The 72,089-nt window shown below is 41.6% G+C and overlaps 1 protein-coding gene across 1 annotated transcript; it reads left to right on the forward strand.

The window, feature by feature from the left end:
* Positions 1–1,559: 1,559 nt before the first annotated feature.
* Positions 1,560–54,715, forward strand: SLC1A1 (solute carrier family 1 member 1). The gene is made up of 12 exons (XM_075727235.1): positions 1,560–1,650; positions 15,002–15,142; positions 34,597–34,689; positions 36,535–36,649; positions 38,956–38,998; positions 40,922–41,029; positions 42,424–42,608; positions 44,674–44,781; positions 49,562–49,684; positions 50,230–50,424; positions 50,945–51,079; positions 54,397–54,715. The coding sequence occupies exons 1-12, from the start codon at positions 1,560–1,562 to the stop codon at positions 54,641–54,643; spliced, it is 1,584 nt and encodes a 527-aa protein (XP_075583350.1). The 3' UTR covers positions 54,644–54,715.
* The last annotated feature ends 17,374 nt before the right edge of the window (positions 54,716–72,089 follow it).

Genomic DNA, 72,089 nt, shown 5'->3' on the forward strand with positions numbered 1-72,089 from the left:
TACTGCAGTTGCTCAACACATTTGAAAAATAAGTCCACTTTTTTGGGAGTCTCTATATAAATGTATGCCGCTGGCTTCAGGTTTTAACACTTGGGATAGATGATGGCTCTTGCTTCTCACCCAGGTGGATTTCAGTGCTCTTCCCTGTCTCAGCAAGGCATGTATTTGTCTCTTTCCCCAAGCTGTCACCCAGAACAGCCAGATCCACGTGAAAAGGAAATGTGACAAAGTTTCAATTGCAGTTTTTAGTGATCTACTCCAAGCATTAGTTACCCAGTGATCACAGACAGAAATCATGCAAACTTCACTAGCGTATGTTTTGGAATGGGTGACGTCAAGTGTAATTAAATAAGGTAAATTAAACTTTCATTCTGCACTCTCCATGTCATTCAGCAAGACAACAGCAGTCTTTTTTTTTTTTTTTCCTTACATTTACTAATTGGTCTCCAACTTTGAAAGTCATAATCAACAAGTTTATAAACGGATATTGAAAACCCTACCATAATCCCACAGGGAATTGGGTCCAAATATTGTAGACACCTTAATCACGTGTATGGGTGGGGAGGGGGAAGGAGACCACCGTCAGGGAGTTGCATGGAGAAGTAAATGCTTCTTCATAATTTGGGTATTTAAACTTACCAAGATAAAACCCCAGCAGGAAATCCTGCAAGCCGTTTCTGTACTCTCTAGCCCCGATTTTCCCACCAGGAGCACAGGGCAGAACATTTCCCCTTAGTATTTAACCAGAGATTATCCCCAGCACAACCACTGGTGGCTTTCCAGCAGCCACCAGCACCCAGGACCAACTCTTCCGCCGGGAGGTGCGGGCCTCCTACACCACCTTGCCGAGCACGGAGGTTGCCTGGCAGGCGGGGTGGCCACACAGGCCCTGCTGTGGGGCAACCTCCCTCCGCGGCTGGCTCGCCTGCCTCTGCCACAAAACGCAGCGGCCCAGCCCAGCCCCGGGCATGAAGTGCACACAGGAGCAGGGAAGCAAGCTGGGGCAGCAGGGCTTGGGCATGGCACGCCGCCAGCCACGGCCGCAGGCTGTCAGCCTGTGGCAAGGCCCCCCAGCCACCTTTGCTTCTTCCTGCCCTCGCCCTGCCCTGCGGCCCGGGGCTGGCGGGGTCAGGGAGGGGAAGCACTCCGGGCAGCGGCCCCGCGGGGAAGGCGGGGGGGGCCCTGCCCTCTCCCCTCCCTGGCCCGCGCCCCAGGAGGACGCTGTGCCCCACGCAGGGCCCCGGCGGGCGCGTGGGACGGGTCAGCAGGGAGAGGTGACCGGCAGCCGGACCTGACCCCGCGGGCCGGCTGGGCGGGCAGGGAGGCAGCGGGGTTGGGGGGACAGGCGGGCGGAGGGCGGGCGCGCCGCGGGGGGGGCGGTGCGCCGGGCTCTCCCGTTGCCAGGTGAGGTGCAACGTCTCCGCCTCCCCTCTGCAAGCGCGCAGCGGCGCGGAGCGCAGGCGGGCAGGCCGTAGGGCTCGGCTCGGCGCCGCTCGGCTCGGCTCCGCACGGCGCGGAGCGCCCCAGGCCCGTCGCCCCCCCTGCCGCCAACCCCCGCTATGGCGAAGGCGGGCAGGAAGGGATGCAGCTGCCCGGGCTTCCTGAGGAAGAACTGGCTCCTGCTGAGCACGGTGGCCGCCGTGCTGATGGGTGAGTGAGGGAGGGAAGGCGGGCGGCAGGGAGGGCGTACGGCGCCGCCGCCCCCCGCCCGCGTTGCCCGTCGCGTTCCGGCCCTGCCCGTCGCAAGGCCGGCTGCCGCTGGTGCCGTGGAGGGCTAGCGGGTCTAACGGCGGGCGAGCGGGGCCGGCTGCCCTCCCCCGGCGGCGCGCAGGCCGGCGCAGGTGCTCCGGGGCCGGGGCGTCGCGTAGCCGTGGCCGCGGGGAACAGGTCCGCAGTGGCACGGTGCCGTGGCGGCCGGTCTGACCCGGGGTTTCCGTGGGCAAACGCAGCGCCCGCCGCCTCCGAGCGATCAGGTCGGCAGTGGGGTGCTGAGAGGCGGGGTGCCCGGGGCCCTCTGGGCCGGGCCTCCCCCTGCCTGCGTCCCTCCAGCCTGTGTGACAAAGGTCTGGTAGGGTAAAACGGCGCTAGGGAAGACCTGCGGGTGCGGTGGATGGCGGCGAGCCCTTCGTGCATGGGTGCCTCAGGTCCCCCCAGCTGACCCACGGCAGGTTTTGCCCCGGGCCGTGTCTGCACCCCTTGGGGAGACCGCAGCCCGCTCTGTCGGGACTGACCACGGGGGAACGAGCCGGACCTAGTCTGCAGGTTGGAGCCCCGCTGAGATGGAGGCAGCTGGGCAGGAGAGCGTTGGTAGTGGCTTTGGGGTGCTTCTGATGGCCTAAGCAAGCAATGCAACTGGAAAAGTTTGGCTATACCACCCAGCTTTAAGTGGGCTTTTCAGGGATGTCATTGCAAAGATAGGAGGATTCCTCCTCTGCTTGCCGACAAGTTTCTGAAGGAGAAATGAGTTGAACGCCATCTTATTAAGACTAGGTGGGCAAAAGGGCCAAGAGAAGCTGTCAAATAACTTGGCCAAAGAGACTTTTCTGTAGGATGTAATTTTAGTCTTAGGCACACACCCTTTTCATTTTCTCCTGGTGATTATTTTGATGCTAAGCAAGCAGAGCTTTCTTTGCATTACTGCTCCTGTAGAGAAGTGCTGTTCTAAGTACTTCTTTAACAACACTTGCTGTTTGATGGGTCTCTTTCAGATGACTTTTCCGCTGATTTGAATTTTGGCTGGAACATACCTCTTTCTGTGCGTGTTTGTTCAGGAGAGAATTTTTCTCTTGGAATTCCACCCAGCTATTTGTAAGCCATGATCAGAGGTGTACTTATGTATACTTGTGTGTTTTCTTCCACGCATTCGGTATTTGAAAGACCTCAGTTCTTTTTCACCTCTTCAGTAAAGTGGAAAGATTTTTGTGAGTCCTGTGAAGTGAGTGCTAAGGGCTTGCTTTGCAAATCTGGCTGTAACAACTGGAGGAGCGTGTGTATGTGTCTGTGTGTGTGTGTGTGTGTGTGTACAATTGCTTTTTCATGTACTCCTGTCAGGTACACTTCTACGAGTTGATGTGCTTAGTTCCCAGTTACAGAAGTGGTTAAGAAATACTCCCCTCTCGTTATGTTCAATGAATGTACGTAGAACTGAAGTATGTGATGTGATCCTACAAGCTGATCATTCTGAAATGAGATTTCCCTGAGAGCCACAGAGCCTGGCAATGTGGGAACTGTAGGGACAATTTGACCCCAATCCCCCTAATATCAGATGGGAATTCAGTGAGAGAGTGACAGGCACACAAATACCTCCTGTGTCTTTGGACTTCTCTACCTGCTACACTGTAGTTAACAGTCCAGAACTCAGGGGACCTCTATATTATCGCAAAGAGTCTTCATAAAAATTCCTTGAGCTTTGGACCAAATCACATTTTGTAAGTAGCTGTGTATCTGCTGCATTTTCAGTATTTCTTGGAGGTGAAATAAGTTACACAAGAACGGTGAAACTCTTGTAAGGGTGGCTCAGTTGAATTCTATGTTATCTTTTTATTACAGCTTGAGGAGTGTTTGTAATATACCTGGAGTCCACAAACCCTTCATAATTAAATTTACATATTTATTCTTTTCTAATATACACTGTGAAATTACTCTCAGGTTTATTAATCTACTTAGTTTGGAGGAACAATTTAGCATTCATGAACAGAAGAGTATCACTTATCATTTTGAAAGCAGAAAATATGTTTAGACTTTTCAGAAAAGTATGCATGAGTGAGGAGTGGAAATACCAAATGCAGCAAGCTGTGGAAATGCACTGTGAAAGCTGTCCAGCTGTGCTGCAAAGTGTCTGGTATTCCAGCACTGTCATATGGTATCATGATTTTTCCTCACCATTATCAGAGTTGTGTTCAGCATCCTAGTGACATGTGCTTATCTTTGCTGGTGCACTGACTAAGCTGAAAAGTTTTCCTGAGTAATTTTTTGTGCCCATCTGACAAGAGGATACAGAAACACACAGAAAACCCTCAGAATTCCAAACACTTCTTCCTTCAAGAAGTGTGTTATATTTGAAGCATTCAATCATTTGCCTGTCATTTACATTTTCAAAAACATTGGAATTTCTTTTATAGCAGTTGAGGGGGGCGGGTTATTTAAAATCTGTGCACAAAATGTATTAAGAATGTCACATCTTTTTGGTGAAAACACCTGTGTGTATTATTCAAATAAAACAAAACTCGAGACTCAAGAGGTTATTTTTCTTACCTCAGAGATTCTTTTTCAGATCACCAGACTGATGTGGGGAGACCAATGAACTCAGATTTGGAGTCTGAGATTGACTGAATTTCAGATTCAGGGCTAATTCTGAGGCTTGTGTTTTGTATAATTTGTGATAGATTTGCCCGAATAGCAGCCCTGAGAAGCGAGTTCATTCTTCATTAGTTCTTAGTGCATACTTAGGGCATGCAGTGGGTCATCCGTGCTGATCAGTGACCCAGGGGTGAGGTTTGGGCCCGTCTGCACCTCCCCTGTCTCACTGTCCTTCTCTAGGGGGCAGGGGGGCAGGAGAGTAGCAGCCTCACATAGGTAACTGCAAAAGGAAGGGTATCTTGCATCTTTTTGCTCCGCTGGCCTTACTGAGCCCAAAGCAGCTGAGCTAACAAAAGCAGTTTAAAAGTCAACTTGCTTCAAGTGCTTCTTCAGTCTTTAATAAAGAAAGTTATATTGCTTCCAGTTCGTACAATCAAGTCAAAATAAACCAGAAATATCCCTGAAATTTACATACCCTGAAACAGGTTTCCAAAGGACAATTGCAAAGGGAGAGTTTAAGTCACACCTCATAGGATTCTCATAAAGCATCTATTTTTTATCATTACTTTGCCGCCAAGAGGTCACTGCTGCAGCGCAACCAAACCAGTCATGAAGGTAAAAGGCTGATGATGTGTAAATACTTATTCATTAGTCTGCGGGTCATAACCTAATAGCTTGTAGTCCTGGGCAATTCTTAAGCAGAACAGCTTTTTTCTTACAGTGGAAATAAAAGCATAGGTGATTTGAGTACATATGGCCTCAGGTATTGAGTTGCAGTAGCATACTATGCTAAGGCAGAGATCTTTTCACATGCTCAGAGCGTATATGCAAATAGGTTGCCATTTTTTTGAATGCTTATATTTTTCAAATCTATTAGACCAATATCTTTTTGTAATCGTTCTGCGGTTGGGGAACACAATTCTGAGGGATTCAGTTTGCATAAACTTGCAGGTTACAAGTGCTTTTATTTGTCGCTTAATGGGATGTCTGTCTGTCACTTCCGAAACAAATTGGGAACTTCAGATACCTGTGAGCCCGCCTGTGACTCTGAAGTGTTTTTTTTTTTTTCAACAACACGTGTGTGGGACACTGAAATTGTTCAAATATTCGTGAGGAAGATGTCAGAAGTGCAATATTTACATTAACGTCGCCACCAGTCGCAGGAGGCTCTGAATGGCGGGTACCCTTTCGTCGGCTAGAAGGCGTGTAAACGCTGTTCCTGCGTGAGGCGGTGATGAACGTTTTTGCACTCTGCCATCACAAAGTGATTTTGCTTCCGCCTCCGTCCTCCCCGTCACGTCGGTGGCGGCCGCTCGTGGCGGGCGCTGCGCCCCTCAGGCCGGCCGGCAAATGGCGCTTCCGCCTCGCGGCCCGGCGGCGGGCGGCCGGCGGGAGCTGTCCGAGGTGGTGCGGGGGGGCCGGGGCCGGGGACCGGGGACCGGGACCGGGGACCGGGGATCGGGGATCGGGGCGGGGGCCGGGGGCCGGGCGGGCGCAGCGCCGAGCTGCGGGGGTCGGAGCCGGGGAGCGGCGGTGGGAGGCAGCCGCGAGGTGACGGGGGGGGGCGGGACACGACGACATCTCCAGCATGCCCGGGTACCTGGGTTTTGCACCTCTGAAGCAGAGAGAAGTTCCTTCAGTCTCTGCAGGACCAGACACCTTGCTTGTGCAGTTCGCTTGTTGAGAGAGTGAGGCTGGCATGGGACCGCCTTTTCTCCCTGCGTTTGAGAGCGAGATTAAAATGTACAGAGTTGCTATCTGTAACACCAGCATTACAGAAACTTTGAGTGGTGCAGCTATAGCTATTTGTCAGGATTTGGTGAGTGCAGCAGCCACTGGAGCTTCTGGTTTGTGCTTTATGATACCACCCCAGCAGTCCATATGCCAAAAATGATTATTTTTATATTATAGTATTAAGTAGTAATATCTCCCTGTAGGAATACTTCTTGTTCACAGGTCTATCTTAAAAAAAAAAAAAAAATTGTCAGGTGCATTCACATCTGCTAACTGTAGCTAGAAAGGCTAGGCTCCCTCTGTAATCAGATACAAGGAGATTTAACAGCTGCTTTTAAAAACACTAGTTCCTTTAAAATTCACCCATGTCAGGGCAGTGTCAGTACATGCTAGCATTACTGGATGTCCACCAGTGCATTCTTACAAGAATGAATGTCTCACAAGGTGAAGACAACAGCAGGAAAATTAGTAACCTATCACTCTGTTGATGGCCTCTCACCCTGCGGAAGGCCACCCTGAATCTGGGGAGCTCACCATACTCTTGAGGGTGGGACATTTCTTTTGCAAATGTAACCTGCAGCCTCTAAACCCCATAAACCTGTAAAGTCTTTCAGTTTCTCCCTGTAAGTTGTTTCTGTCTCTGACAAGTGTAATTTAAGAATAAAAAGCCCATTCTGGATGTGGAGTAGGGCTTCACCGTTTCCCATTTCCACCTCCTTGTACCTTTACCAAAAAGTGGCCTATTAGCCTAGTTTAGGCTGTCTTCTGTACCATTTGCCTTTGCTTGCACAATATAGTGTGAAGGTTACAAACAATGAAGCAGACTAATTACCTCTTGAAATACACTAGCAAAAACAGAGCTTTTTTCTTCACAGCAGGAAAAAAATTAAAGCGAATATACTAAAGCAAAGGAGTTATTACCCTGTCAGTTTCTGACAAGTATAGTTGTGAAGCAAACTTCTGATTCCTCTCTTGAATTCTGAAGCATAATATTATATTAGTTTGGAATTTGTAACAAGTGAAGACCAGGCATCCTGAATCAACTGTGGTAGCATGAAAATTTTACAGAAGACTCTGGTTTCTTCCTGGTGTGAATTAGAGCAGCATAGATGATACTTGTGACTTTTTGTGCCTCTTTAGACAGTTGTGATGCTTATCTGTCTGTTCTTCTCTGTCACACTGCATACAACTCGATACAGGATGGGATCTATTCAGCAATCTGTGAAACCCAGCAATTCTGAAAGAATGTCTGAATTTAATTTTAAAGACAGAAAGTAAAATGCAGAATGGCCAACAATTTAATCTGAGAGTTTCACATGCCGCTGAAGATCAAGAATGCTCTGAGCCAGAAGCTCAAGCCAGCAAAAGAAACCAGAGATAACTGTAGTTAAACACAGTGCCTGTTTTGCTCTTGAGATGTTTTGAAGCAAAGAAAACCTAACTTTTGTTTGTTCTTCTGGCATGCAAAGTGTTTTCCTATTGTCCATGTATCTTGTGTCTTGTTTTAACATAAAGCCTGGGTTTCACTTTATGTGAATGAAATGAAACTATCACCAGAGCTGAACTTTTAAATAAAGGGAGCTTTGGAAGGAGTGAGCCCAAGGTCAATTTACACTCTACAAAGCTCTAAAGCTGCCAATATCAATGAAATATTTCTTTCCATTTGAAACAATAACACCAATACTGATACCAGCAAAATATTCACCATTTCCAATTTTCCAATATTATCTAAGGGAAAATACTATAACATAATCCCAAAGGTGTTTTTTCTTTTCTGTTTACATCTTAACAAAGCATAAAGACACTTTCTTCTTTTATACTCCAGCAAACAGATAATGTTCACGTTGAGACTACTCACAAATAACACTTGCACTGTTTGCAAATGTACTTTTTTTTTTTTTTTTTTTTTTCCCCAAAAGTCTCATAGGATTTGTGGAAGCCAGTCTTATGGCCCCACAACAGTGTCTCATGGTGTGAGACCATGTCTGTATCATATATTATGCTGAGGATCAGGACTATATTTGACTTAGTGTTCCAGATTTATTTTTCTACATATTGCACATTCCGTGAGAACCCGATAGCATGCCAGAAGATTAAATGTGACATGTGACAAAAATTTCTCTTTGCTTCTTGGTCCTTTCATGCTTTTGGAACCACAAACAACCTGGCCTTGCTTAATCTGAACTAATTTTCTAGGTCATATCTCTGATTTCTCAATGCTTTGATGTATTCATTAGTTTCAGAATAATGATGTTTCTGCATGTCACTATCTGTCTCTCTTTAGTTTCCACTAAATTGCCTTTCCAGCTGCTTATCTCAATTTATTACAGTCAGAATCATTCCACTGTCCTTCCAGCAAGGGGATAGCTGGAACAGTATGTCCTGTTTACTGTCCTTTCTTCTCATCACAGTTTAAAACAGAAGCTGTAACAAGGGTCAGAATCTGGCAGACTCCCAGTTAATAGCCTTGCGCCTTTCTTACACCATTGCTAACCATTTAGTTTCTTGTGTGTTTCAGGGGTCTTAAATGAAGATATATTTTTCCTGATGTGCTCTATTGAGCTGATATCTCTTGGGGTATACAGGATGTACAAAGGTGTTCATACAGCTTTGGGATAGCAAACAAATGTTGTGGAAAGAGAACAGAAGATCAGTGGGCTTTTACAAGAAAGGGTGAGAAGCTCTAATTTTTTGGGTGGCATTGGAATGGTGCCATTGGTGTTGTAATGTGTTAGGCCATTTAAGCAGAATGTTAGACACTAGGTACACCAGAACTGGGGACATGAGAGTATCTGAAATGAGTGACAAAAGGGGTCCAAATGAAAGCACTGTTTTATAAAATTGAGTGGATTTGGAGACGTGGAGGAAGCAACAAGAACTGTACATGTCTGGATGACTGCAGAAGAGAGAGGTCATAGTTAAAGAAGGCACCTAAGTTACAGATAGGTGGGGTGAAGGAGAATGGTAGTGGTTTTTAGAAGTGGCAGCTGAAAGGGGTTGTGGGGAAGGTCTGCAAAAGAAGAAGGGCAAGTTACCGTTGTCATATTACATTTCAATTTTACTGTAAAACACAGGAATATGAGATAGAAATGAGGTACCCCCTGGGTTATCACATCTAGTCTACTGCTGCTTCAGGTTACACCATTTTATATAAACTTCTGTAACATATCATGCTCCACCTGAAAGCTAGAGAGGCTTCTTGGTGCTGCACATCCTCCTAGGAAGCTGTATTGATCAGTCTGACTGTTGAAAGCCTTACAATTTCCAGTCTGAATGTGTTCAGGTTCAATAGGCATCCATTTGTTAAAACATTGCTGTTTCTCTGCTATTCAACCATTTTCTGTATTTCAAGCTCACTCTTCCCTGTTGGACAAACTAAGCTCTTTAATCTCCTTTCAGAAGGTAGGCTCCTCATTCTTTTCATCGATCTACCGTCCTTCTTTGCATGTGTTCTGGTTTGAGTTCACTTTTCCTGAAGCCTTGATGAGTTTCACTCAGAATTCCCCAACAGAAAGGTGCTTTCACCAGGACACAGCCACATTAATGAAGAAATGTAGGTTGTATAGCTGCTGGGAAAAAACTGTTGTTTTCCCCAGATTACTTAATTTATGACATAATCTTTATAGCATGGTGTTTATTACGTTAAGGTTGTAAGTACTGTACTTAACCTCACATATCTAATGAGTCACCGAGTTTGTTGCAAAGGTGTGGAAGAGGCAAATTGTATCTGTGATACGCCTAATTTGTCTTAACAGAGTTAAGGACTAGCCAAGGAATGAATTCTTTATAACAGCTCTCTGTACTTTTTCTGTATGTTAATGGACTGTTCCTATAGGTTGGTTCTGTACAGCAGTTCTTGCTAGTGTACTGAGATACATATACAGATGACGCACAATTGTGAAGTTTTTTTCTTTCCTTCAACTGTATTCTTTTATCTGGGCTTTCTCAGATAGAAGTTAGATCTGCATACTGAAAGTGATTGGAAGATACGTACGCGTGAAATTCATCTACGGCATATTTAGATAAATGAGAGGAAACTAACAGTCCAACAGCAGAGACTGTTAAATTATCAAACTGCTTAGCCATCTGCACATTGCTGTTCTGGGGTGACACTGGTTCAGCGTTCAGCAGAACTGTGGTCACCCGTAGTCATAGTCACAGGAGAATGGCCATTATTTCCCTTTTACTGGCTGAATGAAATAACCGCCCTTGGTTTGACAAAGGGTGGGGTGGGTTCTGTGCAAGGCTGCATTGCCAACAACTCTGTGTTATCAGTGACTGCTGCAGGGTGCTCTGTATTATCAGTCCTGCTGCGGGCTCCCGCAGCACAGAAAGTAGCAGGAGTTATGTGGCTTTGCCAGTTGCAGCGGCCTTCACACCTGTTGTGAGCAAGGGGAGTACCCCACACTGGAGAAGCTGGTTTTTACCCCTCTGGCCAGTGCTCCACCTTGCCTTCATTCCTGAAGGTCCATCACAGGGAGTCACTATCCACCTGAACTTTCCTCACACTGCAGTCAGATGACAGGGTGTCATTTGTGTGAAGGAATTTACAACCATTGCACCATCAGCAGATTAATCAGCGGGACGGCACAGCGGGTCTTACCATGGTGGAGGAATGAGCACACCTTCCTCCAATACATTCCTACTAAGTATTTTTCAGTAGACCAAGATCTGACTTGGGAACTTTATTCTGCTGGAAGATTTCTGAGAGGACTCTTCTTCACATACCTTTGTAAGCAAGCTGGTAGTCTGGGCAACACCAGCATACAGAGAGTTAAGATCAGTTGCCATGCAGTTATACCCCAGAGACTCTAAATCCTACCTCAGTAGTTGCCTGCAGTTTTCTAAGAATGTTTTTTTCAGCATGTTTATTAGAAGAAATATTAATTGTCAAGTAGAATGTAAAACAGTAAAATGCATAACATTAGAAAATATTAAAAGTAATCCAAAGAGAGCTGAATTAATAAGCTGAAATAATAAGTTTATAAGTATCATTATAAGTAAGAATTTCTTCTACACACTGTATTTTAGTGTTCTGTACTTGGCACTGTGTATTTGTAGTTAAGAGTCACCCACTAATACTACAGAAACTCAAGAGAGAAGAGAAAAATATGGATTTTGTAAAATATTACAAAAGGACTCAGACTGTGTCACAGGCTACAGAAATCTTGCTGGCCTGTGCTGCAATTTGACATGTTTATATTGAATGTTTTGTATTATCAGTAAACTTTGTTTGCCAGTCTTTTAAGTCTCAAGCATCAGCTGCTGTAAAGATAATCCAATTACGATGCACCAGTATGATAGAAGTAATTATATTTTAGTCTGCCACATAAACAGCATATCATATGAAATTATGAAGAGCTTAATCACTTTGTTAATAGCACAGTCCATGTTGCTGCAGTACAAGTTTTAATATCAGGTTTGAACCATGAGCGTGCCCACATTTGCTCTTCTTTCAATGCCATATCAAAGCAAAATTCCTATCATTGCCCCAGTGTCTATCAGTATCAGCCAGAATCACTACTCTGCTCCAGTGAAAGGGAGTTTCTGCATGCTGGAATTCTATGAAAACAGGAAAAATAAATACCACAACTTTTTTCAGAGAGGGACATGGTGTAATACAGAACAGATCATTTAACAAAACATATGATTTTTTCTCCAGAAAATATATGCTGGATTTCTTTTCTCATTGCCTTCATCGTTCATTCCTAAGGTTCATTCACATAATAAAGTCAGTGGGAGTTGAAGGCGATGTGCTGGTTTTGCGGTGTCATGAACACTGGTGGAGTGAGAACTCTGGGCCAATTAACACCGTGCATCCCAGATCACTATGTCATCCATGAATACAAATAACATGTTAGGGAGTCCTACCTGTTAGATACCAATTTTATCTTGTTTATATTCTCCCTCAGTGAGAAATAGAACCAGGCATGTCTATGTGCAGACTTCAGTTATTTGTTTCTAAATCATGAGTTGTTTTACCAGTGAGTGAAGGTAAAGAAGGTAAAGGTGCATAGTATCATGCTATCTTGTTATCAAAGATATAGTCAGGTTCTGAAGAGCATCTAACCCACAATGGTAATGATGTAAAGCAAGTAACTACAGTCACTTCATACTCCATGTCCTGAGCAGATTCAGCTACTCAGGAGTTCTGAGTTTTCAAATTCAAGATCTGAATTGTGTTGACCCCACATAATTATACAAAAAAGGCTTCAGGATTTAACCATCACTCCCTGAAAAATTGTCAGTAGTCTCCACATTTGGTTTCTCAGGTGGCTGCTGGGAGGACAGCACATATTTACAAGTTTACAATAGCTGTAGGACAATCTGTGACACTCCCCATGTATGCTAGTATAGATGACCCCACAGATTACAGAATTTGTTTTTACAGCATGTGTGTTTCTTTTTCCTTACTCATTTCCAAATCTGTGTCATGAACTGCAGCACAGTACTTGAAGAAAAATGTAGTAGTCCTATAGTTGGTCCCATGCAAATTATTTGCATTTTTCCTTAGACAACATTTCAGAAACTACAGCAATATGCAAAAAGACATACTCCAGATGTAGGGCAGATTGTGATAAATGAGTGTTCACCAGGGACCCAAATGTCACAGAGTTAGCTTTGCAGATATGCAGAACCTGCAACATAATGGTCTCCCAAGACACATTTTACCTAATTTCTGTGGTTCACTCACTGCACACACGTACACAGGCCAGGCTGGTTCTGCCACCCACACAGCCATCATCTCCTAGGCCCTGGGAATCCTCCAGCTTGAGAGATGTGATGGATCAAGTGCTACGTGCAGTGCAGCCAGTTGTAGGTGCTATCCCCTTGCAGTACTTCCTGCTCCCCTTTCCCAGGGTAACACAACAAAAAAAAGGGTCATCCCATACAGAGGAAGCATATATTCCCTCTAGCTTTTTATGCTAGGACTCCTGGGACTACCTGAAAGAAGGGTGCCAACAGATTTCTCTTGGTATGCTCATTTTCAGCGATTTTCTTCTGCTCTGTTTTTCTTCTCTTGTTCTTCCCACTCTCACCCCTCACTTCTCTTAGTCTGCATTTATGGTCTTTCTTTGAAGGATTTTCTGTCTTTTAATAAGCTTGTAAAAAGAGTATGTATTACCTAGGAGAGCAGTGCCAAGGAGTCAAGGCATGTGTTATTTCATACGGGTTCAGACAAGAAAAGTGTCCTGTGGCCTCTTCATGTGTTGTGTTGCAATCCCAGGGACCCAGACTGCACCTTTCGCTTTCTGTGTCAGTGGCTGCTGGGAGACAAAATGCAGACACCGTGCTATACAGCATGTACCATACTATACACAATTGCGAGGAGATATTTGCCTTAGCAAATTAAACTAAAGACATGAGATTGTATTGGTTTTTCCACCTTCATTCTTCCCTTCTGCCCAGTATTGCAGAAATCTGGACTTTAAGCGGTACATACCATTGAGCTGTAAGTAGAGCGTTGCTCTTGTGGTAAAAATCATAACCTAACAGCCATGTGGGCAAGAAGGAGAAGCAAGGAGACGGGGTGGAAAAGAAGGAAAACCAATTTGGTATGGACAGGAAAAAAGATGGAGTAGTTGAAACTGAGGAAAGAGGAGGAGGGCAAGCAGGAAAAGTGATGTTTTGCTCTTTAAAAAAAACATTACTCCATAAATGAAAAAGACATAAATTAAAAGAAAGGAAAAATCCTAATACATAGTAGAGGCTTTGCTTACGACAGGGTGTTTTGTGGATTTTAGAAGTAATTGCACATGTAAGAATTAGTTTCAGAAATGGTAGAATATCAGTAGCATTCATGTAGAGAAATTAACATTTTATAAGACTTTCATGTATACTTGCTTAGGGCTGCTGTAATCAATGTGACGTTAAAAGCACTGGTGGCCATGTGAAATATGTTTATGCTCGGCCACACTTCTTTCTGTGCAGTATAATGCCCAGGAAGAAAATTCCAGTTGAACTTGAGTATTGAGACAAGGATCAAAAAGTTCTATATACATCAATTTCCAGTACATAAACAAATTTATTCTGCTAACTTTCTAACCTTCTCTACTGTTACGAAATTGTATGTGAAACAAGTCATAATGCTTTCTAGACACTGATGAACACATTTCCTATACCAGTGATTTTCATTTGAAGATCATGTTGAAATGGAAAATAAAGGTATTGCCTGTCAAACTGAAGAAATTTATCTTTTGGCCTCTTTATTTTCTTCTGCTAGAAGCCTTATCTGTGATTTGTGTCAGAAACTAGAACTATCTGGTAATTCATTTAATCCAAAGATAAGAGGAAGTACAAAGGTGCCTTGTGCCGTGGCTCAATCACTGTTTATATTTATCGTCTGGCAATCACTGTTTATATTTATCGTCTGGTATTTTGTAGGTCAGTCATGTAGTGTGAAGTATGCTGAGTGTATTTTTGTTGATCAATTTCCTGGAAATTATTAGATTAATTTAGTGATTGTAGTCACACCCTTTTCTAATTATGTAGAGCAGCAATTACTGAAAGTATTGCCGCTGGGTAGACATATTTTCACCAATACAAATTATCTAAAATATTTATGTCATATCACTTTCTTGCTTTAATGTTTGGTAGTGTTTATATATTATATTGATTTTTTTTTTTTTTAATGCCAGTTATGGGTCTTCTAGAGCTAGTGAAAGCAGGTAAAAAGTCACTGGTGGACTGGACTGATAATCGGCAGACATAATCAAGATTTGCTGAAGACATACCTAAGGGCATTCTCCAAGTTCAGAATTATATGTGTTATTACTGTGCCTATCATCAATATATAGAAAGGAAATGAAGCATCTCTTCTCTAACTTGCTTTAGAAGTTCCACCATGGTTGTAAAAATGCTCGCTTTTTTTGTTTTACTGATCTTCTCCCTATTTTTCCTGCTTTTCCCCCATGTCTCTACTATAAATTACTGCTAATTTGTGTCACATTTTTTATGTGCCTTTTAGGTATTGGAGTTGGCATGCTGGTACGGGAATATGGCAAACTGTCTAACTTGGATAAATTCTACTTTTCCTTTCCTGGGGAAGTGCTGATGAGAATGCTCAAACTCATCATTCTGCCGTTAATCATATCAAGTATGATCACAGGTATGACTGGAAATGTACTGTTAGCTGATGAGATTATCATTATTGTTTAGCTTTGTTTGTAAAAGAAGTAACCTTTAAAAACAATTTGGTGGAACTCTGTAATGAAAAGTATAGATTGCATACATTTAGATTAAGCTTCACTATATGTAATGGGAATGGATTTGGAAGGATTAGCACCATTATCTGGTAATTAAGTTATAAAGAGCTGTGGGATAATAACTTATGTGTTTATAGATTCTTGTATGTCTTTCTCCCTGTTTTCAGGAGTGGGTTAAACAGTTGCAAATTGCAAGCCCAAAGCTGCAACTGCATATTCTCAGGTACCAAGTTAACTATTGCAAGTAGTGTAATGCTGCCATTTCACAGAAAGGGAGAGCTGATCGCATAGCTTACTGTCATAAAGAGAGGCGATTCCTCACCTACACTTCCCTGGTCTCAGCAAACTCCCATGAGGTACCTTGCATGAGCCCTGGCATCTGCTGAATCCTTCTGTGAGTCCATTCAATTCACTGACCTGACAGAAAACTATAAATCAGTAAAAAAAATCTGTTTGGTATGCTTGGTTCAAATGAGCTTTGAGAGAGTGGGGAGAGAGACGGTATGACCAGGAAGGGGTTATGGAAAGAAAAGCAAAGCTTCCCTCTTTTGGAGAAGCCAGCAAGCCACAGCATGCTCGAATTTGCTAACAGCTCATCCAGCAGGAAAGATTTAGGAAGATTTGTCAGAGTGAGCCGAAAGCAAAGAGACAGAACTGGATGTCACATAGCCTTTCTAGGGGAAAAAAAAAAAGAGGTAAAGAATGCCAAACAAACTTGTCTTTATTCTTTATGCCTGTTCTGAGTGAACAAGGTTGTGACTATTTTCTTTTAGCTTCCTACAATGAATCAGAACATATTTGTCACTATGCTGTCCCTTCTCATCTCCACAAAGCCTCTGTTTTGGGAGAGTATTCACGTACAGATGTTTGGATGGTCGTGGAAATACATCAGACATTTCACTGCAGAGAAGGAGAGCATGTTGTGATCAGAAAATGAAGGGAAATTCTGATTGTGCTATGAAAGTGCTTTCAAGAATAGGATATTGAATACAAACTCCCAAGCTCCTCAAAGTTCATGGCCAAAAATACCACTAATTTCAGTAGCACACCCCAAAGTGGGCCTATGACAAGATGAGCCAAAAGGAAGCTGCCAAGGCCTTTGAAGCATGTCTGTAACAGGTGACAGGAACCCAGTGTTAGAATTGAAACGGAGAATGTCAAGAGCTGCAAGATGGAGACATCCAGAAAGGAAAGCTGCAAGAGGCAGACTGAGGAATGGCGGCAGAAAATAGTCAAGGACTGTGTCCAAAGGAATAAAGGGAGATGAAACACTTGTTAGTAGGTAAAGGAGAGAAGAACAGAAAGAGGAATAAAGAGGGCTTAGTGTTTTAACTAATAGACAGAACAGCAGCATTTTTATATAGAGGAGGACATGACGCAGAAAGCAAAGAAAAGCTGAACTCTACTTCTATCATATTGAACTTGAGTCTGTGACAGGAGGTCCAGGAAAAGCTGCCAAGATAAGACTAATACATTTCTTTTCTCAAACAAGCTTTTATTTGTGTGTGAAGTTGGGCCTGTGTCTTCAGAAATAAATGATATAATTAGGATAACCATGAAATGAATTATTTATTAAATGTATCCCTGTCCAGCACTTGCACAGGGAAACAAGAATCATGCTGTTAAAAATATTGTATTGCTCTTTAATGTTTAACATTCTAGTCTGAGTAAACTGCATTTGTAACTACTAATATGAGCTTGGATTTTAAAGACTGCAGATTGCAGGATTTAAATTCATATACAGAGATGAGAACAAGATGCTCTGATTCTCACCTTGGCATATCCAATTTACATAGAAAAGAAGGGCTTATTTTTTCTACACTTCTATGTTAGGTTTTTAGGCAAGAAAAAAGAAATAAGATTGCTAAAGAACAGAAGCCACTTCAATAGAATGTGTAGAGCTTTGCTGCCCTTGAAGATAAAAGAACTAGCTGCCTGTGTGCAAGTAATGCTGAAATGTGTAGCAAGCAAATGGACCAGGCATGTCCGTGCATGATGGTTTTCAATGTTTACTTGCATCCTTCTTCAGGATGTTGATGAGATACTTTGCCTCTTGTGAAAGAAATATGGTAACATTCCAGGCATCAGAAATGCACATACGAATTGAATAAGTAGGCCTGTGTATAATCGTAAAGCACACTAGTCATTTTTCCTCTTTCACACAGTCATACGAAATGGTTGAGGTTGGAAGGGACCTCTTGAGACCATCTAGGCCAAGCCCCCTGCTCAAGCAGGGTCAGCCAGAGCAGGTTGCCCTGAGCCGTGTCTGGTCAGGTTTTGAATATCTTCAAGCACAGACACTCCACAACCTCTCAGCAGAACATGTTTGACCAGCCTCAGAGTACAACAGTGTTTTCTTGTTCAGATGAAATGTCATGGTTTTAAAATTTTTGCCTGTTGTCTCTTGCCTTATGTCTGGGCACCACTGAGAACAGCCTGGCTCTGTCTTCTTCATTCTCACCCATCAGGTATTTATACACATGAATTAGATCCCCTTGAGCCTTCTTTTCTCTAGGTTGAACAGTCCCAGTGATCTCAGCCTCTTGTTATGTGAGAGGTGCTCCAATCCTTTCATCATGTTTGTGGCCCTTTGCTGGACTCACTCCAGTAAGTCTATCTCTTTCTTGTACTGGGGAACACGGAACTGGACACAGTACTCCAGGTGTGGCCTCACCGGTGTTGCGTTTAGGGGAAAAATCACCTACCTCCACATGCTGGCAGCACTCTTCATAATGCTGCCCAGGAAGCTGTTGGCCACCTTTGTCTTGAGATGTTTCTGTCTTATGGTCAGCTTGTTGTCCACCAGGACCCTCCTCAGGTCCTTCTCTGCAGACCTGTTCTCCAGCCAGTCAGCCTCTAGCATGTACTGGTGCCTTGCATTATTCCTTCCCCCTGTATAGAGCTTTGCATTTATCCTTGTTGATCTTCATGAGATTTCTCTCAGAGGAATTCTCCAGCCCATCCAGGTACCTCTGAATAGCAGTATAACCATCTCATGTATCAGCCATGCCTCCCAGTTTTGTATCATCTGTGAACTTGCTGAGGGAGCACTCTGCCCCATTATCTGGGTCATTGATGATGATGTTAAACAGTATCAGCCCTAGTATTGACCTCTGGGGTACACGAGTAGTGACTTGCCTCTAGCTGGACTTGTGCTGGGCCTGGCCATTCAGCCAGTTTTCAGTTCACCTCACAGTGCAGTTACCTCACCTGTAATTTGTCAGTTTTTCTGTGGGGATGTTATAGGAGACAGTGTCAAAAGCCTTACTAAAGTCAAGGTAGACAACATGACCTCTTGGCAATTCTGAATTTTAGCACCAAAGCAAAATTCACACTTTCAAAAAAATACTGTAAAGAATAGAACAAGGAGGGGAATGAAAAAATTAAGGATGATCCAGGATGTGTCTTCACCTATGTCTGTAAATAAGTCAGACACCTCACTGTTAGCAGCAAGGGCACACCTCTCTGCATTTGGCTGTGAACCTTCCCTGGAATGAGACACAAAAGTATTTTCCTCAAAAGTAACCTCATCATTATTGACTAAACGCAAGACATACAAGGACAGCACCACAACCTGCATACTGGCTGTTCTTGGTGGCACCAGATGTGTTCTGGGTATGCACACCACCTCAGGATTTGCATATTATGCAGACCCCCATAGGGCTTATATCCGATGATCACAGCTGTCAGACCTGTGCACATGTTCACATGCTCAGTGGCAGACATTTAGGGGCCCAATACCTATGAAGTTACTGCAGAAAAACTTGTGACAACACATCAGCTGGGCCTGAATGACTCTCTTTCTAGTTCATAAGCTAAGGGGCTGCTACTTAGCTCATCATGAGAGAACATGAAACATTAAGTCATGTTATTGTGCCTTTGCTACTGCTAAGAGTGTAATGGCTCATTTGGTGCATAATTGTAACCAGACTATGGTGCTGCGTCCAAAGGCATCTAGGATGTTTTGATGCCTATAGGAGGCTATTTTGTGAAAGTATGTCATGTCAAGGTACTGGGTTTTGGCGACTGGTAACATTTTTGCACAAGAATCACCAAGACATTATTGAAGATACGATCTGTAGTTTTCTTTTTTAGGATTAGAATGCCTTAAAAGGTAATATCACATCCTGAAAAACATGAACTTATACATATGCTTTTGTGACAGTGAGCTATGTACAAATGCATGTCCCATGACCAGATCCCTGTCCATTTGGATATAACAATGTAAATCAAGCCCACAGCAAAGACAGTGATGGTAGAAATCACTCCTTGAGATTCCAGGAGTTTTTGGAAAACTTAAACTATTAGTAATTTTAAGTTGTTGGGGGAAATCCTGTCTTAGTGGAAAAACTCTCACTGACTTCTTCAATTAGAGTAGGAACACACTTAGTCTAAAGGCAAAATTCTTCCTCTTTGGTTAAATGGAGGGCTTTGCAGAACGTGTTTTTCTTTTGCAAACCCAGTTCCTCAGGGTGTAAAAGAGGGAAGGCATTGTTTACATACATATTTTACGTAGCATATGAGTTCAGTTTGTGGAATTATTCCACTGACCTGCCTAGAGGCTGAACTGTAACCTAGTAAAACCACTGTCATAGGCACTAAGCATTTATTTGTTTGGAAAAATTTGAAAAGGATGATTAATAGGTCCTTGCTTTGGGGACAGAAGAGTCTGAGTAGTTACATGCTCTTTTAAATTATTCTTAGTCTACCTCAGAGCTGAATTTTAATTGTTCTCTTCTTCTCATAATTATTTTAATGGATGGCAGATGTAAGTTTAATTTACTCTGGCCCATAAGCCCACCACTGATAATTCAGTTCAAAATACCTAGCTCTTTTGGATCTCTATGAGATTTATATCCCTCAAATTAGCTAATAGTACACTAATGCATCATTCACGTGAAGGAATTATTTGTATTTTCTGTTTCCTGCTGTAGTGGCATGGGAAAATTGAAAATGAAAATAAAAAACCTAGAGTGTTACTCAAGACAATTGCTATGGCATCCAGAACTACACCTGTACTGAGTGTAATACTCCGCACCCCAAATCCACTTCTTTGAAGTAATGTTCTAAAAGAAGAAATGATTAGGCAAATATCAAAATTATATTATTTTTAGTTGCCCTGTAGGGAGAAAGAATTGAGAGGAATCTCTTAGGTGCTTCCTGGGGGTTTTGAGTCCTAAATCTAATCATGCTGGGAATACTTAAAAGCCTATAAGATGTCTTTGAAAATCTTGGAAATTCACAACTCTGATTTCATTCAGAGAATGAAAATTCTCTAGAATTGTGCAGTACATTTCATCAAATGTCTGCATACTGAGAAGACTAGTCCCCTTTAATCACTTTTAGCCTTCTTTGTCATGGACTGAGATTCACAGGCTATGCAATGGCAGTAAATGTTTGCAAATCTGTTTTCTGTCTGGATCACAACAGGACTTAGGCTAGAACAACTGTCCAGTTTCCTGGACAGTTGTTCCCCTGTACTTGGGTACAAGCTGGGGAAGCTTACATGCCCAGCCTGGAGCTAAGTCATCAACAGAAAGTATCTGGCCTTCTTTCCTGCACCTAAGTCCCATGTTAGTAGCTAGTGTCAGGAGATCTGGATCTTATGCAACACCCCCAGCCCTCCAGATACTACTGAAGTGCCATGGCTCTGCTCCCCATCGTGCTTCAATCAGTCCTTCTAAGCTGGGGTTATTTCAGACTGCCTGTCTCATTGATTTTCAAGCCATGGACCGTGATGCCGGAGGTCTTTCTTTAGGGCTAGAATGTTTTCTGTCAAAAACTTCCCCTAAAAGCTGGCATCACATGTCGATAAATGACCTTTCTTTGATGATGTTTCCAGGGTTATGCATAAATGCCAGAAATCTTACCTGTGTAGCGGTCATGTCTGTTTTGTTTTCTGCATCATGCTTTGGGTTAAAAGATGTGATACATAACACAGCAGGTTCATGTTCAGCTCTCAATACTGATGACATGATTTTGCCAGCTGTTCAACATCTGTTTTAAGTTCTGCAATAACCTCTCCCTCATTTGTTATCTTTTCTCCCTGATGAAACATTAATAAAGCTTATCCTTATATTTCTGACCTTCTGCACAATTCCAGTCTTCACAGGCAGCTCCAAAGAGGCTAGAACAGATGCATAGGAGTTTCTTGGCTTGTGAATTTGTGCAGGGTCAGCTATGGGGAGCACCAAAATTTCTTAAAGCAATTGATGAGGTATTTGTACGTTACACACAGCATACCTCAGGAACAGTGAAAAAAAAGACAGTATCAGTTGCCTTTCCGAGGGCAGCTGTATGTGAGCTATAAATACAATACCTGCCTTGCTGGGTGTCTGATGATGCTCCAACCGCTAGGTTTCCATGACTATAAAAATAAACTTTTCCTTTACTCCAGGGCCTGCTTTGATTACTGCTGCAGTAGGCTGAAGCATCCTGCTAGTTCCACCTTTCCTATTACCAACTGCACACTTCTATTTGCACTTCTTGCTCATAGTACAAAGATAATGATTCCACAACAAATCTGCTTATTCTAGCTGAGAATTGACCTATTACAACTGCACGAGAAAGAAAAATGTCGCAGTGAAGTACCTGGGCTATATGACTTTTCCCATTTGCAGAGACCATTGCTTTCCCTGTGGAATGAGGATGTTGAATCGTGGCTGCTGGATGGGTATCTTGAATAGGTTACTTGTTCTTTTCCATTGTCCAAAATTAAAGTGTCAGTTGCTTACCTTGGATCTATGTTTGGGAAGTTACTAGTTTGCTTTATCACAATGCCACTGAGTTTGGTGAATGGAGACAAAATATACGAAATGGGAGACAAAACAGCTGGAATGCAATGAGAAAAAATGAAAATAGAGTATTAATCAGTTTGTTCTTATTTCTCATGTTTATCTTTAAAAGTCAGAACAGTTCATACTTAACCTTTTTTTTGTCCGCTACATTAGTAATTGAAGTTAAAACACACTGAGGCTGTGCCTATGCTCAGAAATAGACCTGCCAGTTCCATTAGATATAAAATGTCCACAGATTTGAAGTCCTGTAAAGGAGCACAGACGAGGAAATAGTGGGAGAACAAATCTGTTTTGTTTCCTGTAATGCAGGGCTTCCAAATCAATTTTCCTTTGGTATTACCATTCCTGGGGCAGCGGCTGCCTCAGCAGTTTCCATTTCTGCAAGTCCAAGAAGCGCGGCTATTGAGAGATGCTCTGGGACTGAGACATCCTTAACAGGCCTTGTGCATCACCAGCAGGCACACTATTTTCCACTCCTTAGGGAATCCCTGATCTAGCTTAACGTACTCAAGAGACTGTCTCTTGATATATCTGCAAGTTCTTCACTTGCTTTTCTATGTTTCTGAAGCCAGAAGAACCTCCAAGAAAGCAGGTCCATTGTATAATATTAGTAAACTAGTTATCTGGGCTCAGGCAGGAAACTCACCTTGTCTGTTTGTATCATGTACATTGTACAAAGGACAGAAAATGTTACACTACTGCTAATGGGTTTTGCCTTCAGTTGTACTGAGGAATGCTGGAGGTCCTGTCCCCGCTGTCCATGTGCAGTCATTGAGGCAGGGAGGACTGCAGAGTCATGGGCTATTAATGGACAAGGCTTTGTGCCCATCCTCTTCAGATTACTTTTATCGCAGTCATCTACTTCTTTCCCATTAATATCAGTTGACCTTATGCAACTGAGACAGCCCCTACATTATTTAAGGTTTTAAATTATAGTAATAAAACTTTGAAGTGCAATTCTGGTTCATGGAGCATGATCACCACCAGCTCTCAAGGGCAAAGAGCCTCAACACAACAGCCATCCTACGGCACTGGCAGTCACTGCCTCCTGTCCCAGCCCTGTCACTGGGGGGCTGCTGGTGGCACCACTGTGGGTGGGTCTGAAGTGAGTTAGTGTCTTCTGCTCTTCTGTTCTGGAGCTCAGGATGTAAACAACTCCACTATATAAAACAGATTGCATTCACTTTTTTACTCCATTGCCCTGTGTGTGGACATCATGATCAATTAAAAAAATGTAGTGTCATGTTAAAGTTTTCTTTTTAAGAGCCTGGAAGCTAAAACTTGTCCACCTATATGTTTTGTCAGCACTAATTTTGAGGTAATTCAAGTACTTTAAGTATTTCAGGTTTTCTGTATTAACTCCATACATATTTCACCTGCAACAGTGCAGAGGCTATATTTCTGCTACATCCATGAACTGAGTCTGATTTCTCTTATGCATCTTGCTAGCCTGTCCATCTTGGCAGATTGATGTGTCATCTTCCCTCCTTATAAGCTTTTACTATATTCTACCCAAGGAACATCCTATCTCCTGAAAAGGCATTAATTTGTGATTATATAACCTCTAAGAGCTTTCTAGAGGAAAATTAAAATTTTCCTACAAGTGATACTGTTTGCAAATAAGAGGAATGGAAGCTACTACTAATACCTTCGTTATACATGTAGTCCAATAAACTCTCTAGGGAAAGATCATAATACAGTGCAGCAATGCTGGTTGTTCCAGCTGCATACAGGGCAGCACAACAGTCCGTTAGCAAACTGATATCCAGGGTCACAACTTTTTCTTTACATCTTACCTGAAATTCCTTCCATTTTATAATGATTTCATGCCTTTCATTGCCAAAAACTATGCATTTCCCACTTATTCCTCCCTTTCTATCTGGTATTTAGAAAGGTTCATAAGAACTACTTTTTCAACCCCATCCTAAATCGTCCAGGACGTTCCCTTCAGTATTTGGAATATTCTTTATAACTATTACCGCATTCCATGCTTTAGCCTGTTTCTTAAAAAAAAAAAAAAAAAAAAATATTTTTTTCAATGCCTCTTCAGAGTTAGAAGACCAGTATTTATCATCCTAATCCAGTGGTAGTCTCACTAGATCATGTAAGTAGGGACTGAGAATTTTCTGATTTAAATTTTTTGTGGTATTTAAATAGCACTAACAGATGCTTATTTATTACCTGCATGCATCTCTCTCTCCCTCCCTCCCTCTCCCTACCCCCTCAATTTGCTGGGGTTTTTTCAGTTCATTTGTGTGACATTCTTCTGTTGCATTTACACAACAGTACTAGTGGAATAACAATTGTTTGCTCCAAAGAAGAGAGATTAATTAAATTTCTAGCACATCTATTGAAAAGGTAATGGCTACAAGCTGTCATAGAAATCCTTTTTCTTTACAGTAAGTAACAATGAAATTTGAATAGACAAGATAGCTGCTGTTATAGAGGGACTGACAGAATAGGAATGGAAGACTTCTAGTAACAAACACTAAGACAGAGGTGGTAGGTCACCAAAAATCTTATTTGAGAGACTGCATATCACAGTGTCTTTGGGGCTTCCATTTGCCATAGCTTTTTCCTTACTTGATCTTCTCAGCCAACTTCTGAGTCAGAACTGTCCTTCTAATGAGACTTCAGTTAGCCATTCAGTTAGCTAGTGGAAGAGTAGATACAAAAGATAGTTCAGAGCCCCATGACACAGGAAACAGAGGAAAAAATAAAATTATATGAGATGCATATCAAGTCAAAGATGGTTGAGAATGATCTACAGGTAATAACAGATCACAGCACCTGAGTCCTCTGTCTCAGATGAATGGTGAAGTCATGCATAGAATCATGCTGTCTGAAGTCCTGAATGTGGGTGTTATTTCAGTAGGCAGCTGTGAATTACTTGTTGGGTCCTGACATTCTTGTTCATATGCAAGGGATGCAGTATTGCATTTCCTAGAGAATTCCACAGAGCAAAGGGAAAAAGAGCAAAAGCTTCACCATTCATCCCTTGGAAGGAAACAACAGTAATTCCTGTTGAACCTAACTTGTAAAGTTAGATTTCAGGGAGAATATGAAGGAAGTAAGTTTTCAGGAGATTAATCACAGTCAGGGTAAACTTGTACTACAAGATCATTCCAACTAAAAGGGCAGAATGGCAGAGAAAAGGCTCAGTCTGGAATGGGAAGAGGGAAAAAGCACAGATGAGTCAAAGATGGCTTCAATAATGCATAGGCTCTGAATTCACCAGTGTTACAGTGATTACCCCTGCAGCTGTTACTGTCTGAAGTGTATACAGCATGGCTTTCCCTTCAGAAGGTGAGCACAGGCCAAGGACAAAAGGAAATAACATTTAGTCTGTTCATACCCTTTCTGAACTTCATGGAGTGTGACTCCAACATGTGTCCCTGTTTAGGAAGAATTGCTGTGGACTGATGAGTCACGAGGGAGATTGCATAGGTGATGCCAGGCACTTTGAGCACAAAGATCTCTCTAAACCTGACTTCATATTTACGAACTGTCCCAAATTCATAGGACAGCAGAGAAGACCTTTCCCTGCTGTGAAAAGGAAACTTTCCCATTTGTATCCATCACCCAACTATCAAACAATGACAACATTTACATAGAAATAGGATGAAATCTAATCCTATATGTGTGAGATTCCTTCCTTTCCTGGCAGTAGCTGATTAGAGCTGGCAGTAGCCTATGGAACAAGAATGCAAATTTGGATTCTCTTAGACACATAGAGGAATAAGAAAATAAGCAATAAGCTTGCTACACAAGTCAACACTGGAGCTAGAATTTGGTGTTCAGTTCCTCAAGCAAAAATCATATGCCACTTCTGAAGGTAGAGGCCAAATACTGTTGTAGTATCAGCAGTGTTTCCCATTGCAAGTAGAAGTATGGCAACTAATTCAAAATGGTCACTTGCCTCTAAGAAAGATTCCTGTTATGACTTGATCACCAGCTCTGTGATGATCAGAGGCTTAAATGAGAATGGTCAGCACGAGGTAAATGACATTCCAAAAAACAAACTAGAACAGAGAGGTCATACCACAGTCAAGTGCAGTTGAAATTTTGATACTGCTCATGTCTTAAATTAGAAACACTCTCAGCTCCGTCTTTTAAAGCCAAGTAACTTCATGCTTTTCAGACAGCTATCCATTTATCAGGGGCACTGTGTCTGCACTGCTTCTTTCTTTTTTTTTCCCCTAGTATTTTGCAAAGAGTAAATTTTCTATTTTTGCAACAACGCATAACATAGTGCACCCCTGGCAATAAAACAACACAGCTATTTTTATATAAAACATTGTGGTCCCCTTAGAAGGATTGCTTACTGAAATTCATAGAATCATAGAATCATAGAATCATCTAGGTTGGAAAAGACCTTTAAGATCATCCAGTCCAACCATTAACCTACACTACCAAGCCCACTCTAGACTAATCAAGGTAGACCAGACTAAACCATATCCCGAAGTGCCACATCTACCCGTTTTTTAAACGCCTCCAGGGATGGGGACTCCACCACCTCTCTGGGCAGCCTGTTCCAATGCCTGACCACCCTTTCCGTAAAGAAATTTTTCCTAATTTCCAGTCTAAACCTCCCCTGGCGCAGCTTAAGCCCATTTCCTCTTGTCCTATCGCTAGCTACTTGGGAGAAGAGACCAACACCCACCTCACTACAACCTCCTTTCAGGTAGCTGTAGAGAGCGATAAGGTCTCCCCTCAGCCTCCTCTTTTCCAGGCTAAACAACCCCAGTTCCCTCAGCCGCTCCTCATAAGACTTGTTCTCCAGACCCTTCACCAGCTTCGTTGCCCGCCTCTGAACACGCTCCAGCACCTCAATGTCTTTCTTGTAGTGAGGGGCCCAAAACTGGACACAGTATTCCAGGTGCGGCCTCACCAGCGCCGAGTACAGGGGGACAATCACCTCCCTGCTCCTGCTGGCCACAGCATTCCTGATACAAGCCAGGATGCTGTTGGCCTTCTTGGCCACCTGGGCACACTGCTGGCTCATGTTCAGCCGGCTATCTACTAACACCCCCAGGTCCTTTTCGGCCAGGCAGCTTTCCAGCCACTCCTCCCCAAGCCTGTAGCGTTGCATGGGGTTGTTGTGACCCAAGTGCAGGACCCGGCACTTGGCCTTGTTGAACCTCATACAGTTGGCCACGGCCCATCGATCCAGTCTGTCCAGGTCCCTCTGCAGGGCCATCCTACCCTCGAGCAGATCGACACTCCCACCCAATTTGGTGTCGTCTGCAAACTTACTGAGGGTGCACTCGATCCCCTCATCCAGATCATTGATAAAGATATTGAACAAGATATTGAACATATAAATTCTTTATATGCATTTTAAGATTCTTCTATGCTTTTCTATTTTCATATGTCTTTTGCAACATTCTGTAAAAAATTTTTAAATGGACCTGACTATCCTGGGTGTCCATCATATCTCTTCTATGACCTTGTGACTGCACATTGCAGCCAGAAGAGCCACGATGGAAGGAAAGAATTAAAACATGTACGCTTGGGAGAAGTTGAGAATTCTTTAGTGATTCCTCTAGCATCTGTAGAAATTCCTCAGTTAAAGCAGTAAGGCTGGTAGCAGTTTGGAGCAGTTTTAGAACTGCATTTTGTCCTTGAATCAACATCTTAGTCATAGATGAGAAGGTGTAAAAGCCATAGTGTTCTACTCTTCAGGAACTTTTGTTGCTATATTTTTGTTACAATAGTGAATTAGATACCAGAACTCTGAGACAATTGTGTACAGTTGATGTGTGCCATACTTCAGTTATTTCTTCTCAGAAATGTGATTAGCTCCTAAAACTAATTGAGAAAGCTATGATGTGGCTGGCAGTTGTGTGGACATGGAAGGCCCTTGAGCCAGACTCTTCCCTCTGGCACTGAGTCACACTTAAGGTGAAGAGCCTGCCGCTAGTGCTAGGAGCTGGCTAAGTGGCATTGATCTTTGTACAGAGAAAAGTCACGTCTTGGTCATGAAGTGTAGCAGCATTGGCAAAGGGAGGTAAACAGTCCAGCCTTTTGCTGATTATACTTAATGATCAATTTGTTGTGCAGATGAAGTGAGATGGTGGAAGAAACATCCTGTCAGCTTCCTCTGATCTTCAGAAGCTTTGAGAACAGCTAAGAAGTACTGCAAGAGATGTGCTTGATGATGACACTGAAATTTGTAGAGCAGCAAAAAAAAATGCGAAGGTCTCTAGGTATGATTGTTGCTGCTGAACAGAGTCAATCACAGCATGAAATTGTAGATGTAGTCTCTTATAATGTGTTGAAAAAGAACACCTGGAGGCATAAATCCTGGTGCTCAGTTGGGATGCCTCTGTAGAAAGGTATGACAAACTGTAAGGATGTAGGTGTGGGTTCCCCTAGGGAACCAGTATGATAATCACTGAAGTCAGAAGAGCCCTGTGATTGTTTCCGGTCCTTAATGCAATCTTTTTCACTCCCAGATCTCACAGGACCACCAGATTAATGAAGCACAGTGAACAACTCTAGAATTGCAGTGTTATACCTTGTGCCTAAGCCATTTGGACATGTGTGCATTTGTACAGGCCTCCAAAGTGAACACTGATACAAACCACACAACAACATAGTGCAATATCATCTTGTACAGAGAGCATTTTGTTTACTTGACTTTTAATCATGTTGGTCACTGATTTGCTTGTTTCAGTTTAAAATATTTATCCCAACTGTACACGTTGCAGAGGGGAAAAAATATTTAAAATTCATGGATCACACAGTTTCAGTTTTTGACCAGGCTTAGTACCTGTAGTACAGAGCAAGTGTTCTACCCCAGACAGTAGATCTTGCAGGTGTTGGTAATTTTTTCTGTGATGATAGCAACTGCAGTCGGTCAGTCACCTGGCTGTCCACTCAATGCTGTATAAAAATGTAGTTCTATAACAGGTTTTATTATGAGGTTCCCAAATGTTGATACCAGCATAAAATTTCTATTTTGTGTGGGAAGTGTAAGTCATTCCAATAGGCAGAATCAAAATAGGAGGAGGAGCTAATGGGGTAGTGGCCTTTCAACATCTTTGAAGGCTTTATTAATGCACTGTAAGTGGTTCCCTCTCCTCCACTCCATTAAATAAAATGAAAAGATTAATATTAATGAGTACTTGATTTTTTTACCTGACTTTATAGGTTGCTCCTTAGGAACTCCCGTCAGCTCTTAAGTCTGTGTTAATGGCCATCTTCAGAGAAAGATAAAAAACTTTATAGTAACCAGATAGAGAATAATTTCACATCACAGAGGTTTCAGTCTAATCTAGTAGCTTCATATTGATATAAACTGAAACAACTGGTTTCTTTATCTTTCACATTATATTAACTGCTGTGATTTTGGGTATTTCTACAACCTCTGTACAGGTTCAGTACCTCTGTCTCCTGCTTAGCTCTTCTCCTCAGCAACAAAGACAGCACAGTCTGCAATCTGGTTACACAGGTGATGAAAGATATTTCGTTACAACGAGTTTGAAATTGCTACATTGCAATGTAGCTAGTTAGTGGCAGTTTCCGCTGCTCCCGCGTCAGGAGAGGAACAGAGTAGGAATTCCCTATTTTCTGAACAAATGCCCCAGGCATAGTGAATGTGAAGCACCTTGCTCTAGGATTTGTTACGAAGTCCACAGTACTTTCTTTACCTGATGCAGAGACATGTAATTACACTGTTCCTCAGCAGTTTCACTGGCACACCAGTGAGGGTTTGAAAGACCTCAGCTCGTCTTTTATTCATCAAAAATGTGTGGGTATTTCCAATTTCAGGGGCCATTTGGGAGTGGTGGATAGGTCTGGTTTGTGACTACGAATTTGTCTGGATGGTTTACCTGACTCCAATACCTGCAGAGTTTTTTTGATTAGCTACTTGGTTTCTTTTACCTGAAACATTATGCATTATTTGTATTCCCAAAGATCTGAGTAACTGTTTTTGAGAACTAAAAGGGAAGTACAGAAATCATTGAAAATCTTACCACATTTACTAGGAAACAATAAGAAAGCTGTAGACCAACCTGGAAGCAGTGAAAAGAGGTTGACTCTGTTGGCAGTTGAGCAAAGACACTCCTGTATTTAATGGGAGTGGAGTTGTCATTAGCAGCAGAAGAGAGGAAAAAGAAAGAAAACCTGAGGACTGGTTTGTGTTCAGAACATTCCAACACAACCTTTCTAAGCAGCAAGGCGAAGACAGACAAGTGTTTATAAAAAAAAGTTCAGAAAATCCATTTCCTGGATTTGCATGAAGCTCCAACAGTTGTCAGTACCATTGAAACATATATTTCAATGATTTTTCAAGACTTCATTATAACCTTACCAGCACTTTCAAAATTATAGCTTTGTTTAGAACATTCTCTCTGTTCCTCTGTGACACCAAAATGGAAGAAAAATCACTCTTGTCAGAGAGAAAATAGACAAGTAAATATTGGTCTTTCATGAAGTTGCAACCTTGTGTTATGCTAACGTGTCATTTTTTTAAGTCTGTGAGAAACTTAAAGAATGATTCATGCTTCTATCAGTGGCTACTGGTAAAAATTTCTGGAACACCATGTTTCATATTTAGGGTCAATTTTGTTTAAATCAGACTATTCCCTTAGGTGAAGTAGCTTTATACAGTAGCATTTCAGCAAAGCAGCTCTAAATATGCACAACAAAACAAGATCATGAAAGAAACATCAGAGGGACTTGAAAAGTTGCAGATGACTGATGGTACTGTCATCCAGTCTTAACAGGACTCTTGGTTTGATGCACTTAACCAGGTAGACACAGGTTATAAAGTAAGAGTTGGAGAAGCTATGTGTCTTCCTCTAACTTTGGCAACACAACTTATTCCACATGCAAAAATCAGTAGTTGAACACAACACAGGATTAAAGTGGTCAGTTGTAATCATTCTATTTTCCACTTCTGATTTTTTGCAAGTTTCACAATATTGTCCTCCTCTCTGTTTTTTTTTGAAGAGGAAAGTCCTGGGAATCTTCTAGTAACAGAGCAAAAATAACAGCTATAAAAATAAAAGAAAATTAAATTGGTAGGCTTCCTGGCCATGCCAACCAAAAGATTCAAGTAAAAAAAGACCATATACAGAATTAAAAAAAAGTTATTGCAATATGAGAAACAGCTGGATTAAAGTGTTCCTTTTTTCCCCAGCCTTTTAAATGGGATGTCTACGTATCTTACCCAAAAGTATGTGCCTCTTCTGTTCTGTTGAGGGTCCTGTACCGTCCTCATCCCTGTTGTGCTTTGATGCCTTCTAATACTCTGTAAAACAAAATTATTAACATCAGTCTTACTATTTATGCTCCCATCCTTTCGTAAAAAAAAAAAAAAAAAAAAAAGATGCATATACAGTACAACATTCATTTTGGTGGAGTTTTGAGGTCCTGGGACAAGAAAGAAGATATGAGAGACTTGATTTCACTGGTTGTTTCCTTTTTTATTCTTTTATAGATATATGTGTTGCAAATTAGAGAAAAATGGGCAAAAAGAGAAAAACAGTACAAAGACATTTGAGTTGGAGACTGTAACATAGAAAACATAAAGCTGAATCGCAGAAGACTAGGCAATTGATTCCCAAATTTAGCTTTAGATATTAAAACTTTAACTCTGTTCTGCTAAAATAATATGGGCAGAGAGGTAGACAGATTAACAGATTTTAACACTGGTTGGTGCCTTCTGTGATCATCTCCCTTAAGTCTTGTATGTCACAGCCACAGAATTGCATTCCATGCTTCAGTGGCTGTAGCTGAATTAGAACATCTCTTGTAGGAAAATTTAAGGAACTGATCTGAAATACTGCAGTTTTGAAATGCCCAGGGATGGAGGAGAACCCATCATGCCTGTTTAAATTCTGTTATGAAGTGTATATATATATAGTATACATATATATAGTTATAGTTTTATATATATAGTTACATTTTTTTATATATAGTTATAAAGCCATGATGTTATTTCAAAGGAAATTTAATTTTCAGTTGGCTTGAGAAGGCCAGTAGCTGTCAATTATAATGTATTATATTACAATTATAATAGAAATTATAATATAAGTATTTATAACATAAATTATAATATATTATCAATTGCTTACTAATGACAGTAGGATAGAAATAGAGGGAAATCTATTTTTATATGTTGTGTTTTCCTATGTGTAACAAACTAACATGAAAAAAAGCATCTTAGCAGCGTGAAGCACCCAGTGCAAACTTGTGTCTGTGGCACTTGTGGTGAATGCTACTTCATTCTCTAAATGGAAGCATAATCCTGAATGCAGTTTTATTTCAGAATACAGCAGTTTAAAAAAAACCCCCACATTCTGTCATCCTCAGAGCATACTCATACGTATTCAGTCGTGTCTGCCTGACTGATTTGCATGTTTTTGTAAATACTAGCAAAACAGCACTGACATGACAGTGGAAGCACAGGCTGGATTCTAGCACAGCACACTCACTAACAAGATCATCATCCAGTTTAAAAATGCAGGGGCAAAGTTTGCCCTTAATTATACCTCTGTAACTCCAGTGAGCATAACAGTCTGCAAAGGAATTTCATTTGGAGCCAGCAGAATGGCTGTCACAGGAGCTTCATGTCATACTAATTGTAGAATCTTTATGACTGAGTACTACAGGGAAATAACCTTGCATGATTATTAGGCTCTTGGTTGAGTCAGCAAGACTGTCAGGCAAAAAAATCTTAAGGCAAGCTTTGTGAGGCACTCCATCCCACAAAAAGATTATTATCTTACCTCCACTATCTGTCTAACTGCTACTGACAGTCAATACAAGAAGTTTTAGAATAAAATTCCATGATTGCTATTTTTTATGAACTTTCCATTAAAAGATATGGAACTTTTGCAATGCCAGTTTGCTCTCTTTTAAAAACATGAGGTAAAGTCTTTGAAGTTAATATATCAGGTGTAGCAGTTTCAACATTGACAGCCTTTGAAACCAGCTCTTCTATTGTCCACAGAACCCATTATTTATTACTATCCATTCTCAAAAGTTTGTGCTGCCATAATTTCGACACCTGAGCACACAGCAACACAAAAGTCCTCCTTTCTGCCTGTTTTTTCCCTGTTCCCAAGCTGGGAAATAAAAATGATGGCCCAGATTCTGTGTCCATTCTGTTGTTTGTGCCTCAAACAATATCCTTAGTGCTGACAGCCTCCTGTAATAGCTGTGGCATTGCTTTTTTCTGTGCACTTGTCTGTATTCCCTTGCCATATGGATAGTTCTTTTATTACACTTATTTGCTGTACAAGTGAGAATGTCTTTACACCATGATTTTTGCAGGTATATGTAGTTCTTCTGTAGTCAGTCTGATGATACGCTATCCCATGGAAGACCCCAGAATAATCAAGTAGATCATGAAATAAAATAACCTTCATTCTCCCCTCCCAGTACTGTTTGCATTTTGAATAACAATTAACAGAACAAGTAAGGCATTATGTGAATGCTCTAGGCACAGGTTGTTACTGCTGTTAATATACCTTCTGAAAGATACACCAACACATGGTTAAAGTATGCTTGCTAAGATCCCTTTTGAGCTCAAAGATCAATGTTACATTTGTGTCAGAAAGATGTTTTGATTTTACTTCCTTCATTTTTGAAACTTTTTTTTTTTCCCCTACAAAACCATGCTTCTCTGAGGTTAAATATCCTCATGGTATTTTTGCTTTCCTATACAAGGGAGTCTGGCCAGTTGTTGATAATCTGACTCGATAAACATAAAAATATAAATGGATCATAAATGTAATAATAAAGCAATAGCAGTGAATTATTAACTAGTGTGGTTACAGAAAGTCATGTTTTACAGTCACAATGCTCATTTGACCCTGGTTACTGAATTGTATGTGTACAGATATAACTGTAAATCTTTTAAACAATTAAAAAATACCTCATGAGCGGTTTGATATAATATTGTTGCCAGAAGTTAAGTTGACCTCAGTATAACACCTGCCTTAGCACCTTCCCCACCTCCAATAACAAAAACTGCCCTCAGTTTCTGGCAGTGACAGATACAGGCAGAGGAGTGGGAACAGCCCAGACTTCAGAAAAGCATTAGTCAAAAAAAAAAGTAAACCTGTCAATAAAGGTGAGCCCACTGGGAATGAGCCTTACTTGTCTGTATGTGCCTTTGAGCAACCTGGGGTAACAGCCCTGAGCAGCTCTCTTCCTATAGCTTTTGGTTTTAAAGCCAAAATGTTACAGACCTGAAGAAAGTGAAGCTATTATTTAAGTGAATATAGAAATAAATTGTAACATACTTTCATAAAACAAAGAAGTCTAATTCATCACCACATCAGGGAATCAGAAAAGCTCAATTATCTTTTTCCTAGAAAAACCCAGAGAATCCGGATTTTTGCAGAGAAACAGAAGCAAATAGGTTGGTCTGCTACACACATTTTCCAGAAGTGCAGCTAGCAGTTAAGTATTTAGAAGTATCTTGAATAAGGAAAAATTTCCTGCATAGAAATAAGAGGCAATAAGTAATTGTCTTTACAGAAATAACAAGTTTCTTCTAAGACTGTTTTTTAGTGTTGTTTTTGTGGTTCTTTTTGCAGGTGTTGCTGCTTTGGATTCCAGTGTTTCTGGGAAGATTGGATTGCGAGCAGTCGTGTATTATTTCTGCACTACAGTCATTGCCGTAATACTAGGTACTCTGTGATACTGTAACTTTTAAAATCCTCAGCATCACTAATTACGAGTATACAACACTGTGACATTACTAATTTCCCAAGACAGGATGGGGAGAAGATACAGGAATCATACCAAACATCTTGACATACTTGTAGCCAGATACAGGAAGAAGTTAGTCCCACTGTTCCCAGTTGGACTGTATTCATATTCAATATGAAGCCACAGGCAATTTCACCATAAATTTCAGCTCAGGGAAGATTAGGAGCTGTCTGCTTAGTTAAACAGTGACCAGCAGTGGGAACTCTGAATGAATATCAAAAGCCAGCCTTAACTACGAAGTGAATTTCCTTAATAGCAAAATGATAGATTGTTGCTGATTCTCAGATGCAAGAATGTATAATGTGGCTCACCTGAAAGAATGACAGAAAATACTGCTTTCCTTGTCACCTCATTTCCTTCCTAAAAGTTTTTTGTCCCCTCTGTCACTGCCAGGCTCCACTCCTACGTCTCTGAAGTCCACATCTCCTCTTGCAGGAAGTTCACTCCCTACAAGCAGTCTTGAAGTCTTCCATATTTCCTTAAACAAGCATCTTCAGCCTGCCTTCTTAAATAAGAAATAAAATTAAACCCTCCTCTGTCAGCTGTCATGTAGTTTGTGGCTTATCTTTGTATTTTGTTGAGCCTGAGTGAATACTGTGCCTAGATAACACCCACTGAAAAGAAACATATATTTATTTGCAGGACAAAATGTACTTAGTATGTGGCCTACTTGTAAAGCAAAGCAGTGTTTAACAATAGAAAAATAATCACATACAGACATATATGGCCAGATTAATTTCTAGAGGTTGTATCACTGAGAATAATATATCAGTGCAGTTACACTGTTTAGGCTATCTCTTCTGTCTAGGAATTTTCTGTGAATACATAGTGAGGAAAATTAATAAAGACTAACATTAATATGTATCTAACTTTCAAATTGTCCTTACCCTGAGAGAGGGTTTAAACCAGACAATCTCCAGAGGTCCCTGCTATTCTATGATACTATGATACTACTTATTCCATTGTGCAGAGTTACACAGATTTGGTTCTGCTTTTATTCACAGCAGTCATTAGAAAGCCTTGTTCCTGGCTGGTTGAAGGGTCTTCCAAATGCTTCTTTCTCCCTACAGTGAGATTTAGTAGTTTCATTTGCTTCAGGTGAGAAAAAAAAAGAAAAAATAGTGTACATTTGGAAAGGCCTTGTTATTTCATATAATAGAAAAAATGCCTAAAATGAAGCTACTAATGGAAATTTGTCATTCATTTCAGTATTCACAAGGTCAAAGCTAGTCTTTCTTGCCCGTAATTTTTTATTTCAGTCTGTTTCTGAAGCCCTTCCCTTGTGTAACTTTATTGCTAACTAACTTTATCAAAACATCCTGTTGTACTTTGGGGTCACAGGATAACACACTTGTATTCATATCTGAAAGCTAGTAACAAGAAGAGCTGCATAATGGAAAAGGTAAATAGCAATTCAAAATATCACCATGCAGAAGTTGCAAAGCACTTCAGATGAAGCCCGTCTGAAGTAATTTACCCTGTTGGTGAGCAGTAGTGATTTAGTACCATACATGCAAAAACAAAGCTAGAGTGCCCAAGTCCAGTGACAAAGCCACAAGTGGCTCCTGTGTTGGGGGAACCCACACGTTTAAGGACACCAGCTGTAGACTTCTTTTTTTCTGAACAGCACTGCATGAGCACCCAGGGAAAGTATTTGGTGAGTTTAGCTCACAAAGAATTTAGCTACACGGGGTACACTGAGGCAGGATGCACCAATGCCTCTGCTTGCACTCTGAGCTCTTCTTCTGGTTCTCCTTCTGCAGGGATTGTCTTAGTTGTGACCATTAAACCTGGAGTGCCTCAAACAGCAAATGAGATTGACAGAGTGGGCAGTACCCCAGAAGTCAGTACTGTTGATGCCATGCTGGATCTGATCAGGTCAGGTTTTCTTTTTTAGTTTCCATATCCTTGTTGCAGAAATCCAAACAAATACAAATAAAATTGTGATGTGTAATCCAATAAAAATGCTTTGTAATGTTGCTTCGATGAATAAAGAGAGAATAACTTGTATTCCAACAGGTTAGGCATTTTAGAGTATATTCAAAGTAGTTTGTTAAAAAAATTTCTCTTTACACCATAGATTTTTGCTAATAAGCCAATGACAACAAAAATTCCGTCTTTCACAGAAATTGATATGCAAGATTTACCTAGTATGAAGAAAATATCCAGAAAGGATTGAATGGTTGGCACATTACTGTCTGGCAACTTCTGTGTCATCCAGCATAGACAACCACCTGAAATTGCAGTGTTATGTTTCTCCTCCTTGAGGCAGGATGCACAGTAAAAGATGCAGTCTGCAAAGGTTTCTTAGGGTTGCACAGTCAGCAAGTTTGCTGCATCACCAGTATCTAAGGCAACCTTATAATGAGTCTTTCCCCATCAGCATCCTGGAAAATGATAGGTACTTAAAGTGGTTAGAAGGAGAAAACCCTTAGAAAAGACTGCAGAAGACCTGAACAGATTTTCAGAGCTAATATGTTTAAGGAATTAGAAAAAATTCACAAAAAGGGCTGCATTTCCAACAGTGGCCAAGTAGTTCCCTCAAAAATGTTTCTGTGGATTATTTTTTTTCTCCAGCTGCAATTAGTCTCTGTTCTATATCACTATTCCTGCCCACTATTTTCTTTTTGCAGAATTTTTACTTAATCTATCATGTAAGAATCAACTGCCACATACATAAAATTGGCTATCTTAGCATTTTTTATTTCAGGAAATGTGACTGGCATTTGCAGATGCAACTGCAGGTACACAGTTCTTTGACATTTTTAAAATATACACACACATATATACATATATGTATATGTCTGCCTTGAAAAAGTTACCATCCTATTTAATAGCAAATGTCTGCTGTCATCTGGAGCATCTCTGCCCCAGCACAGATCAAGGTAGACCTCTCTGCAAATAACTCAATTTCTCTGAGGTTTGTAGGTGAGGTAGTTAACAGTCCTCAACCCCACAGCCCCATGTTCAACAATCCACAGCTCTTCCCAGCCTCTGTCCCCTCCTGCTTGTGCATGACCAGAATGGCAGCATCTTGGATGGCTCATCTCATTCCTCATGGTCACTTGCCCAGAAATCAATGCGGGGAACTGTGCAACCAGCTGCATTATAAAACCTAATGCAGTCTGTTACCAGTAACTTCCACATGAACATTTCCACACATATTCACAGGGCTGATGTAGCTCCATGCGCAAAGAAGTCTTTCTATAGTAAGAAGTGGTGTGAATTTTAATTCAGAGTAGTTTGGGGTTTTGCTACAGTTTATAGCTCAATTTCTTGTAAATAAATGTAAGACTAAATTAGGAGTTTGAGATCTGAAATTCTCTTTTAAAGGAATTATAGTTACTTTTCGTACATATTTATATTCATCACATTTAAGATCCAAATCCAGGCAGAATTGTAAAGGTTAAGGAAAATCCCAGGCTTGTACAAACTACTTTTGCCTTTGAAGAAATTTTGCTTTAAAAACTTGAAAAATAAAGGCAGGAGTTGTGAAAGATCTGGAAGGGAGATAAAGACTTCTGCTTCAATATATAAACTGCTTTTTTCTGCACTGGACTGGGTATTCAGTAAATACCTAATGAATGCTTTCTTCTGCAATTGTTTGAATCTGAAATTGGCAGTTGGAAAGGAGGCACACTAATGGATTGCACTGCTTCTGATCTAATTTCCTAATTTTTCAGTGTGTGAAAATGGTTCTTGACCCTGGAATAACACATGGGAATCTTGAATCAGCCAAGATTAATTTCTGAATTCAAAACTACAATAGAGCACACCAAATATCAGATTCTTCCACTACAGCATTTATAAGAGTTATTACTTTTTTTCTGCCTATATTTGACAAATACTATAAAAAATGGTGTCTCCTGTTTTCCTCATGCAAATGATGGAAACGATGCAGCAGGGAAAAAAACCACTGGGTTTAGTAGCTTACCAACAGAAATGTCAAATACTGAAAAATAAGCCCAAAAATTCAACAGTAGGAAAACAGTCAACTGATCGCTGGGAGTCCTGAACCCTTAATTTCTTATGTCTTTATATCTGACAGTGCTAAATACACTGCTTTCTGGATAAAGGAACACAACCTGATCTGTTTTTCAAGCAGCAGATTTTATAATTTTGTTTATATGAACAACTTGTTCTTAGTATGCTGTAATGTTGAATTGTGTCTACTTTTTTAACAGGAATATGTTCCCGGAAAACCTTGTCCAGGCCTGTTTTCAACAGGTAAGTTTGAACATTCCTCTTTGCTAGTGTAGTTTTCACTGCTAACTACAAATTACTCTTCTTTTATGTCCCCAAGACCTATGTCAGGTAAATATTATTTCTGAGAAGGCCAGGAGTATCTTAATCTCCCATTAAAAGACTTTTTTTTAAAGCATTTTGGTTCCATTTCCATTATGATAAACACTGTTAACAGCTATTAAGTTCTTGATGGTCTCTTGCAAAAAGACACTGTTTAGGAGCTGCGTGCAGAAACCAAGCAGTGTATAAAACAAGATTTTTCCTTTTGGGACAGGAAGACTTAGAAGAACAGTGCATGAGGATCTATTTCCTGTTCTTAAAAAGCCTCAGTGTCTGATGAAATCTGCAAACCGTAGCCCTCACCCTGACATGTCTCACATCTAATGTCCATTGCCAGACGTGATGATCCGTCTTAAGGAAAAGGCAGCCAATTGGTAGAGTCTATTTCAGACATCTTTCAGAAAAAGTGAGATTTGCAAGATGAAAGAGGAAACTGCTGCCTATATATCAGATTTACTTCAGATTCAGTCATCTTTATCTGTAAATATATCAGCTGTTTTTTGTGATGCTCTCTGCTTCCATTTTTTGTCTTCCCCAGTAGGTGCCTACCAGTCTTTCTGAGGTTTGTATGTGAGGCAGTTAACTTTTCCCAGGAAATGATGTTAACTGTCCTGCTGTGCACAGCACTGAATATATTTCCAGTTTATAAAACTTCTTCATGTAGTTTTTCTCATGTGTTAATTACTGTCACCCAACACTAAGGGGACAGACAGGTTCTTTTAGGGATCCTTGTCAGAACGATGGCAGCACTAAACTGTACTTACAATTGAAGCTTTATTTTCTTAACAGGATATTATGATTAGTATAGCACAGGATTTATAATCAGAATAGCACCGCATTTCTATAAGCAGAATTGGCATAGTACAATTTTATAGTAGCACCACTTAGCTTATGGTTTCTAATCGCCTGGGACCTCTGCAGATTGCGTCAAATCTTAATACTTGGTTTGCTGTATCAACATAACAATCATAATCTAGACTCAAAAAACATGTAAAAGAATACAAGTCACTCCTGCAGTCCTCAGAGGAAGCAGGTGATGGCAGAGGCATCCCTGGCCACTGGGAGGTCCCGGTCTCACTGTCCAGCAGCAGCTCCTGTCCATGTTCTCCCTTAGGACTTGTAACTGGTTGATTTTATGGACAGTGCTCTTGGTGCTGTTATGCCTCCCTGTTGTGTGGCAGGGTCAACAACACCTGGCTGGCTAGGTGCCCGGCACCTTCAAGGCCATTAAGGTGGGGAGTAGCCAGGCCTGTGCCCAGGAATCTTAAGGCCAGTAGGGAGGGGAAGAAGAAATCTCGTTGGTTCATCTACTTGGTGCACAGCACCTTCAGGGCCTGATAATATGGGGAAAGGGGACTAATGAGTGACCAGCTCGGTCACAGAGAATGGCTGTTTGCCTCACATAATGGCGTTAGTTATGCTAACCACATTAGCAGGATTCTGGTTGTATCAGGTACGTCTGCTCTACAGACATCTCCTGGGGTGGCTGTCAGCAATTCTCTCCAGACTGTTTGTCCCAGCAAAAAGTCCCGTTGCCGTTGTCAGGAGCTGTATCTCATCCCCCACAAGACTGCACCAGGTCCACAGGTCACCCAAGAGCCTGGGGAGCAGAATTCATAGCATATGAATCTGTGAATCGCTTGTTAGATCTACGACATCTGAAGTACAGAACCGTGATGGCTCAGATGAAATGGGAAATAACACGTTTGTCTATGTTTGCTACCTTCAAGTCAGATTGGTTCATTCTTCCTTTATTTTTATTGGGCAAAGGTTATGCCTTTGTCCATTCTTCAGTTTCCTCATGCTTCTAAATAAGCTGATCTATTTTTTTAAAAACTTTTCCAGTATAAAACCAAACGTGAAAAAATTGAAGCTACAACTGGCGTGGATAAAAATAACTCCACATTTACAGAAGAACCTGTTACAACTGCTACGACAGCAGAGGCTTCAGAGGTGTGACCTTTATTGTTGTATTTCTTCATAATATATGAAGTGGGGAGAAAGAACATAGATTAAATTTGGTTTAGTTGATGTGGTTAGTGATTGAGAAAAGAAAGGAAATGGTACATAGATAGATTTTAGCAAGAGCAAAAAACTTAATAAGTAAATGCTAGAGGTGATTATGAGGATCTCCAAGCAGGTTTAAGAACACCAGAGGACTCCACTGGTAATTAAGCAGTCCAAAGATAATAGATGATGTGAGAAAATAATCCATTCATATACTCCATTAAATGTATATGCTAATGAATTGTCAATTTGCTGAGAAATTAAAAAAAACAGTCACTGTGGAAGGGCTAGATGTGTATCAGCATGAGATGTTTGAGTAGCAATGAGATAACTGTAAGCACTGCAGAAAGAGAGGAATGGAAAATGGTAATTTTTTTTAACAGAAAGCAAAACAATGGAAGGCATTTGTTAATTAATAGTTTGTTACTCTGCAAAAGAACTGTAAAGAGACAAAAGTGGAGAAGAGGTTTAACAAGCCTCTGGTTAGAGGTGCGGAAAGCTTATGGGTGTTGATGGTTTATAAAGCCTAGAATTACACTGGAGGAGAGGGAGGAAGGAATTCAATAGAATATGAACAACAGAACTATGAACAATACCAAATCAATGTGCATATTATTATACTCCTTCCAAATTTCATTGCATAGTAATGAGAACAAGGGAACACAAGCTATATGAAAAGACAGGAATTAAATCCTGAAGCAGGATGTAGCAAAGAATTGCACCCCTTCCTTCTTATGTTTGTACTGCACAGACACAGAGGAATGTGTGAATACCTACCTATTTAGTAGGATTTCTATGCTATGTGCATCCAGTTCTGCTATATATTGTGCAAATTCACTGATTTCAGCTGAACAGTAGATTTTAAACTTGGGGCAAAATTGGACACCATTGTCCCAGTTCTTATTCAATGGACTGTTTATCATAAACCTAGACAAACCTCAGAATCAGAAATAACCACAAGGATTCTACATCAGCTGTGTTTTCTCCACAATAGGGAGTAAGTCTTGAGTATATTGAAGGCATGACTGTGGATACCTAGACCTTGCCATACGCTGTGTCAGATGTCTATAGAAAAGGGAACAAAAATTAAGGGGTGCTTTATCCCCTGATAGGGTTTGGTCAGATCCTTGCATAGCTTTGAAACACAAAGCTTTCAAAGACAATTTAGTTCTGCCTTCATTCCTGAACTTGCCCACTTGGCACTGCCTGAAAGGGAATAGAGTGACTCAGGAAGAGCTCTGTGTCTTTACAAAGAAAGATCTAAATGTGTTTTCATTTTAGAACTCTTTAAAGGAAATTCAGTGTTTTCAGGTAGTAACTTTTTTTTCTTTAATCTATAGAACAAAACGCAAGAATACAAAATCGTGGGCATGTATTCTGACGGCATCAATGTGCTGGGGTTGATCGTCTTTTGTCTTGTTTTTGGAATGGTTATTGGGAAAATGGGAGAGAAAGGACAAGTGCTGGTGGATTTTTTCAATGCACTGAACGAAGCTACAATGAGAATAGTTCAGATAATTATGTGGTAAGTCCAAGGACATACTGGCATTTTCTAACAACTTCTTTAAATGGGTTTTGTCATTGAAGAGGTAGGAGCAGACTCATACTTCATGTTTGCTTTCGCTTAGTGCTTTACAGCAAAAAAATTTAAAAGAAAGGCTGGTAAAAAGTTTCCTTTCTACAGAATTTGATCCTTTTGAGGAAACTGGAGACAGGGATTCCACTTACTATATACTACAGAAACAGTCCTATTGGTACACAAGAAACCTGAGTTTTTCAGACATTCTTGCTAGGGGTTTATATCAAACCAGTACAACTGCACTAGTGATTTGAGGACTGTAGAAGCATTACTACCCACAGGCCCTTCTCAGTCTTGAACACCATTCCCTGACAGCTATTATGTTCACAGGATAGCTGTCCTTGGAGCTAAGTTCCTTTAGAAATATAAATTAATATACAATACACAGCACAGGGCAAAATTCAAAATGGTATGCAAAATATAACTTAGCATTATTTACCTTCTGCTAATAGGTTTTGTGAGACAACATTCTCACAGTATTCTCTCATAATATTCTCAGACAGGAAAATCAATTCAAAAATGTAGCAACACGTCTTGATAGTGTTTGGTTGGACTTCACAGCTATTCACAGTGCTTTTTTCCATGCAGATCACAATTACAGGATCAGGACTATAAGCACACAGAATCCTTCCCAGAATTTGGTCCTACACGTGGAGTGCCTTGTGCTATTTACTACAATACTCCACTCATATCCACGTGTTTCACATAAACAGTAGCTTATCAGATCTGGCCCTTCCATGGATTTGTCTTCCATCCCAGCACACTGACATGCCTGTAAAACAGTAAACCTCTCCAGGGTTTAGTTGCACACCTCTTGCTGCCTTTAAAGAAAGGTAAATTAGTTTCTGCAACTTGTCCTGTGCTAGGCAGCTGTTTCAGACCCCAGCTGAGTTACAGCCCCATGAAATAGGCTGCCTCACTGCAGCTAACTACCACTAACGAGACCTGAGAGTTAGCACATGCCACAGGTACAGAATCCTACCCCTAAGCTGACTGTCCATTGTCTTGCATGTGCCTGAAGCTGTGGCTACAGGCTCCCTGTGTTTCTACAGCTGTGGGAGCTGTTGCCTTGAATAAGGTAAAGTTTGATGCTGGCAGTGTGAAGAATTAGTTCTGCTATCACCAACTTCAGGGCTTAGAAGGAACTAGGAGTCCCTGCTTTGCACAGGGACAAGGTACTATTTTGTGAGATAGCACACACACATTTTATAAATTTATAATTTATATTTTTAAATGGATACATTATCTATATTCACAAATATATAAATTAATTTATACTACTCAAAGCTCCAAAGTGGCAACTTGTCTCTGTGACAGCCTGCTCTCTGGACCAAAAGGAATGCAGTGGAGCTGGTGCCAGCATAGCTCCTGATTTTTGCCTTGAATTTTCTGTAGGCAGTAGCCCATGCAGCTATTGATATCTGTAAGGCATGGCCTTGTGTAAGTTTACTGGGGGATGGTGACCCCTCCAACAAGCAGCACACTGATGACTGTACTATCCCAACATAATAAAATCACTCTCATTCTGTGCAGGTGACCCACATATAGCTCCCAGTGCTGCAGGGCAGCTGCTGTAAGCACAGGAGACCTTTCCCGTCTGTGTGTGATTGCAGAATGCACAGATATTGGTCTCAGTCCTGCAGACTTCCACCTCCAAGTAAGCTTATGGCTATGCATAAATATGCGCTGCAGTAGGGCAAAGCCCACACCCCTTTGCAACTTTTGTGTATGCTGTGACACCAGGTCATGCAGTACTTACTAGACTATGCATAGGGTCTCATTTACTCTGATTTTCTAATCTTTTTTCATCACCTCTATTGTAATCTTGCTGCAAGTGAGTAAAGTCAATTGTATAATAGAATACTAAAAAAAATCTTCAGTTTTGTAGTAGAATATAAAAAAAAATTCTTCCATCTGTTGTAAAAAGTTATACAGGGAGAGAAATTATTCCATGGTGAGCATGCAATATTTCTGAGAATGCATTTTTAATTGCTTTATTTTTGCTTTCTAGGTATATGCCAATTGGTATCGTGTTTTTAATTGCTGGGAAGATAATAGAAGTTGAGGATTGGGAAATCTTTCGTAAACTGGGTCTTTATATGGCTACTGTACTAAGTGGGTATGTAATTTCTTAAAGATGAAATTAAATGTGTGCAGTGTTTAGAGCTCAGTTGATTACAACTCAGTCATCTGCAACACCCAGCCTCTTCTAGGTCAGAGACAAAAATTCTTGTCAGTGAAAATTATGGATGATTTGAATGCACGTTTTGCTGAATGCACATTTTGTTTTAAAAAGTCACTGCCTTGCATTCTAAAAAAAAAAAGAAAGCAGCAAAGGCTGTTCTTGTATTCATTGTTTTATCTTCTCAGCCTGCTGCTGAAACAGATAATATCATTGTGTTTCTGAGAATAGTAATGCTTCTGTTAGATACTAGAAGATGGAAAAGGGTGGGGTTGTGAATTATGACTTATTGGGGGTTGCCAGCCTATTGAAAATACACAGATATCTGGATTAAGCTGGGAATATCCATGGGACCTGTGGGCCCAAGGTGTACCAGCATAGGCCCACCTCCACTGCCCAATACAAATGCATAGTAAATGCAGTGCACAGCAAATGATGCCAAAGGGGAAAGTGATCTCTTCCCACCTCCGTGCAGAGCAGGCAGCTGACACTGAGAGAAGCCCTGGGCATTGCACTGTTTGTTAGTTACTCCTTCAAGGCAAAGGTAGCCGGTGAAGCTGCAAAAGCAGCCGTTGCTATCCGAATAACTGATGCCAAGCATCAAAACATTTTTTCTACTCATTTTCTAGACCCTTGGCTGTGTAGAACAGTCTGGGGTGGAGGAGGTTACACCTGCACAATGTGGAGCCTTGCAGATGTGGAGCCTTAGAAGGGGCAACTTAACTGCTCCAACTCATATAGATTATAACACTAGATCATTATATATCTCTGAAGACTACCCTACAAAGAACCTTTTTGATAGATAAATGGCTATTACAGTCCCAATAAGTTAAACGCATTTAAATTTCTATTTCCAATTCAGTGAAGCATAACTTCTAGGCTGTCTTGGTTCATTGCCTTAGCATCAACTCCTATAATTCCTTCAGTATACTAAGGATTTATTTGTGTTTTATCTAGAGGCTAGATTCAGACTTGTTCAAGAGCTTCTTTCCCCCACTTTATGCATATACATGCTATTCTTCAAACGTCATTCACACACTTTCTGACAACCAAGCAGAGAGGAGAGTAATATATTAGTCTTAAATGCAAACTTCTCTATAAATAGTCAAGAAGGATCTCTTTTTTTTTCTATTAATCTTTGCTAGATAATTGTATTTATTTCAAAGTTGTTTTGTTTTATGCATAAGCCAGTATGTTTGGACTAGCTGTTCAGAAGTCATTTGAGACATAATGACTTTCTAAGTAAAAATTACAGCTTCAGAAATAGCACTGAATCGTGACTTTTTCAAAATGTTACAGAGATGAATGCAAGTTATGTTTATCTAATGCATAATGCAGTTTTTTGTGAGTTTCCATTTAGACTTGGAAAAGAAAGCAAATTTTTAAAGGAGGCAGAAGTTGATGTTTACCAAGAGACTGTAAATCAAGAGACTAATATTATCTGTATAAATTATAAATGAGACCACGACCACAAGTTAGGTAGAATTCATATATGGAATCACACTGTATCGCTTCTGCAAGTTTTCTATTAACTCCAGTTAACTCAGAGGAGGAATATGTTAGATGGATTATTACTGCCCTTTGACTTCAGTTTTAGGTCAGGTAGAAAGTACCACAGTTTTAGATCTGATAGCAAGTTTTATGACTGCTTACTTATTAATGGTTACTATTTGTACTGTGACAGGGCATATCTTCCTTAAGATGTGTGTGAAGACACAGTGCCTTCTCCAGAGTACTTGGATTGCAAAGTAAACTACCACCACATGTAGTCTCCCGTTTAGCTGGTAACCATGGGCTTGACAGGCACAACAATTTTAAGTACGTTCCCACATGCCATCAAAAAGATTGTATAAAGTAAGGGTGCCCATCTTTACATCCTTGGAGAGAAAAAGTCTCTGTCCCACTGAACAACCTTGCACATGCCAGTTTTCCCTGACGAGTGCCAGGGTAGAGCTCTACAGCATTTCTGTCTCTTACAGGATGGCCTACAGCGGGTGATGCTCAAGCTGTTGTGGAGAAGGGCTAACAGCAGCACATTCTCTGCAAAACTGACCATCAGGGAGGGCATGTTGTAATCAGATCACAGGAGCAAAGATGACAATGTACACACAGACTATAGACTGCAGGGAAGAGGTGCTTGTTCTACATTTTCCAGCCTGCAAGAGTACCCTTTTTCCCACCTCTCGGCAAACAGGCGAAGTTGTGCTCTTTCTTTGTTGTGGCTTCTTAAACACTGCTGTTCCCACCATCTTTTTGGTTTTCATCCTTATTTGCTTGACCTTATCTGTTTGCAGTGTGTTCTGTCCATCAGCATCTTCCATAGCTGTCTATCACCCTCTCTTTAAGCTTGATCCTGAGAATTACAGGTTATCTTGAACATATTTCTTGTATTCCCTATCAAGAAAAATGTGCAAGAGAATGAAGGCTGGTGTGTCTTATCCTCTTCTTTTCCTTTAACTTCCCTCTCCATCTCATCTTCTATCTCACCTTCTTCCCAGCTTTATTATTCGTGACCTTTCACATTGTCAGCCCTACCAGCTCTCACCCACCACTGTCTGCAACACACCTCAGTCTTTATGTCTCATTCAGGTCACCATGAGGGAACAGACTTTTCCCAGTGCCTCTGCTCCAGTTGGCCACTAAATATCTGCAGCCTCTCACTTTTAATGGTGGCAGTGTCAGGATGAGGACATGTTAGCAGTCACAGAGGAGGAAGATCAAAGTAGGAGGCATAATAGAAGTGCCAGAGAACTCACAGCCTGAGGTGGGGGTGAAAAACAGGAAGCTGCAGCAAGCAGACTCTGTCTTGCCTGTGCCTTTGTCCCTTCTGAAAGCAGCAATGCAGCTGCATCTCTGGATGCTATAAGGAATGCCACTTTGGGATTCTGAGGGACAAGATTCTTCTTATCTTAAAATTGAATGCTGTTAGAAATTCTCTTTTCTGTTACTGAATTATGATTTTTGGTGTAAAAATTTCTGCTGCTTGCTGTGAGTTGCATTTCATGCATGAAAATAAATATTGGTTCAAATTTGTTCATGAAAATCAGTAGCAGTAAAGCGGATATGCACAGATACTTTATTTTGGATAATGCCATGTTCATGCTGCCACTAAAAAAGTACAGATCTAAATTTTTCAAAATAACTATTTGGAAGTCAGCATGCTTCTAGATGTAGACATAATTGAAATGTTTACTCTCATCAACATTTTGTTAAGACACCCAACAACGCCCATACCACTTTATATTTTTTCTGTATGTTTTGCAGAATTCAGTTTGTTCTCAGGCAGCACTTTATAAATTGTTAGGTTTCTTTCTGGAGTTCTTTACAAAATTTCATCAATACATGTTGCATGTGGTTATTTACATTCCACTAAATAAATGATTTATTCACATACAGAATGAAAGCTTTAATGCTTTTAAAAAGATAATTTTTCCGAGGAAACAAATAGTTAGGTTTTGTGGGCGATTTTTGCTGCTGTTGTAGCTTTCTGCACTGTGGCTACTGCTCTGTTAATTGCCTATTTTGGGCAGAACAAATGGTACCATGATTTATCGCAATCTTTATCAGCTGCTCTGAAATTATAAAGCACTATTACAACACAGTAACGTTCACAAGAACATCTTGTGAGGACAGAATAAAAATCCCAAGGTCATACATGACGACAGTTCTGGGCTTTATGTTTCCAGGTTATGATAATTTCTTTTCACAAGAAGCTGATGCTGCTGTAATTAATTGCTTGCAGCCTTGGAACACAGGAAATCTTTCACAGACCCTTCACATACATTTCATGTCAAATATACACACAGCAGGCTGTTTACCTCTAATCTTAATGCCCACAAAGCTCTGCATTCATATGCATTCAGGATTAATGCACAATGTTCAAAGTTAATGAACAAGTTGAAGGATGAATTTGTCCCTGAGACCCACCCAAATATCCAGGCAAATATACCTGAGCAGCTAAAGTCAAGAGGACAATGTGATCTTTTGCACGTCAACACACTTAATTTTAAAAATTAATAGTTTCAAAAGATAGTATTTCAGCGTCTTACAGCATTAAGGATGGTGAGTCTACGTATATCTCATTTGTACAGTCTGAAATACCTCACTAAATTTTTAGTTGTAGACCTAAGCATGCACAGTTTTGCACAAACTAAGTGTGCATTTTTTTTATAGGATCCTGTTTGAAGTTTCTGCAGAAAGATGTGGACTTCATCTGTCCCTTACTGGCAACCATATTTACTTTTAATTCCAAAACATTTTCTATAACAAAGGCAGATAAAGTTAGAAAAATAATTTGGTTTGTTTTTCTGATTTGTCTGTAGTCTGCACTGTAAGGATTTGGCAGGAGAGTGAAGTGTTGTATGATATTTCAAATCACCCTCTGCGTATCAGTTTAAATATTATTTCTTACTTGAGTTTTCTCATCTTCATCAGTTTAAAATTATTTCCAATATATTAGTTAATTCTTGTTCTACTTCGGAGAGAGAGACAATTGAGAATCTCTCTTTCCCTTCCAAAAGAAAGTGTAGAACAGCATTAGTCTGCTTTTTTTAAAAGATGGTATACTCTCTAGGTTTTGAACATAGGTGTCACTGAAGTCACCTTTAGCATTCCAGAAGTGTACTTAGGACAGAACTAGATACCTATTATCTCCGTCTTATTTAAACAAGGCAATGAGGTCGATCCATTTGTTTAACTAGTCCATTTTATTTTGCAGGCTTGCAATCCATTCCACTATAATTCTCCCACTGATCTACTTAATAATAGTAAGGAAAAATCCTTTTCGGTTTGCCATGGGGATGGCTCAGGCACTTCTGACAGCCCTCATGATTTCTTCCAGGTAAACAAAAGAAACATTTATTTTCTGTAATGTTCTTAGTAATAATTGTTTGTGCTCTGACTTTATTGCTACTTTGTTACATACCCTGATTTCACCCGGACAATTCTAAATCCCCTGGAGGTTGAAATACTACTTTCATCATTATTTCTGTAGTACCTAGTGGCGCACTATAGATTGCGCTGGGCTTACACCGAGCAAGAGTCTGCCCCTCCCAGGAGGAGACAGTTCTTTGCCACTCAGTTCATTAGTCACAGACTTGCTAGAGTTTAAGCTGTTGCACTGTTTCTGTGACTACATGCATCATGACAATTTTGCCATGTAATTTTGAGGATAACTAAGACTTCGTTATTTCTTTCCATAATTAGAAGAGATAACAAAAGTTGCTTTGCTTTAAAAGCCAACTCTCACTTTCATGGTGCAGCCTTCCTGCCTACCTTAGGTCTCCATTTAAGTCTTAGAGCAGATCAGGCTCTGAGGAAAAGGAAAGATGAGGGAAACGGTATGCTGTTGCCTGTGCTTACTTTGTGTGTTTATCTATGTGCCAGTTCAGCAACTTTGCCTGTCACCTTCCGCTGTGCGGAAGAAAAAAACTTCATCGACAAAAGAATTACCAGGTTCGTTCTTCCAGTTGGAGCTACTATCAACATGGACGGCACAGCTCTTTATGAAGCAGTAGCCGCTGTATTTATTGCACAACTGAATGACTTAGAACTGGATATTGGCCAAATAGTTACCATTAGGTAAGACTAAAGCCATCACACGCATTTTATTGGAGGTGGTTTTTTTAATGAATGGTGACATTAACTTTGGCTACCCCATGGGAGAGTTGAAACTATCATTCACAGCACTGGAAGTAACAGGAACATTCTCACTTCTTGGTCTGAAGCCTTGTCTGTGCAACCTGATGAGGAGAGGGGTTGGGCCAGGACATGCAGCTGGTGTACAGCATCGTTCTGGAAATTGCCATTATTCTTCCAGTGCAAACACTTGCAAACCCAACTCAGTCTCTACATCTGATCTGTCCAGTTTGCTTGTTAGTCATGTGTTGCCTGTTATTCTGCAGTGTAAACATACCAGTATCTATACATGACTTGTCTTATAAACTCGTCACCAGACTTTGAGTAGATACTATTTGAGAGGAAAACTGGAAAATTTGGGCTTCTTTCTTGCAGTGAAATAAGCCTATTTGTGCCAGGAAATAGAGCTTCTGTGAGCAACACGTATTCTGAATGCCTTTTCTGGGCTTTATTTGGGATTTAGTGTTACAGCTACAGCAGCCAGCATCGGGGCTGCAGGCGTCCCCCAAGCCGGACTTGTCACCATGGTGATTGTACTGAGCGCCGTCGGCCTGCCCGCCGAAGATGTTACTCTGATCATTGCAGTTGACTGGCTTCTGTAAGTTTAAGGCACTTGATATTTAATTATTTTTCCCTTTTTTTAATGTTTACATAAGTTGTGTGGGAACATGTGGGGCTGAGAAAGAAAGCAACAAAACCATTTAGGACTGTTGCAGGAATTGGACAAAGATTCTTCTTATAGCCAGGCTTGTTCAATGTAGAGTTGAATGCAGTAGTGGCTTTAATTCTGAGAGAAGTCCTACTGCATGGGATGGCAGTTAATCACCTCATATCCAGAGGTGCTATCAACCTTAAAATAATGGCCACAGCATTCATAAATCATGAGCATAATACTCGGAAAAGACAAATTTGACAGTTCCAAGGAGTGCATCTGGAGTGTCAGCTGCCACCATATTATACTAAATTCATACACCACTCATAAAAATCAAATGCGGCCACAAGCAGAACATCTCAACTGATTTCCACAAAGCACATAAAATCCATACACTGGTGAAGAGGTAGTGGAGCACAACATGAACCAAGCAAAACTAGTCCTGGACTCCATGTGCACACACATGGCAGGCTGTACATGGGTCTGTGCTGCCAGCATTACTTTGCTAGGGCTGTTCTTCACTGAGAGGTTTTTAAAGACCCAGCCCCTTGATCAACAAGCACACACATGCAAACTCAGAAAGCATTCCTTATGCCTGATCCCAACCATCTCACCTCAGAGCATATCAAACCCCTCAGTCCCACTAAACAGCTCTTTCTGGAGAGAAGCATTTTCACCAGAAATCTTTTCTGTTCGACTTACACCAAGGTGTTTCTCTGCTACTTTTGCAAAAGCCTGAAGAATCATAGGGTGTATTCTGGAGTTCAGGAGGACATCAGCATTCAGTTTTGTCCCATGATTCACTGGGAAAGAGTAACAGGATTCACAAGTTAAGGTGTATAACTTCAGTTTGTTATACAGCTTTTTTGCATCCTAAACTGTGAAATTTAGTGCTCAGACCAAGGTCTTGTTCACCTGCAGTAACTCAGTGTGGATGATATTTCATTGGTATCAATGCAGAGATCTTAATCATTTCATAGTCTCTGCATGTCTTGTTCTTAGGCTCATATTTACACTCAAGGTAAATGCATTCCTGTTCCTGCCCCACCCTTTCCAATAATTTTCTTGAAGGACTTCTGGCAGCAATGTATGTGTTTCACAGATATATATAATTTATTTGATTATATAACTCAGTTTTGCAAGCTGTAGAGAGAAATGCCAGTTTCCAGAAAACCAGGGCTGTTGAATGGATCCAAGAATCAATCCAGTTTCTGCATAAGTGTAATTGCTCCAAACAAAACAGCTCCAGCCACAAGTGCATTCTCCCCATCAACTGTCTGCAGCAGATTCTAATAGGTTTGTTTGCTGTGCTCCACAACCATGTAGTTTTCTCCAGCTCTCTTCTTTTCCCAGTGGGCACTTAGTTTTGTTAAGGATGGTGAAGATCAGTACAAACCTCTGGCTCAGAGCAGGTTATCTAAAGAAGAGTGTGAGAACAGAACCAATGTATATTGGTTATTTTCCCCAAGTACTCTCCTAGCTTCCTGCAAATTGCAGCTCACAGAGTTCCTGAGCTAGAGGTGGTTTTTGTTTTAACAGTTCTCAGTAGGGTTCTTCTTCTTCTTCCATGAGTGCCTTATTGCTTTTGGGACCCATATAAACTTTCAGATGTCCACGAGTCCTGTTGAGCAGAATTCCACAACCTAACTATGTGTTGTGCAGAGACATATTTAATTTTGTCTGTTTTAATCTACGTCCTAATAATTTTGTTTGATGCTCTCTAATTCTTTTATGGGAGTGAGAGAAAGAGAACAGTAATTCCCTATTTCTCATAGTACTCTTAATTTTACAGATCTGATCTCATCTCCACTTTGAAAGTCCACAATTTCTGTGATTCTTAGGCACAATACGATTACATGGAAGCTACCTGTTCCACCATGAAACAAAGAATTCATGCTGTTTCTGACTAACTGAGATATTTTTCACATTAAGGTGTCTTGCTGTGTAAAGCAAATTAAAGATTAATTTAATGTGCCAGGGATCATTGGCAGCGCATTTTACACCTCAGCAGATGGAATGCACATCATGACACCACGTAGATTATTAACACTTTCGCCTTTTGTACTTATTGCCTAAAATGTTTTATTTTGCAACCTGCTTGCAGTGGGTCATTAACAATCCTCTAGTTAATTCTGAACTTACCAAGGTTTTATTACATAGGCTTGAGGAGTACTTCCATGTTTCTAATGAAGAACAGAAACATTTTGAGAATAGAATAGAAATATGAATAGAATAGAAATATGAAAGACGAGTTACCAGTGCTTTACCCCTCTCTCTTCCTTTCCTTACCATATATTTCCTTTCCACATGAAGAACATATGGCATTTTTTAGCACTGGAGTTCAGCATTTGTAGTAGAAGAACATGTATGTATATGAAGCACGCCAATTCACTTCACTATTGGTTTTGCAGTCCCTTCTATTTGTGAATATATTGACCTCAACATCTCTGCACAGACAGGGCAACTCATTCTGCCACAAAGCCCTTGCAGTGCTGTATAGCTGCAAAGAAAAGCAGGGAAGCATGACTTTCCACTGTCCCTACCTTACTTCCATGCCAATTTTCAAACTTCACTATACTGCATGTTTTTGTTGCTCCTCTGCCAAGTAGTGGCAGATTTTTAAGGCCTGCAAGTCACATTTCTGTTGGGAGAAAAATCAACAGTGGAGAAGTATCATATTCCTTTAAGTGTCTTGTTTCATACAACTTTGTACTTCAATCCTTTAACAATGAGAAGCTAACAGAACATAGCCTTTCCCATTTCCAGGGTTTGGGCCAGATACTGAAGATACTGGGCTAGGCACTCCTCTGGCTGAGGAAATGACTCTTAGAAAGACAAAAGGCACAATGCAGACTGTTCTGCTGCAACCCACAGTCTCTCCTCCCAACAAAAGCAGTTTCATCACAAAGAGAACCAGCTGTGTAGCATGCTTCAGGGCCTTAGAAGTGATCCCTACAATGTTTTGTAAGGCTGTGCACAGCAGTGTGATTGCTCTTCTAACAGACTAGTGATGTGACTTGTAGTTTTGCACACCCTGTACAAAGTAATTCGTCATGAAAGTGACTCCAGGTTTCTTCAAATACACATGGGGAAAATCATGTTTCTTGTTCTACAAGGTTTTTTTTCTTTTAATTGCAGAATTACCCCGAATCTGCGCTGGGAAAAAAACAGCTCTGCATTTGCTAGAGTAGCTTACTTTTACTAAGAAGGATTTTCTAAGTAACATACAGAATGGTTTGTCTGACAGCATTTTTATTCCATAGGGATCGATTCAGAACGATGGTGAATGTCTTGGGAGATGCCTTTGGTACAGGGATAGTGGAGAAGCTCTCTAAAAAGGAGCTGGAGCAGATGGATGTCACCTCTGAAGTCAACATAGTCAATCCTTTTGCCCTGGAAACAGCAATGGTTGATAATGATGAAACAGAGACCAAGAAATCATACGTCAATGGAGGCTTTGCTGTAGATAAGTCTGACACCATATCCTTCACACAGACATCTCAGTTCTAAAGCCAGTAGCTTTCAGGTAAAACAGGAGCACGAAAGGACATGGCCATATGCAATATCTCAAAAAGCTTAAAGGATAATCAAGAATGAATTACATCTCACATGCATTTCATTTACTACACAAACTCTGATTCTCCTTGCTGGTTCTGCCCCCTCTCCCAACAACTTGAACTCATCACTTTTAGTCCTTGCTGATAGGTTGAAGAAAAAGTTGTAAAATACTTTTTTTTGTTGTTGTTTTTTAAGAATATACACTACTGCTGAGGCTATGAAATGCCTCTTTGGAATCAGCATGCTTATAAATGGGTATCTTAGCTGGGACAGCCAAATGTGTTTTACTCAGGATTAGCACAGCCTTTCATGTCTTTCCCACATTGCAAAGCACCTGTATGAAATCCCTTTGAACATCCTTGCCTTCTAAACAGATTGCACTGTACTTGACACCTACTGTAACTTGATCACATGCCAAAATACTCATTTCTGCAGCTGAGAGGATACCACTTGGGTGATTCAGGAAGGAACAGAGCAGAAAGCCCTTGTAATAAGTATTTTACTGTGAACAGGGTTTCATTTTTCTTTAATTGTGAAATGATTGGGCATAGAAGAATTTCCAGTGTTTATGTAGCTAGGTTTCCCCATGCCTTTCATGTGAATGCCAGCTGCTGGGATTGGCCTTCAGATGTGAAATGAATTGCTGTGGGCTTCCCCTTCTGGCACTTGAAGAGTTTTTGTGAAGTGATACTTCACCAATTTAGGTCCACTTTGATGGCCTCCTAGTACATTTCCATCAGAAGCAGAAATAACTTTGTTTACTGTTGTTCACCTTTGACTAACCAAATATTAATCAAAAAGTAGGCAGAGGTCATGAAGATGAAAATCGACTACATGGCAACGCATAGTGCAAATTCTAAACTTTTCCTCCTTGGAATAAAAACAGATAGAATATCGACAATGTAGGAGGCATACCATTTTCTAGAAAGAAGCCACTGTCACTAAGCTTTTTACACAGACTGGTTGGTTTTTTGCTCCTTGGTTTAGTTTGTCAGTTCAACATGCACGTTTGTAGCTGCAACACTACTACAGTGCCAACATGCCAGCTAAACTGTATCTTAGGAAGCATTTCTGGACCCAGAAAGTCAGGTGTTCAGGTGGCTTGCTATAGGATAAGAAGCACCAAGAACTTCCTCATAAGAAATCTCCATTTTTTAAAACATTTTATACAAGATTTCCATGGTGCAAAAATCACTCTTTCAAGGGAGGAGTTGCTGTAACAAATTTTTTTGCCTTGCACGTTAAAGTCATTAGCCATTTTATATGTAAAGTAAACTGAAATTCGTATACAGTTCTTTGTTTGTAAATAAGCTTGTGGTAAACCTAAAATTGCACTCATATGCTAACAAAAAACCTTCAAGTTCCAGCAGTGTTATATACCCAATTCAATCCTACACTTTTGTATTTAAATAAACCAGAAGTGTGCCAAAGAGAATTGATTAAGAAAAGAAGAAAATATTTACTGTAGGTTTTGATAAATTGCACCTTAAATCAACAAGTCAATGAGACATAATACTGTATTTAAATTAAACATTGTAAACTATATGGACGTGTTAATCTAAGTATTGGTATGTTTATACAAAATAAAGAAAATGTACAGATTGAGTAAATCAGTCTTTTACCTGTGCAGAAATAATATGAGGCAGTCTTTATTTGTACAGCTTTGCTTATGGGAGGAAAAAACTCACCAGTTTCCACAACTAGCCTATAATACACTCTTCGTCTTTCTTTGCTTTTTTAAGTCACCCTTTTATGAGCACCCCATTATGTAGTCACCCCATTATGATGTACTGTTAACAGTGTTCCTAACGTGTTCTAAATAAACAAATTCTCTCTTTACTCTTGTTTTCGCCTACCACCCTCTCCTCTCTGTAGAATATTGAGTTCCTTTATCTGTAGCAAGAAAAACAAAACTGGTTACATCTAGGATTTATGTTATCTTCACTAGTGACTCGTTATCTTCACTAGTGACTCAGCTGTAGCTTTGGCAATAATTACTCTCTTCTTCCAATGAAATAAATGCTTAAGAGCACAGGCCTGAGATTGCAAGAAAGCCTTCTAACTACAGATGATCTGGGTTGGGGGTATACTATTAAATACACGCTAGGCAGGAGATTATTTATTTATTATTTATTTATATGGATCAGATTCAACTAAGCAGGGGTTGATGGTGCTGTTTTGCCATTTCTTCACCACCAACAGACCAAACCATATACTGAAGGTACTGTTAAGTCCAAGGATGCTTCTCCTGACAATATTCTGAGTATGTACCTTCTATATATGTGGAAACATCCTGCATGGCAGTGCATCCTCTTCTTATAGCCTCCTGGTCTGGAAGCATTGGAGTGTGGTGGGGACTCTCCCATCAAAAAAGCACCTGCAGGTTTTGGCACTTTACAGCATGTTGTTATGTTCCTGTAGGGCCTTTGGGGCTGCAGAAGCTATCACAGAATTGGACCCTGTATTTTGAATAACGTGTGTGGTTTTGAGTCATGGAAAACAAGGTTACCTACTCACACATTCCTGCTGAAATATTCAGGGACTTGTAGTCAACTCTTAACGCTGAGAAAAGAAAGTACCTGGACATTAACATACACAGGTCTGTCAACATGCACAGGTCAGCTGTATCAGCTCCACAAGAGTTTAAAGTGCATAAAAACAGTCATGACACATGCAGTTCACTTGTTCTTTAATATTCCCTGATAAGAACAGAAACTGCCCAGTTTGAGATCTTCAAAGGCACAACCAACCACTCCCCCAAACTCATGGTTAGGTCCCTCCCCTAAGTTACACTTTCAGGCCCCGTTTGACTATGTACAATGTACCTTGGAGCACCTCCTGTCACCCAGCAAGTGAGATGCCAAACAATGGAGCGTGTACAGCTGTACAGAGCTACAGCCAGACAGAGTTTTCCTGGTTTTCCTTTTTCCATGTTTTCTGCCTGCAGCTTTTCCTTGCCCAACACCTGGCAGCACTTGGCAGACTGCAGAGCACAAAGAAGACAGGATTACCAGGGCACAGCAGGCAGACCAGGCAAGGAACAGCAACCAAGTCACAGCACCTTGACCACCAGACCAGTATTGCATGCTGGAAGTGTGGAAAGTGTAATGGGGAAAGGCTGTGACCTGTTTACAAATACTCTTTCTGGAAGCCAGTATCTCTGTTGGCAAAGGCAAAATCTTGAGTAGACAAGATTTTTTTTTTCTGACCAACTGCTCCTCATAGTGTTTATCAAATGTTGCACTGTTCTTGACACTCTCAGTTGGCCCCCAAACATCTACATCATCACCATCCAGAAAAACGTGTGAGGAGGAACGAGCAGCAGAGAGGAGCTGTTGTGGACCCTAATCCCCATTCCCCATCCTCCTGCGCTGCTCAGGATGGGATGGAGGTAGAGGAGTCAGCAATGAAGAGGTGAAGTTGAACCTGGGAAGAAGGGTTGGGTGGGAAGGTGGTTTAGATTTTATTTCTCACCATCCAACTTCATTTTTAGTTTGCAATAAATTAAATTAATTTTCCCCAAGTCAAGTCTGTTTTGCCTGTGACAGTAGTTGGTCAGTGATCTCCCTGTTCTATCTCAACCCATAAGTTTTCCCATCTTATTTCCCCACCCCCATCCTGTTGAGGAGAGGGAGTGAGAGAGTGGCTGGGTGGGCAGCTGGTGGCTGGCCAAGGCTAACCCACCACAATGATATGTAAAATATATACAGATATAGAAAGGAGTGTATAAATATATATTTTATTTATTTATACATAGACACACTATACACTGTACCACACGATATAGATACTAGTACCATCCTACACTATATAATAGATAATACACACACATTTATCAAAATACAGAAATATATATAGCCCTAAAAGCAAAGGTATGAAATGGGAAAAACATTCTTTAATAAGAGCTAATGGAATGAATTGGCCAGGTCAGGGTCCTTCATTTTACCAGGCTGCAGAACAAGGTCTGCATGTCTGGGATGGGGGGACATGAAAAGGGCAGAGGACACCGAAAGGGCAGTGGGGTACAGACATGTTGGAATGTACCTGAGGGCTACAGACCCCGCCCAGGAAGCCAACAAGGGGTCGCTGGTGCAAATCCTGTCACATGCAGACACCAATCCTGTGAGCTGGACTGCGAAGGAAAAGACCTTTAGGAAATCCCCCAGATGGCCATGTGAACCTGCAGAACTGGCTGATGAGCTTGTGAACCACAAACTGCATTTGGAGATAAGTGTTGCACAGAGATGGTGGGTGGTGGGGGAGCTCCCTTTGCCCGTGGTGGTGGGGGATCTTCGAGCTACCTGTTATATGTTGCTTTATCCTCAGGTCAATGATCTTACAAAAGGTTTCCCGAAGCTCTGGTTGAGTGAGTGAGGGGGAATTGGGAGTGAGCCATGACTTGTCTGCCTTCCTGTCTGGGCCTGCAGCAGCCAAAGAAAGGAGCATGGGCACAGAAGTGATAGTGGTGTTCAAGGAAAAAAAAAGGAAAAAGCCTGGAGAAGTCTGATTGGCGACCAACTCCCTTCATACCCTGTTAGCAAAGTTTCTCTGTGCTTGAGTTAAATTGATTGTCCAGTGTTTACTTTCATAAGCGTGGGTAATACCATGTGAGTAGACCTCTATGCCACAGCTTCTGTTAGCAGAGATTTACTGTCCTCCAGGGGAGGTGGGAAGCTTTAGGGGTATAAACTCCCTTTTTGAAGCTTCTAAAAGGTGAATTGCTGGTCTCAACAGAAGCCAAGTGGCAACCTGGCTTGCAAACCAGGATGCTTATAACTTAGACAAGGCAGCAAGAAACCCCTTTAAAAGAAGCAGGTGGTTGTGGCAGAGGTGGATGCACCATTGGAAGCAGACTTGGTGGATATGCAACAGTTTTCCATCATAATGATGGTGTTTAATACATCTTATCACTGCTAGACATAGTATCCAAGCTTGCCTCAGCCATTGAGCCAAAAGGCAAAACATATTCTGAAGTAGCTGGCTTTTAAAACAATTTTAGAAGACAATGCAACCCTAAGAAATTACAGGTAGATCAGGGAAAAGAATTTTTAAACTGGTCTTTAAACAAGCTGTTAAAGCAGATAATGTTCACCATGTTCTTACTAATAATAAAGTAAAAGCCTCTGTCATAGGGCATTTTAGCAGGATGCTCAAAACCAAGGTGTGGAGATATTTTACAACATGCAACACTTCTTGCTACATTGATACGTTGTCAAAGTTTATAAAGAGCTGTAACCATAGCTTCCACCAAGCTATCAGATCCAGGCCTGTGGACATAAAATCATAGAATCATAGAATGGTTTAGGTTGGAAAAGACCTTTAAGATCATCCAGTCCAACCATTAACCTAACATTACCAAGTCCACACTAAACCAATCAAGGGTAGACTAGACTAAACCATGTCCCAAAGTGCCACGTCTGCACATTTTTTGAACACTTCCAGGGATGCTGACTCCACCACCTCTCTGGGCAGCCTGTTCCCATGCTTGACTACCCTTTCCGTGAAGAAATTCTTCCTAATGTCCAACCTAAACCTCCCCTGGCGCAGCTTGAGCCCATTTCCTCTCATCCTAGCGCAAACTACTTGCGAGAAGAGACCAACACCCACCTCAAGACAACCTCCTTTCAGGTAGTTGTAGAGAGTGATAAGGTCTCCCCTCAGCCCCCTCTTCTCCACACTAAACAACCCCAGTTCCCTCAGCCGCTCCTCATAAGACCTGTGCTCCAGACCCTTCGCCAGCTTCGTTGCCCTCCTCTGGACATGCTCCAGCACCTCAATGTCTTTCTTGTAGTGAGGGGCCCAAAACTGGACACAGTATTCCAGGTGCAGCCTCACCAGTGCCGAGTACAGGGGGACAATCACAATCACTTCCCTGCTCCTGCTGGCCACGCTATTCCTCATACGAGCTAGGATGCTGTTGGCCTTCTTGGCCACCTGGGCACACTGCTGGCTCATGTTCAGCCAGCTGTCAACCAGCACCCCCAGGTGCTTTTTGGCCAGGCAGCTTTCCAGCCACTCTTCCCCAAGGCTGTAGTGTTGCATGGGGTTGTTGTGACCCACGTGCAGGACCCAGCACTTGGCCTTGTTAAACCTCATACAGTTGGCCTCGGCCCATCCGACCAGCCTGTCCAGGTCCCTCTGCAGGGCCATCCTACCCTCCAGCAGATCGACACTCCCACCCAGTTTGGCATCATCTGCAAACTTACTGAGGGCGCACTCAATCCCCTCATCCAGATCATCGATACGGATATTAAACAAGGCTGGCCCCAAAACAGAGTCCTGGGGAACACCGCTCGTCACCTGCCACCAACTGGACTTAACTCCATTCACCACAACTCTCTGGGCTTGGCCACCCAACCATTTTTTTACCCAGCAAAGAGTATGCCCATCCAAGCCATGAGCTGCCAGCTTCCTAAGGAGAACGCTATGGGAGATGGTGTCAAAGGCTCTGCTGAAGTCCAGGTAGATGACATCCACAGCCTTTCCTTCATCCACCAGGCGGGTCACCAGGTCATAGAAGGAGATCAGGCTGCTCAAGCAGGACCTGCCTTTCATGAACCCACGCTGGCTGGCCTTGATCCCCTGATTGACCTGCACATGCCTGCTGAGCACACTCAATATGAACTGCTCCATAATCTTTCCTGGCACCGAGGTCAGGCTGACAGGCCTGTAGTTCCCCGGCTCCTCCTTCCGGCCCTTCTTGTAGATGCGCGTCACGCTGGCAAGCCTCCAGTCATCAGGGACCTCCCCTGTTAACCAGCACTGCTGATAGATGATGGAAAGTGGCTTGGCAAGCTCCTCCGCCAGCTCCCTCAGTACTCTCGGGTGGATCCCATCTGGCCCCATAGACTTGTGAGCGTCCAGGTAGGGTAGCAGGTCATTAACTGCTTCCTCCTGGACTATGGGGGCTCCATTCTGCTCCCCGTCCCCGTCTTCCAGCTCAGGTTGCTGAATAGCCTGGGAATAACTGGTCTGGCTATTAAAGACAGAGGCAAAGGCGGCGTTAAGTACCTCAGCCTTTTTTTTGTCCTCAGTGACAATGTTCCGCCCCCCCCCCCCGCTCCCCCCCGCATCCAGCAAAGAATGGAGATTCTCCTTGGCTCTCCTTTTATTGTTGATGTACTTATAAAAACGTTTTTTATTATCTTTTACAACAGTGGCCAGATTGAGTTCTTGCTGGGCTTTTGCTTTTCTAATTTCCTCCCTGCATGACCTAACAAGATCCCTGTACTCCTCCTGAGTTGCCCGCCCCTTCTTCCAAAGGCGGTAGACTCTCCTTTTTTCCCTGAGTCCCCGTAAAAGCTCCCTATTCAGCCAGGCAGGTCATCTTCCCCTCCGGCTGGTCTTATGGCACACGGGGACAGCCCGCTCCTGCGCCCTTAAGACTTCCTTCTTGAAGAAGGCCCAGCCTTCCTGGACCCCTTTGCCTTTCAGGACTGCCTCCCAAGGGACTTTCCCAACCAGCATCCTGAACAGGCCAAAGTCTGCCCTCCAGAAGTCCATGGTAACAGTTTTGCTGCCCCTCCTCTTTACATCGCCCAGAATCAAGAACTCTATCACATCATGGTCGCTAAGCCCAAGATGGCCTCCGACCACATCTCCCACAAGTCCTTCTCTGTTTGTAAACAGCAGGTCAAGTGAGACACCTCCCCTGGTAGGCTCACTTGCCAGCTGCGTCAGAAACTTATCTTCCATACACTCTAGGAACTTCCTAGACTGTTTCCTCTCTGCTGTGTTGCATTTCCAGCAGATGTCTGGCAAGTTGAAGTCCCCGACAAGAACAAAGGCTGGAGATTGTGAGACTTCTGCCAGCTGCTTGTAGAATGCTTCGTCTATCTCTACATCCTGGTTGGGTGGTCTATAGCAGACTCCCAAAAGGACATCTGCCTTGCTGGCCTTCCCCCTCATCCTTACCCATAAGCACGCGACCTTATCATCACCACTGTTGAGCTCTATACAGTCAAATGAACACTTTAAACTCCGTAAGGGTTTGGAAAACCATATATGGGGTTTGGTTTAAAATTAAAGAATCCGTGCCTCTGCTTAAAAAAGGGAGACCTCATCAGGGGTCTAGAACAAAAGGGAGATTTGATACTAAACAGATTATGCATACTAAACAGATTATGATCACAAAGCAATTGAGGGGACATTTTACCCTGAAGAACTTCAAATAATGAATCCTGAAGAGGACAGAATCTATGGAATTGGGAAGAACATCACTGCAGAAAGGAAAGGAAGAAAGAAAACAGCTGCTGGAGAAGTGGCAGGGCTGCCCCCAGAAATTTAACAGTTGGGCAGGAGCCTCCCACATCCGGAACATCTAGTGATTGGCAGTGTAGCAGGGGAAAAAGGAAGGTTGACAGACGGGGGATCATAGAACATGATGCTGCCCAGCAATGCCAGCACCGGCATCTTTCCACAATACACTAGCATGAACTTTACTGTAGAGCTGGTGAGGTGCATTGAGGCCTTGAGTCCTCAGGCAAGTGGGAGATGGGGCGGGTGGAAATACAGTACCTGCATAGCTGGGGTAACATCAGCAAAGATGCTACCTTTGAAATACCACTGCAGGATAAGACACATCAGTATACTTTGCAGAAATGCTATTACCTGTGTCTCTCTATGTTGATGGAATGTGTGAACCATCATATTAAACAACAAGAGAACTTCAGTCATCAACTCTCCAGCAGTGGACCTGGTCGGTGACCCCATCACAGTGAAAACAAAACTTGAAATGGATAAAATCCTTACACTTGTCTACAGAGATCTAGCACATATTTTGGGGGCTTCTCTGCAGGTTCCTGCTAAGAAATTGCCCTATCTGGTGGACATCACTTAAGGGTTTAACTCACTCCACCATTACACACATCTTGCAGAGCACCAACTTGCTGAGGAATTTGTAATTCCATTATTGCTCTGTGTTTGACCAGCAATAACAACAATGCAATCATTACAGTGATGTATGATAAGCTGCACTATGTGCTGGCAGACCACCAGCACATCAACACAATCAGCATTGAAATAAAGACTGTCCAGCATAAGCACGTCTCATTTTGCTTTGGGTAAGTGATTGTGGACTGCATCTTCAGCCCTGGCAGTATCTAATATATTAAGAAACCATACCAAAATGGTAGTGGTAAAAAATTATGGGGACCCATCCTTGCATGTGAATTATTACAGGGCCCAGGCTGGCAACAGTCTCCCTGGTTTTCAAGCTGGTTTGTGTGAAGCATGGTGTTCGTGTTGCAGGTATATTCTGTAGCCTGTTTAGAAAGACCATCCTGTGACTGAAAAGGGGTTTGGAGATCATTAAGCAGCACATTAACAGCACCGTTCAAGATACTGCAAAACATGTTTGGACATGTTTCCAAGGTAGTCACAAACAAGTCAGAAATGCCAGCAAATCAGGAAAGCTTGCGACTTGTTTGTATTGTATTCAAATAAAAAGCCATAAAAAAGAAAGACATCCATGTCACACCCTCAGAAGGAAGGTCCACCCAGTCCTATAAAAGAAAAAAGAAGGGGGACAACAGACAACAGCCTGACCAGGACAAGAAGAAGAAAAAGAACAAGAAGCTAGGCTGAACAGTGCAAAAGAAACAGAAAAGCAAGAGAAGAAGGTCCCATTCTACCTATAGAAAAGGAAATATATTTTAAAAGGGAAGTCTTTCAGTCATGGCTGCTTGAAAGAGTGTACCAAATCCAAGCTGGATTTGTCTGAAGTGTCCCCAAGACAGACTTGCTTTGAGAAAAGCCTTTTTATTGAGGTGCCTTCACTTTTCATTGTTGCAGGAAGTTGGTACGTCTAGACTTCTACATAACTGAGAATGGGGAAGATTAAATAGATCTGAACAACACCCTGCTGCACCTTCACTGCACGACTGTAAAAGCTGACGGGTCCAACATATGTGCTGGTGAGGCTGTGGGCCTTGTGAGTTGCCCACTCTGTTTGCAGCCAGCTGGATGTTACGCTGGGGGACCAGCTGCCACACCCTCACTGAGTTGCCTCTAGATTACAGCCATGACACATTGTCAATGCATTTGTCCATGGGGTTGTTCTACAATAACACAGCTGGGCAGTGGGAAGCAGGAACTCTGGATCGCGTCGGTAATCAGCAGTTCAGGCCACGGTTGGCTCTCATGGCCCAGAGGAGGACTGAACTATTTGGACTGCTTCATGATGATCTGTCCTTTCAAGGCGAGCTTTTGTTGAATGGTGTGAATGTAAAAATTGAGCTGATGTGCATCAAAGACAGCTTTTGTTTGATCAGCTCCCCAGCAACAGGAACTGGTCATTATATATGCCTCGCCGTTTGTGAAGAAAGTGCAGGTGACACCTGGAGTGTGTTTGGGGCACACTGGGGCATTACTTATGGCTAACACAAAACAGACAGTGCACCAGATGGGCATTAAAGTGTCCACCATACCAGCTAGCAGTCATATCAGCAACCAGGAAAATTTGTTTCTGGAACAGCTGCGCAAAATTCTTGTTACTGAGTTCATAGATAACGATGCTTTTAGCAGCTATTATGCTAAGAACCCTTTCAGCTTCAAGCATTATGATATAAATTTTGTGGCCCTGTATGTGGATGGTGAACTAATGCCAGCACTGCAGCCCAACTTTGAGAATGTCTGCTGTGTGAGAGAGTACACACAGCTCATTCAGATGATTGGCAGCCATATGAAAGACCATTCCCTGCTGGTTGACAGCAAAGAGTTCACTGGTGGCTGTACCCAGTTTGCCTTTAACCTATCTCCAGAAGAAGAATGTGCTGGTCATTATTCCTGGATTAAAACAGGAAACCTGAGAGCAGAAGTACACTTTGCAGGGGCCTTGATTGCCGGTGTTAATATGGTTGTGTACAGGGTATTTGACAACTTGATAGAAATAAACCAGTGGAAACCAGTGCAGACACATGCTCTTTGACTGCATGTGAGGATGGACACTGAACAGCTTCCTTGGGATTTTTTCAGCAGACCCCTACACCAAAGAAACATTTCTAGGTGTTTACCTGAGCAACTGGCTCCGGAGGGCCTGTGTTTCTCCAGGACCAGCAAGCATGGTTTTGAACAGCACAAATTCCCTGCTTGTCCCAGGAATAAATATGCTTGCGTTGTCCTAGTGTACCTGTGCATTCTTCTGATACTGTATGCACACATAATCAAACACCTCATGAACTACAGGGTTAGAGGCCTCAGGAGTCTCAAAGGGCTTTTCCACTTCTGTCTGCATAGGAAGCAGTGGGAAAAAACAGCCCACAACGCAGGTACACCTTTACTTGACCATCCCAAAGCAGGTTGTCAGGGTGTCAAAATTCTCAAAAATAACTTTGGGGAGTCCAAAAGGCTATTGTTTTTATGATGAAGGGAGAGAGGCCAGTAAAATCATAGAAATTTATCTTTTCATTGGGAGCTGCTTTGTAATATGGACAAATGGTATTTGTCCTGCCACCAACAAGCACATCTCTGGGGACCAGTGGTGTGGGCAGTTTGGTCCTGGCTAAGAACTGTGCAAGCTTCCCATCTGATTTTGTCATAGTGTCCCACTCATGCCCCCATATAGATTTGATATGAAAACCATGTCTCTTTAGGTAGTCCCTCTTGTGTTGTGTTGTGTAATACAAATATCCAAAGGTGGTGTCCGCCAGAGGGTTCTAGTCATTTTCATGGTAGCATTTGATACAGCCATGGAAAAAGTACCCTTCAAATTCAAAAGCTGTTGGCACCCCATCCATAACTGCACAGACATCCAAGAAGTAGGATCCTGTTTGATATTCACCACCTTGTAATGCTTGACAGATTTTAATGTTTTCCTTTTCAGCCACATACATATGCCATTTAAGGGGGTAGTATATCTCTTTTTCCTTGAATGATAGCCATCTGAAGGAAGAGTGCTATTGTGTTAGGTTTAAGAAACATAAACCAGTATGTGGACTTGCAAGTCGAGGCCAGTGTAGTACACTAGGGGATTTTCACCTTTTCGCTGTCTTCTTTCTCAAAGAATGTGTGATGGGTTATCACCATAATCTCATTCCTGTATGATTTAAAAAGTTTTTACATCTTTCTGGCAATAGTAACTCAGTTGTTTCTGCAAGTCAAAAATCTCCTGACTAGCTGTGTGCCATGCCAAGAACTGTTTTTTCTCTTCAAGCATTATGCTGTCCACCCCGTAATATTCCAGTGGTGGAAGAGGCCCCACATAAGTATGTTTTTCAGCAGTGTTGAAAAAATGGGGGAAATAACCTTTGCAGCCCTCAATACCCAAAGCTTGGGGAGGGCTGGTTAATTTCATGGTTAGAAAATTTAGAGTCAATGAAACGTATACTGGGCTATATATATGTGTGTGTGTGTATATGTGTGTGTGTATATATACATATGTATGTATGTGTGTGTACATATATATACAGGCTGGGTACTTCTATGCACATGAGTCCACCGCCTTGGGTGATAAAACTGCACATCCACTCTTACCTTCATAAGCCAGCTAACAACAAAGTAGCCATGCCAGCCTTTGGCATTATGTGCTAGGAAAGTGTAGCCCCAAAACCTTGTGTCCACAAACAACCAAATTAAGTCTGCAAGGCACGTGTCCTCCCATTCTAATTCAGTCTTCCTTTCTGCCCCTTCTTCTTCATCCCAAGGGGCATCTGGTGCTAACTCCATGGAAAAAAACATCGTTTGGGTTATGTGTCCCAGTTTCCTGCATACATTCCATGTCACAGATAATACAGCCCTGCCTCTGGATTTTTGATCATGGGCATCAAACACCAGTGCTGGTTTACGTTACAGATCTGTTCACAGCCCAGCCTGCACTTCCAGACTTTACATTAGTGATGTTTTTCTACATAGGCTTTAGACTTTTCACAAACATCTTAGCCAAACAATCAGTTTGTTTTTTAACAGCCAGGGCCTTGTGCCTCTATAAATACTTCCCAGATGTACACAGCAGCCTCCAGCTGGAGCACCATATCTGTCCCCAAGTTAACTGCACAGTTGTGAGACAAGCAGAGCCAGCAATAATATTTACAGCTGTGGCCATGGTTATACAATGTACAACAAAGCTCAAAAAAGTTTCTTACCCCCAAATACCTTCCTAACATCCTTAATACCATAATAATGTTAATCATGTAAAAGAAGGAAACAGATCTTGTGATATTGAAGACCATCATTTGGCTTAAAAGTCCCCCAACACTTTTTCCCCCCAAGATGAGAGGATGATGAGTATATTTACATGTTTCAGATTCTCAAACAAGGAGATGTAACTCAACATGACCTTCCTGTGCGCAGCCCACTCATTTGTCATGTAGCCCCTTTGCTCTGCTTAACAATTCTGCACCTGTTAGATCCCTCACAGCTGTAAGCTCTGTGTAAGACTCCCAGCAAAACAGAGATTTTTATGACTGTTATTTAGATGAATTAAAATAACACTACTTTTTGTCCATAGTTTTAGAATGGAAGCTAGACTGTAGGGTTCTGCATACCCCATTCCTATTGGCTTTTACAATAATGGTAGCTAGGCAGAAAGACTGATCAAAACACATCTCTCTCTTACTTTGCAAAATAGTACTGACCCAGTCTAAAAATTTTGCAGCCTTCATATAGCATAAATTAATAGTGTGAGATCACAAAGAGTTACGCATGCTGGCAGTTTCAAGACAGAGCTGAGCATAATCACCAGGTTCAAACAGATGGTGTAAATGATCAAAAATCTGCTCTACACCCCGAACAAATGTTTCATAAGCTTCATGTAGTGACAGCTGATCTAAATTAACTAAGTTGTATTATTGTACATATTTTCTAGCCGTGAACCTTGGGATCAGCTATTGCCACTGCTGAATATGCACCACAGAAGCCATGGGGTGACCTGCCACCTCCTCCACCACCCCTGCTACATTTGAGGGTGGGGTAAATGTGGGCAATCAAATGCCTCCTCATTGCTTGGGAGTGCAGCCAGTGGAACCCCTGGGAAACATCCTTGTGCTCAACAGCCTCTTGCTCTTCAGGGTGCTACAGTAACTGGGAAATCCCTTCCAGGGGGTCATCTTCTACTCTAATGGGAGACATGTTTACTGGCCCACTACGTTCAGAAAAGTAGTTTGCATATAAGAGCCCCATAACCACTTGCCAACAAGACACTTGCTCTTTCTGCAGTTGCTGTTGTTTCTCGAGAGCACAGGGCTGCAGTGTGTGTCCCAAAGTCTGTGTCTTGCTGCTTTTGCAGTAATTGTTGTCTAACATGCATGCTTGGTCTTCTGCTGCTTCTTTGTAGCATTGCTCTAAGGATAAAGAGACATACATAGCAGCACAGGTTTCTAGGTCAACACACTAAAAGAAAGCAGATTAGTATCAAACAGACTCCTTGAAATACTAGTATTTAATTTGCTAATACAGTCTGGGTAAGAATGGGGAGCACTCTTACACAGTCAAGAACAAGGGTGAGGCTAAAAAATGACTGGCAACCTGTGATGTTCCAGCCATCTCTGTAGTTAGAGGTGACCAGCCCCAAGATAGGTCTTTAAAATGCATTTTAAAGTCAATTAACCAGTTTTAGAAGGAACTTCTCTGAGGGTCTACAGAGCTGCAAATGGCCTGAGAGGGTCAAACTCTGCTGCGGGAAGGGATTTAGACATTTGCCACAAAACCAGAGTTCACTGGCTGTCAGCAGAGAAATCTAATTGTTCTGCTGTTATTTTGTTTTATCAGAGGGTCCCAAGGCAGACTTAACACTAGAATACCTGACAGATCAACACCATCTGGGGACTAATCCATTTTTGTAGTCTTCAGTTGAAGGCTACAAAAAATCTGAATCCAACTATATTAGGAACCTACTTCAAAAAATCTCCCATCATTGTCCCTGTTGAAACAACGCCACAAAGGCTGGTAGCTGGAGAACAGTATATTAACCACTGTTTTAGTCACTGTCATTTCATCTTCCCCAGAGCACATGAAGCTGAATCTTTGAGTAACTCCTGTTGACCAACCTGTACTGATAATGGCAACAAGACCATTTTTTAAGAGGAAGGTGAGAGTGTACCTAGGACAGGTGTTACACCGGCTAAGTCAGTGTAACAAAATCTGGCCCATGATATTTGCAAATAGAATAGAAGAAATTTTGGATCGAGCTAAACATGGTACATGGAGATAATGCAACAGTCACAGCAGAAAATAAATATCTTTAAGACAGAAAAATAAGGGTGCATCTTGGTGTGGACTCTGCTGAGCCGCAGTCAGGGATGAGCAAACAGTTGTGACAGTTGCAGAGCAGCCTTGTCTTAATTAAAGGCAAATGAAAGAGCTCTGGAATCAGTAGAAGCCCCTGCTCACAGAATAGCTCAATAAAGGGAAAACACGTTGTTCTAGGTAGAAAGAGGAAAGCAGTACAGTGCATTGTAAAGATGTAGTGAAGGACTATAGAGTGCAAAACATGTAGGCTCTGAACTGGTGAAGAAACCACAATAGCGGAGCAAACACAGACTGCAAGTGCAATCAAAGAGACTATGCACAGCAACCTGGTTGCCATGGACTATTTCTGGAGGGCTACCCATCCTGCAGCTGTTGGCAGGAATATCGGTCCCACAGACCTTGGTCCCAAGTGACCGAGATTCAAGTTTGGTATGCTAACTGCATGTCACATCGGCAGGACACACAAGAAAGGAAAAGAAGAGAAGAAAACAGTGTACCTCACATTTACTCCCATTTCAGGATTGACTGTTGGGACTTACTGCTCTAAATATAGTCTTCTGGGACTCCTGTAGACCCAGAAGCATCTGTACTCACACTCTTTTTCCAGCTTATGCTATTTAAATAAAAGATATATCTCCACAAAGCCTGGCCCCTCAACTTGACCTCTCTGCCTTTTCACGTATTCTCTCTTTTAGATGGCAAGATGTATTGTATTAATCATTTTCATAACCTTCCAACTTCTTCTCTTAGTCACCCAGTAAAGTGACTCATTCTTGCCAAGGACACAAGTTAGTTCTGCTAACACTCTCCTGCCTGAAGTTCCTTGTAGGATGACATATTCTCTTTCCCGTTTCTCAGAGGTCCTGCTCAGGCTGTTTGTTTTATTGGCATACATACAAACAGTTTCTTTTTGATCAGTATGCTTTTCCTGCTTATTAAAACAAAGCATCAGTGGCTTAGCAAGGTAATTTTTTTCTTCATCGCCAGAGTTGCAAGCAGTATATCCCAGACAATTTACAGTATTAGGCAAAAATACAGCTCTTCTCCTGTTCAGCAAGCTCAAGATAAGAACTGCACTGCACATTAGCAGGAAGGGCACTGACCTTCATTTACCAAAAATCCTTTAATTTAAAGTGCAGTGACAGTATGCTTTAGGGGGAAATAGAGACTTCAGTATAACAGAAGGTTGCAAGAACATTGTTACAAGCTATCTTCTGTAATAAAGGAGGATATGCAATTAATATCTTCTGTTTATCCCCTGGTATTACCATTAGGGATCAAAAACTGTGAAACCTTATCATCAACCACAACATTCAAAGACAAATCAAGAAAACAAGTCAGTAACCCAATGCAAATAAGGACAACTGTCACAATGCTGCAGCAATAGGAGCTAAAATTGTAAAAGCAATTGACTGCTCCATGGGTTTCCATGGTCAGCATACCTTGGTAATGTACTATTAAATGAGAAATAATTACATGGCAATGCCACTTCTACATTTTCAGAGGAAATCTAAATTTAAACCTGCAAGGATTAGTTTTCAATGAAGACCCTGTTTCTCTTTAAAAATTGATAGAGAAAACCTATTAACAACAAAAACTTACCTCCATGTATTTGCATCCAGAAATGTTGCCAGATTGAACTCCAGGTTGTCCTTGGCTTTCCTAGTGGTATACCTGCAGGATCAGATGGCAACTGTATACTCCTCCTGGGTCACCTGTCCCGGCTTCCACTTCTTACACACTTCCTTTTTATGTCTGAGTTCCGTTAGGAGCTCCTTACTCCCTTGTGCCAGTCTCCTGCTGCCTTTCTTTGATCTTCTACCTGTTGGGATGGAGCTTCTTGATCTTGGAGGAGGTGATCCTTGAATATCAATGTGCTCTCATGGAGCCCTCTTCTTTTCCGAACCATAGTCCGTGGGATTTTTCCAAGCAGATTCCTGAAGATGCCAAAGTCTGCTCTCCTGAAATCCAGGGTCATGGTCTTGGTTTTTGCCTTGATATTGCCTCTCAAGGTCCTGAACTCCAGTGTCTCATGGTCACTGCAGCCAAGGCTGCCCCTGACCTTCACGTCCACAACCAGTTTTTCCCAGTTTGTACGTATCAGGTCTAGGAGAGCACCTTTACTTGTTGGCTCCTTGATCACCTGTGCCAGGAAGTTGTGATCAACGCAGTTTAGAGATCTCCTAGGTTGCCTGAATTTTCCTTACAGCAGGTA

This window comes from Pelecanus crispus, chromosome Z, assembly GCF_030463565.1.
Source record: "Pelecanus crispus isolate bPelCri1 chromosome Z, bPelCri1.pri, whole genome shotgun sequence".
Taxonomy (NCBI): domain Eukaryota; kingdom Metazoa; phylum Chordata; class Aves; order Pelecaniformes; family Pelecanidae; genus Pelecanus; species Pelecanus crispus.

Excerpts from the sequence above, each read along its gene's own strand:
- SLC1A1 (XM_075727235.1), top strand. The coding sequence starts at position 1,560 with ATGGCGAAGGCGGGCAGGAAGGGATGCAGCTGCCCGGGCTTCCTGAGG. Across the intron at positions 34,690-36,534 it reads AGTCATTGCCGTAATACTAG|GGATTGTCTTAGTTGTGACC; the intron begins GTACTCTGTGAT and ends CTCCTTCTGCAG. Across the intron at positions 44,782-49,561 it reads ATGGCTACTGTACTAAGTGG|GCTTGCAATCCATTCCACTA; the intron begins GTATGTAATTTC and ends TTTATTTTGCAG.